At 41.5% G+C, this 71,437-nt stretch overlaps 2 protein-coding genes across 5 annotated transcripts; one reads left to right on the top strand and one right to left on the bottom strand.

Annotated features, from left to right (window-relative positions):
- Nucleotides 1-13,384: 13,384 nt before the first annotated feature.
- SLC4A1AP (solute carrier family 4 member 1 adaptor protein) lies at nt 13,385-30,620 on the bottom strand. Of its 2 annotated transcripts, none has more exons than XM_015622052.2 (14): nt 30,071-30,620; nt 29,192-29,375; nt 28,390-28,512; nt 27,548-27,608; nt 26,549-26,688; nt 26,263-26,423; nt 24,797-24,866; nt 21,004-21,193; nt 19,995-20,106; nt 19,179-19,416; nt 18,354-18,428; nt 17,260-17,330; nt 15,013-15,085; nt 13,385-13,828 (listed from the first exon to the last, which is right to left on the bottom strand). In XM_015622052.2, exons 1-14 carry the CDS (start codon nt 30,605-30,607, stop codon nt 13,779-13,781), a joined length of 2,085 nt encoding a protein of 694 aa, XP_015477538.1. In that variant the 5' UTR covers nt 30,608-30,620; the 3' UTR covers nt 13,385-13,778. The 2 variants fall into 2 exon arrangements, with proteins under 2 accessions (XP_015477538.1, XP_015477539.1); XM_015622053.3 differs by having other exon boundaries at nt 19,236-19,416.
- Nucleotides 30,565-50,945, top strand: SUPT7L (SPT7 like, STAGA complex subunit gamma). Of its 3 annotated transcripts, none has more exons than XM_015622055.2 (5): nt 30,565-30,672; nt 31,109-31,764; nt 40,475-40,799; nt 42,245-42,482; nt 45,752-50,945. In XM_015622055.2, the coding sequence occupies exons 2-5, from the start codon at nt 31,352-31,354 to the stop codon at nt 46,012-46,014; spliced, it is 1,239 nt and encodes a 412-aa protein (XP_015477541.1). In that variant the 5' UTR covers nt 30,565-30,672; nt 31,109-31,351; the 3' UTR covers nt 46,015-50,945. The 3 variants fall into 3 exon arrangements, with proteins under 3 accessions (XP_015477541.1, XP_015477542.1, XP_015477540.1); XM_015622056.1 differs by having other exon boundaries at nt 30,649-30,738; XM_015622054.3 differs by lacking the exon at nt 30,565-30,672 and adding an exon at nt 30,804-30,887.
- The last annotated feature ends 20,492 nt before the right edge of the window (nt 50,946-71,437 follow it).

Below are 71,437 nucleotides of genomic sequence, written 5' to 3'. Positions count from 1 at the left end.
CCTCCCCCAGCAATGGGTTGCCACCCTGTTGTTTTTGGCAGTTCCTAGTGGGAATAATTACATTGTGCATGCCTTAAATTCCCTGTTTTGCAATGACAACTGGATGCAATTTCCTTTGGAGTCTCACAAATGAAGCTCTCACATTGTTGGAAGTCATTCAGTGAGTGCTGCAATATGTACAGAGTTCGCTGCTTCTCAGCAGGACCCCGAGTGGTTCCTAGAAACCTTTCATTAGCCTGTCATGCACCTTGGGACCCACTCAGGGGGTGATACAGGGGAGCAGGTTCTTTCAGCTAAATGCAAGCTTGTTACTGCCATGCTGCAGAATACCAAGATAGCCTGTTTGGAGGCACACACTCACAGGAGAGATAGTGTGAAATGCAGATCTCAAGGTTTAAAGATTTCATATGTTGTTGGGATTTCACCAAACCAGAACTGAAACCCATGCTTGATGTTTGATTCTCATTCATGCTTAGCATAAATATTACTCTTGCTAACCAAACATTCCCCAGAACAGCTCCATGGAGCTGAGTCTCTGCAGAGAACTTTATGGACAAGTTTTGGCCTTTGCCTGTGACAGCAAAGGACTAGATACAGCCCAGGTCTCTTACGTTCTCATTGCCCTGTGATGAAGGAGGGAGTCTCACTAGAGCAGGCTGCTCAGGGAAGTGACTTTTGAGACCACATCAGTGTGCATTAAGATGGTGTTTTTGGCAGGAGGGGATATAGTCCTTTTGATCTGGAGGTGTTGAGGAAACAAAAAATACTTCCTCCAGCAAAAGGCTGGAGAACATGTAGGAAAATGCTCTTCTGAGTGGAAAGTACCACATCACTCCTTCCTACACGCTGTGCTATGCTGAAGATGGCCAGCATCAGGCTGTCAGGCTCAGCACCAAGTCAGGCTCTGAGTAGCCTGAGCTAGTTGGAGATGTCCCTGCTCACTGCAGGGGGGTGGACTAGGTGATCTTTAGGAGGTCCCCGTCTACCCAAACCTATGATTTGGGGCTACTTTAATACTTCTGAGATAACTTGCAAAGGCTTTCATACCAACGCCCCACCAAAGTGTTTGACCACTGAAGGACAGCCTAAAATGCCCTTCCAGAATGCTCTCCAGGCAGCTCATGAAAGAGCATGATAACTCTAGAGTCCTGATGAGACCCAGCTCCTGCCTGTGTCGGCAAGTGAACTGTGCAATGTATGAGGGGAGGGGGATAATGCCACTAGGACTTGAAAAACCAAGGTCCAAGGGAGGTAAATGACAGACAAAGGAGGAGCAATATGTATTATGGTTGGAGGGAAGGGGTAAAAGAAAGACTATGCTTCTGTCATTTGTAATTGGGAGGGAAGTCTTGCACAGAGAGTTTATTCCAAGTGCCTAATCTTTGCCCTATCTGGGGAACATAGGAATTAAGTCAGATATTAAGCAAATGCTTTGGTCTCACTGGAAAGCAGCTTGCATCTGGAGCAAGTGAGCAAAAGCCCATGTCAAACAGCACACTGGGGAAACTGTGCATGTGGTTCTGGAAAAAGAAATGCCATCTCAGTCCTTGAGCATGGTGGGAAAGAAGCTGCCTTAATAGCTGACTATGGAGGAAACCAGCATGGCCCAGTAGAGTTTTGGGAGCTCTGGAGGGCTGTGATCACCTGAGAGGGTCAGCTATTCCACTGTGCTTGATAAGCAGAGCTGCCCTTCCAACAGAAGTGCTATGCAGGTACTGCTGTGTTTGTGTTGCTGTTTTTTCCCATTTCCTGAGAGCAGTAGCACCTCAGGTGTCCTTAAGGCAGGGCAGCCATCTCTCTGTGCTCTGACACAGCACAGTCCTTGCCAGCCTGCAGTCCATGCAGTTCCCAGTCATCCAACAGTACTCAGCAAATGTATAAAGTGCAATACAAACCATAACCTTCCTGCATTGGCAGTCCAGTGTGTGTGCAATCAAACCTGGGGAATATCAAAGAATAAACAGGCACTCACAACTTAGGTTCACTTTTACCTGGGCCCAAGTACAAATTACTGCCGTGAATGTGCCATGGGATGCCTTCAGTTTATTCAGGAAAGGTTTAGCAGGCCGTTGAACAAGGCATGTACAAGATGCTGGTGGAACATTTTTAAGGCAGAAACCTGGAGAGCAAGATGGGAGCATGGTAAGCACATGGTCCTTAGGTGTTCCAGGTGCTCAGAGTCAAATTCTGCTCTGCCATTCAAGACTCTATGGTACCTAAGAACTTCTGTTGTCTTTTGAAGAGTTAATTAAGGCTGTATTCCTTTCTGTGGACACTGCAGGATTGTATTCTGCATAGCATTGCAGGCTGATGCTCAGGGACACTGCTGAGTAAGAGCATACAGAGCACTGGGGACAAGAGAAAAATGCCCCAACTTCAATAGATTCAGTAGAAAAAAAATACCTTTCTGCATACAGGGTAGAATACGACGGTGCTGGCCACACTCAAACCCAAGAGCAACTACAGGTTACAATGGCTTTCTAAAACCAGCCCTAATTTCTTTCTGGTTTTACAACTTACTTGCTGTGAGAAGAGGGAATTTACCCCAAAAGGAGGGAACCAGGGAATTCACTTTATTTATATTTAATTTTCCTCAGTGATTGTTTATTTTTGAGGAACATCTCTACCCATCCAGTCATCAAAGCAGGTTCTCATAGTCAACATCCTGGCCTTGGACCATAACCACAAAAAATGGAAGAGTTCACTTTGCTGTAGACCTTTTGGGTGTTGGCAATATCTGGAGATACAGTCCCATGCTGGTGGTGCCTGTGTGGTCTAATTAGCCTTTATTGCTACTCTTGCCTGCCTGCTTACTTCCATGTTAATTTATGTGTCCCAAGATGCGCTGGTGCATCTGTTCCTTATTTCCTGGGTATGCATTTACTTTCTGGCTGAGTACTGAAAGGGAAGGAGATGAAATGCATTGAAGATCTTGATTTAAAGCTTCAGCATTTCCCTAAGTCTGTTAAGAACTGTGTTTTCATGTCCCACTCCTCTCTACCCTCTCTGATGGCAGGGAGACACCCAGCATGGCAAGCTGGAACATGGGCACCAAAGCAGAGACAAACCCCTGTCACTTCACTGACTACAGCCAATAATGGGCACTGTCTTCCCTGCACCCAGTCCTGAGTGTACTTTTTGTGATATCTTGACCCTCTAGTGCAGCATTGTACACTCAGCATTTGGTTCTTCCACCAAGTGTCCTGTATCATTTTGAAGTTGATGATGTAACTGGTGGTGGTGATGCACAGGGACTAATTTGGGATGCAGCTTGTCTAAGGCAAGGAGGAAAAGATGGGAGCAGGTCAGACTAACTTCAGGTCAAACAGTCACCACCCTGCCTCACCCCATACCTGCCCAGCTGCCTCTTCCTCGTGATGTTTTGCTACAAAGAAGAAACTTCTGTCAGTGGAACAGACCTAACCTGACTCCACAATGAATTTCATCATATTTCCTCTCCTTCACTTGCCATGCTTTGGCCAGTGATGCCTCATGTGCATATGTCAGAGCAAGCCTGTGCTGCCAGAAGAGAGGGGACAACTCACAGGCAAAGCTCACGACAGGATGATCTGATGAACAGAGCAACAGCCAGACTTCTCCATGATGTCATAGCCTGGACTGGACTGTCCTATCCACTAAGCCTTCATGTTTGGTTTACTGTACCTAGTCAGGGTCACAGGGAAAAGCAGCTACTGGTTGATCCAAAATGTTGATGTCAGTGATTGATTAGGAAAAATCTGTCAGTGTGCAACTGCCTCTCAGTCCACTCAAAAAGGGACTTCTTTTGGTGGTGGGTTCTTCCTGGTTCCCCAATAGCACATACTTGCCAATCCATGCTGCTGTGATGAGAGGGGTTTGAGTCAGCTGGGATAGCACATCCAAGAGAGGTCATTGGGATAGGTCATCCCTTCCCACTGCTTCTGAGGTCTTTTGTGACGGCTAGAAAGCTTTCCCAAGCATGAATTATGCCACTCTGGATTTTACTGAACCATTTCTCCTGCGCTTCCCCAGGCCTTTCCTCTCAATTACATTAAAATCACCAAAGTCATGGGAAGAGCATTTCTCAGCTTCTGGAAAAGCCTTTATTTAGGTTTATGAAGCAGCTTGTTTGAACAGGTTCTGTCCAACCACTCTCCTCACTTCACACTTGCCTGGGCATGTATGAGGAAAGGAAAAACAGAGACCAGCTTGTGCTCTTGGCTGTTTTGGGGAATCCTGCCACTGCATGGGTCAAACCCATGTGCTTGGACCTCTGGGGATCAGCAAAGGTAGGTCTGGAGGTCCTCTGGAAGATTTCTGGAGGAGGCAGCAGGACTTGCACTCCTGATCAGGATATTTACTGTTGAGAGACTGAAGAGCAAACATCCATTAGCTTTAATTTTGCTGTCAAAGGAAGGTGACAAGCACCTGGGAGAAGCTTCCCCCTCACCTGTGGCACATGAAAATTCTCTACCAGTCTGGCAGCCACACCTGGGTTGGAGGAGGGACCCCATGCATCCCTGGTGGACTCCCTGGCAAAGCTGGCATGAACCATTCATGAGCTGAGGACCCCTGCAAGGCACCCCAGTGTCATCCCCCTGCTGTGGCTGCCCTGAGCAGTCTGTGCCAGTTGAACCCAGCCAGCTACTTGGAAAACCCCTGTCTGTGCCATGGGACTAAGTGAAATATCATTTCCCAGCCTAATAGACAGATTGTTAAATATACAATGATTTACCAGCTCTTTCACTGCAATAACTGTTCACACATTGTCTCTTTGCCTCTTTCACTGTTCTTATGATTCATGCTATTTGGTTGCCCAATTCCAAAATGAGGTTTCTAAGTCCCAGTCTTTCCTTCCTCTTCTCTTTCCTTTTTCTTTGACAATTTATAGGCCTGAGAGAAGTCTTTCCAATCACGATAATATCTTCATGTTTTGTTGACAAAAGGTCAACAAGGAATAGCACAACTAGGAATAAGCCAAACTGGTTTTAGGAAAAATATTTGCTTATTTAGTAAGGGGATGTCAAATTTATGAGGGTGAAATTGAATCTGGTTATTTGAACGATTCTGAAATAAAATCTTCCCACCCACTCACAAGGGGAAGAACAAGATTTATAAATTGCTTTAGGCTGAAGTAGAATGTAGAAATAAACTGTTTCTGTGCAAAAGGTAATAGGATCCAAAGGAAGAACTAAAACCAGAGCTTAAGAGACAACAGCCCATTCAGTCCCTCATGCACAGTGTTCATTTCCTACTACCATTCCTTACAATAAAGGTCATCATCAGGTTCCCCAGTATCTGACCTACCAGTTCCACAGCATCAATCCTTATCCATTGGTGAAACATTTGCTCACTGTCAGAAAAGAAAGTTCCAGTAGCTTAACTGGTCATCTAAACAGGGAATCTCTTCTGTAGCATGATTTCTCTGGTTTGACTTTAAATTATTGTTGCAGTGAGGGTGGCTGCGACAATCTTTTAAAACTTTAGGGTTTTCTGACTTCAGGGAACCAAGGTACAAGTAAAAGGAGCAAGTACGATGGAGTGCCCGAAAAAGAAACACTTTAATGAGAAATGAAATAGGGATGATGCCCAAAAACCATACACAGTTTAGGGACAAATGCCAAAGACCAGGACTAGAGGTGGAGACAACAATATATAGGGTAGGTCTGAGGGCGGCGTCTGAGGGCATGGGTCCAATCCCAAACTGGGGTTACAAATATGCAAAATACTGTGACAAAAACAACCAATCAGAGGAGAGAACTGGGAACATTTAAGAAACATAACCTTATACAGGGTGGCTTGATTAACATATTAACTGTCATAAACTCTTTGCCATAATTTAAACAAATGTTTTCCAAGGCTTGAATTTAATGCCTGTTTTTCTCTGGGTGAAGTTCAGCTGGCTTGGATCCCCAGCCAGACCCATTCCCACAAATTATAGTTCTGAAATAGGTCTCTCACACCTTTTCATGAGAATGCCAGGAACCCCACTCAGTTCAGAGGTAATTTGCATGAATAGCACTGCTGAACATGTGTGTTTGGAGGGTCCTGTCCCAAAGATCTTCTCTCTTTTCTCTGAAAAGACTAGCCAACAGTGCAACAAGTTAAGTTACACTTTTCCATAGAGAATATGAAGAGGGAATGTGTCATACACATGCATAGATGTATCTTCATATATTTTAAAACTTTAAATGTGAATGTGCACGTGTTTGTATATACGTGTATATGAAATAGAATAATTCAGGCAGGAAAACCCCCTGGAGGGGTTCATGTTTAATCCCTGGAAAGACAGTCCAACCTGATTGTTCAGGCCCTTGTCTAGTTGCTGAGCCCTTCCAGATGTGAAGAAATTCTCCTGATAATCTAATTAGAATTTTCTTTTCTGTACTTTATGACTACTGGCTCTGTCCCACCACAATGCACCTCTGAGGACACTCTGACATACACACATATGAGTATATCTGGGCATACACACATATGCGTACCAACACACACACAAGGGTTTTTTTGTCCTTCCTCTGTGCATCTGAGAGATAACAAGCAAGCGGAGTCTTGCTCTGGCCCAATGCAACCATTCCTATTTCTAGTAAACTCCAAGCAACTGTGGGGAGGATCAAGAATTTTCTTCCTTCTCCTGCCGGTGCAAAGCTTGAGTTCCTTTGTATTATCTAGACACATGCCCCACTCATGGCTTGGGACACGACATATCTTTCCTCTTTGAGCATGATTATTACAAAACATGAATTGGAGCAAGAACTACAGTAAAAAAACCCTCTTTAATGAAGTCCCATTGACACTGGATGCTTGTTAAAAAGCAGCAGAGCATCAAGCAGTTCTTTGAAGCTATTACAAACAAAGATGAGCCATTATTGAGAGTTCAACTGATTTGGGTTAACCCTACTGTCATGCATGACATATTTTGGCAATTTCTAGATAAAGAGAAGGTGGGATACAAAAAATGAAATCAAATTTTTTTGAGATTTTATATAATTTTTAAACAAGACAACAATATTGTTTTTAGATACTTGTTATTGTTTGTAGATATTCTGCCTCTCTTTCTGTATGTAGCTACCACAGATCATCACTATAGAACTGGAGATGAGCTATCACCAAATCCTTCTGGACACGGGACTTGCTTGGGCATAGCTGCATATGTCTTGGGCTTAGAGCCATAAGAAGAATGAGGTCAAACTATCTCCCAGCATAGAGGCAAAAATGATGAAGCTGCTTGATTGTGAAACAATCTTGTTTGTTCACAAACATTTCTTGCTGGGAAAGCTGTTCAGGATTTCATAGTTCTTCGGTCCCCAAACATACCACAGCTGGTGTGACCTAACCTGTGAAAGAATGATTAGAGAGAAATACATGGCTAGTGTTCACAGGAACACTATTTCTGATATATCTATTTCTGATAGAGGTAAATGGAGACTAATCTATCTGTTCCTGTGGACATCCCAGCCAATTTTCTCCCTAACGGATGGCAGAGGTTTTAAATTCATGCTTTTCTCACTTCATAACATGAAAGCAATCATACAGCCAGAGCTGTAACTTTGCACCATTAGCCTAAGAAGAGCACATTTTCACATTTGTCTTTGAGGAACAACCAGGGCGTATTCCAAGAGGATTTTAGTTACTCCAGTGCCACAACAGCTAACTAGCCCATTTGCTCTCAGTGGCCCATCAAAGTATATAGAAAGCTTTTTTATAGTAATTTCAGAGCTCATATTCTGCCCTTTTCTACACAAGAGAGATCCTGTCATTCTCCCTTCTCTCCTTCCCACTCCAAACACCAACCCCACCTCCAGGGGAGGAGACACTTGGCTGCACCTGGCAAGCAAAGCTCTTCACAGAGGCCCTGCATGCACTGCTAGTGTCTTTCGGAGAGGTCACACTCACCAAGTACAGCTGCATTTCCCTAAAATTAGCCACATGTTACTGCTGGATGTGTTGGGCATCAAGAGATAAATGCCATAGGGAAGTCTGAAGTTGGGAGTGGGTTGCTTGAGAATGAAGATGTATAAAGAAAGAGGCTCAGCACAATGATATCCTGTCCCATGGGAAACAGTGAAACTTGAACTGACTTCAATATACATGAAAAACAACTGTGGAACAGAGAAGCAGCAGCAGCAAAACAGCCTAGGGTGAGAAAAGATACAAGATCAAATTAAATCAGGAAAGCTATTGTCAAGGGATTGCTTCAATAAGTGTCTGCTAGTCCCTGGCTTCTGTGTGAAAAGAAAATGATCACTTGCCAAACAGAAGAAACTTAAAGAAGCCACTGGATAAATCTGTCCCTTTAGGAACTGCCTTTTTGGAGCAAACTCTGCTCTGCTTGTATTATACATGCCAACTCTTAAAACCTTCTATATATATGAAGGTTTTTGATTCACACTAACATCAATTTTTGTCAGCCCATGTGCTGCATTTAAACCAAAGTACTGCAGACGCTGGCTATTTGCCATATGGTGAAGGCTTCAGCAAGAATATCTTTGTGTTCAGGGGTATAAACATGATCCATACAGCAAGAGAAGCTCTTTGCCTTGGGTCTGGGGTAGCTGGTGTGCCTTCTAATGTGCATCCAAGCACCCTCATTGCTTGGGCCAGCACAGATGAGTTTTGATCTGCTGTTCCATGAGCCTCATCACCATTAGACTTCCCTTGAGCAGCCACCTGCAGGTGGATTCATATCATACACTATTCTTAAGCTACATATCTCATTCTTGGGTATTACAAGAAACTGGATTAGAAACAGGTACTCAGCATAAACAAGCGAGCTGCTTGAAATGCTCTAAGAATGCAGTTTCAGCAGATTGCATCTAGCAAAAGAATAAACTTAAGCTTCAGGTGGTTTAACAGGTCAAAGCAGAGGAACAAAGTAATATATTCATGTTGAAAGTGTGCATACACCTGCATATACATTCACACAGCTGCACAATCAACACAACAGTTCCACAATTTAAAAGCATAATTAAGCAAATTAGGCTGATACATAGATCTTTTTTTGACTTGAAGAACATTTTTAACATCTTACCTCACATTTACTTCACTGAAAATGAAACTCAGAGCTCTTAAGACAGCATTTCATTTTCAGAATGTAAAAAAATAAACCTAAAAATGTCCCCCCTCATCAAGTCTACAGCTATGCTGAGTGTATTCTGTACCTCAGAACAGCAGAATGTGATGCTACACAGGTATTGAAAATATATATTCTTTGTACATAGAACTGCAGCCAGCTCCCCAAACATTAGGTGCTCAAGGGCCTTAGGGCATTGATGCCTCATAAATTTGAGAATATATATTAGGTGAGTACATAACTGGAAGTTTTGTAGCAGTGGAAAGTAAGTACGATAATGAGGTAAACACATGTTCCAAAGAAAATACGAGCTAATCATGCCCTCTGTGCAGGAGACAGCAGCTTTAAGCAATCACTTGGGGAATGCTGGAGCAAGGCCTGTGAGTTGCGACAGGATGGGCTGCTCATTAATGACGTCTCTGTGTCTTGTAGCTTTTTTAATGCTGTAAACACAGTTCAACATAAAGGTAACCAATTAGGTGTTCTGCTCCTTTGAGTGTTTTGAAGAACCTTTTGAATGCTCTTTCCATTTGAAAAGGTGGAGTGGTACATGCTGCCTCAGTTTTCCTTAGATAAGTAAGAGGAAGCATCCTTCAGGGACCATAACCACAGGTACAGCTGGGATTCCTCCTTGGGTCTCAGGACACCTCAGATGTGGTGAGAACTGTGCATTGTGGGCTCCATCTGGAGGTTGGTTGCTCTAATCTGTGCTTTTGGAAGAAATGGAGAGAAAATGCAGCAGTGCTGGGTCAAACTCACCAAGTCATTTGGAAAAAAATAACCTTGCAAACTGATGTGGAGGTATCACACAGAGATTGGCAAGTGGTGGGATGAGCTCTACTTGCCCTTGGTAAGGGGAACCTTACAGCTATGCCTAAGATGAAGCTTTTGCTGTAAGTTTCCTTATCCATTGGTCAATGCAGCAAACATGAGACAGAAAACCCACCATGCAGCCAAGACTGTCCTGTCAGACTGCTTATGGTGGAAGCAGCTGCCTTCACAAGTCACCAGGGTGTGTATTTGAAAGTCTGTCTCTACCCCCACCTTCAAATGTAAAGAGGATGGTAGGGGAGACATCAGCCCAATCTGTGGCTTCCACAGAGCAAACACAGCACTGAGAATGGTCATTCCAGAGGTTCAGGATGAGGTACAATGTGGAAAAGGAGAGGTTTGGTAATTTGAATGAGGTACTGATGCATTAAGCTCACAAAGCCCTTGTTTGAGCAAGTTTTGGATGACTTATTCCAAATGTCTGATCCTGGTGGTGTTGCTCAGATCTTTCCCACAGCTTCCACTGCAGTCTTCCGCTATTATCTTAGACAATAGGAATTAGTAAAAAAGTTTCAGACTGAGTCATTATGCATGTGCAAAGTCAGAGAGAACTGAGGTGTGACCAGGCCTTCCTCCCACTACTCTGACAGTGAAAGCTGTTGGGAGTGGGGTACACAGGACCCCACAGCCTATCTCTGTTCTAATGTTAGACAAAAATTAGTGTTGCATGGTTAAAACCCACCAGTGATGGTTCTTTCTATCTTGCTGGAAGTCTCAGAGGGCTTGTAGCAGTGAGGAGTTGGAGTAGTGCAGAACTGTCGAGCAGAGATCCATGAAAAACCAGGGTGTTCTGTGCCTAGAAAAGTCAAGCTGAGTGGGATCTCTTTACTTGAGGACCTGCTGTGTGTTCATGTACTCATCATACTCCTATCTGAATGGAAAAAAAATGCTGGGGGGGTTCTTAAGCCAAGGAACAGTTCTAGATATCCCAGGGATCCTTTCCTCTTCTGATGCAGTGAACATCATTGTGGTGTTAGGGAGAAGTATTTGCGGTGAGAAATGTCTGTGAGATTTGCCATACACTCTATAATCACACCCATAGCTGTCAATATTATTGCCAGCTCTGCTTGCTGCATGACCATGCACTTAACACTGCCAGGAGAAGAAGATGCCCCAGCTGCAGACTGCTGCATGGGCCTAGGGAACCCTGATTTTTTGGCTCCGATTTTATGTGGAATAGCACCTCAAAGGTAGAGGCTGGAAGAGCAGTCTGTGCCATAAACAGGTCTGTAACAGAAGACAGCAGCAGAGATCTATGTCTGGGATCCAAATCCCACAAGCAGGGCAGGACTCTCCTCTCGAGATGGGATGTGCAGGAAACTGCACATGGCCCAAATTACACTTTGCCATGGAGTGAGTGCCAGATGTCCCATAGGGTGAAAGAGTATAAAGAAAAATTGAAGCAGAATGGGAGCTTGAGGGGACATGTGGACTTGAGTCAGCTGCTTAATGACACAAGTTTCATGGCTACGCTTCTCTTACACCAGAGGCTATAATGACTGCTCCATTTCCAGGCAGCTTTTGAAAGAAAAAACATGTCTGTAATTAATTACCCAGGGTGTTAAACTGATGTGCAAGTGGAGTTTTCATTTTCATAGACTATTTTACATTTTCTGTTCATAAAACTAAGCAGTCTTCCCTAAGTTGTGGGTATCAAGGGCTGGAGAAGTTATTTCCTCCATTTCTTCAACACTGCTTAAAATCAGCTTCATAGGCCCTCTTCCACAAGAGGATTATTATAGGCTGCACAGTGTGGTGCTGAAGGAAAAAAAAGCAATTTTTGGTATGTACATGGACCATCTTTGACTTGCAGGAAGAGCTGAGTTACTATTGCCAGCAAGATATAAAAATTTGGAGGGAGGCCTGCAGATCATATGGCAATAAAATTATGGTAATGGCCTGTCACACAGAGGATAAGAAAGAAATTGATAAAAAGATGCTGCTTTATTGCTGTGTAGATCCCTTCCTGTGTAATATGGTGACCTCTGCTTCTATGTCCATGTACTGGTTTATAGCTCTTACTGGAGGAAAAAGATATTTGACATACATACCTGGCCCAAAAGAAGAATGTTCAAACCTGTCATGCATTACACAGCTGTTGAGTATCAAGTGAGAAACTGTTTCTGGGGTGGCAAAGTGATCATTGATGGGAGGAAAATAACTTTCCAATATAATGGGTGCTTTTTCCATGGTTTCATCAAGTGCCACCATGAAAATGACTGGAACCATCCAGTGGGGATGACCTTGGGTATTCACGTTACACAGTGAAGCAAAAGATGGATGGCCTAATGAAAGCAGGGTTTACCATCAGATTCAGATGGGAGGACAAGTGAGCTGCTATGAAAAGAAACAGATGGGGAGCTTAAGCTCTTAGCCAGGACCAAACTGTCCAGGCTCTTATCCCCAGAGATGTGTTTTCTGGCAGCAGGTCAATGCCATTTGTCTCTACTACAAAGCAGCCCTTCATGAAAAGACACACCAAACACCTACTTTAGGATGGTAGCAATAAAGGTGTACTTACATGGGCTCTTTGCCCTAGTGCTTCTCAGGAGCATAAATGGCAAATTATTATTTTCTCTGTCTGAAACCTGCCAGGCCTCCTGCTGATGAATAGAACTTCCTTGCTGTTGCCTGGTACACTCTGGAACTGAACAATAGTCTGGCAAAGTGCTACAGCTGAAATCAATGAGGTCTGGCATTTTGAATAGCAAAGCAACAGCCTTTCCTTGGATTACACAAAGATATGCCTCTGCCACAAGCAGGAAGCTTTAAGCTGCCCAGCCTAGTGTGCAGATGTAGACAAAACCCTGGTACATATGCTGAAGATTACAGGCAGAAAGATGCTGTTTTGTAGCTTGAGCCTGTTAAGTAAGGAGTTATATGGTTATCCCTTCACCCTGGCTTCTGATGTGCCCTCCTGTGATTTGTCCATGAGGATGCAGCCACTGACTGGTGGAAGCACCCCCAAGGATGTGTGTCCCTGATTCGCAGGACTGTAGTTTCTAGTTTTCCTTGCCTCTGTATGATTGTGCCTAGTTTTTAAATCCTCACACATTCTGCATGACCTTGCCTTTACCCCAGCACAGGCTCTGGGACAATTCTGAGTCACTGAGGGTACTCCTTCAGACAAAGACTATTTACCAGGCATGCCTTGAACTGCATTATGATGGCACTTTGCTCATGTTGTGACACAAGAACAGGCTCCATTAGAGGCTTTTCCAGTATATCCTTCCATCTGTTTCTTCTGTTATCCCCTGACTCAAGCAGTGCCAGCCTCTTCAGTTCTTTAGCATTTCTGGACCTTTATAACACCGTACACTTACCATTTATTGTCCACTCCATATCAGGTATTCCAACAACTGCACAAGGGAGAAATGAAAGTAATTTTCTTTTCAAAATATAAGTTGTTCTTTTTTCCATAGGAAAGGGAAAAAACCCTCAAGTTTTAGGTTGTGTTTACCATGACAGTATTTTCAAACAGCAGCCACAGAAACAAATCAGTAGTGTTTCTTATTTTAATTGCATAAACCCAAGATGAATAAATTTTATCAAGCCTGTAAGTATACAGAGGTGTATTCTTTTAATATTTTTGTCTACTTCTATTTACAAAAGGAAAAATGAGCTTACAGTTTCAAGCCAAATTAAAAAAAACAAACAAGGCTGAAAGTGAAAGACGAGGCAGAAGAATGTGTGGGCTTTTACTTAAAAAAAAATTATCTGGAAGTCAAAGAGTGGACACACAGGGAGAGCTGAAAGCCAGAGCAGATGCTGATGCCCTTGAATTTAAACAGCATCTGAAAATCCCAAGTCTCTTATCCATCACTTAACATGTAGTGAAAGATTCCAAAACACAGCAGCCCTTCAAGCCCCAGATGTATTCTGGGGCACTAGAAGATTAGTAGCCGTATTTTTCATTGAGATAAGTCTTGCCATCACCATTTTGACCTAATGGACAAAGAGAAAGAGTTGCATTATTCCTTTATACAGAGAAATGTGTATCCCTGTATGAAACAGTCTCTAGGTAGTACCAGCCATACAAGCACAGAGGATAAAAAGTCAGACTTCATATTGCAACGATTTACACTTTTGATTTACATTTACAGTTCATTTCAATTTTACTAACGATGTTAAGACTACATCAGGTACTCCTGTTTTTGTGGCTGTTTTGTTTGGGTTTTTATTCTGAAGTCCTCATAATGCCAGCTTAGAAGGAACGTTTGACTATTTATTGTCAGGCAGAGGCAAAAAACCAGAGCTCCCTCTTATGGACACAGCTTGCTTAACTATCCCAGATCAGACTTGGGAGTTACTGAATTTGCTACTGTGGATTCATATGTCAGAGATGTGCTGTCTTTTCATAGAAGGATGATTCACCTGATTACAGTTTTCTTCAGTGAAATTTATTCTTATTTATATAACCTTGCAACAGCCTTACAAAAATCATAGTAATGAATCTATCAAGTGAAGACTAAGCTTTTAACTTACTCTGAAAACTTCAGTGCATGAAAATGAACTCTCTGTTTTAGAGGAACTGAACATTCATTACCCTGTTTAAAAATAGCCTCACCAACCTAAAAACACCCTTGAACTAAAGATAAAAAAATATTCAAGTTTAATGTATGTTGGATGAGTGCATCAATTATGCAGTGCTTTCATCGAACCATTATCAAGACTCTTATCCAAAACAGCTGACAGTGTTTGTATGCCAATGATTTTTGCAGAAAACTGCAAAGAAGCATTTTGGATTTCACAGACTTCTGTGAAAACTAAGAATACTAACACTGTTGGAGCATTTATCCCTAGGGAAAGTTTGAGCTTGCCTTTCAGCTAGGTTATCATACCACCATATGTGAATTCAGTTAGCTCTCTCAGGTGTTACAAAACTGAAAAAAATACTTCAGGTGTATCTTTCCATTGCCGTGAAGCTACTACAGATACAGTCTGTATTTCACTGCAAGACTTGCATGGCCATGCAACAAACATGGGGCATAACATGCCACAAAACATCAGGTTCTGGGTAAAGTATTCCTGAATTAGCTTTTTCTCAAGGAGTGACAAGGACTTCCTGACAACTCATTAGGAAGATTCCTGAGTTATGAGACTAAAACCAGTAAGGAAATGGTTGATACCTGCAGGAGGAATCCATATGCAGTAGTCTGGGTCATCATCTGGGTACTGTGAGGAAAAAAAAGGTTGTTGGACCTACAAAGAGAGGAAAAGACTTTTTAAGGTGCTGTACCCCACCACCAATGGGTCACAGCCACTAAATCCCTCACTAATTCAGAGACAAATAATGAGGTTTTTTTCTACAAGAGTCAGGGATGAAAACAGTAATACGGAAGAAAGATCAAACCCTCAAATAAATCCAGTTCATTTCCATTTGAGTCACAGACTAATAAAAATGCTGTCTAGAGGGGACTTCTGGAGGTCATCCAGTCCAATTTCCCGCTCAAAACAGAACCTGTCCACTTCTGGACAGTTTAATACTAATGTTTGGTGATATCATTTGACATAGGATTTCTTTATGTAGGGAAAAGCTTTAGAGTAGGATTTTCAATAGCTGTTTACGGATTTCAATGCACAATACCACTGGAAACTTTGGATTTAAGGTGACTTTCAAACTCGAGTTTATAAAGTTCAAGTGTTATATAAGGATAACTTAGTTTTCAAAAAGAAAAGAACATTCATTGTTCTTAGGTCTAGCTAGCATCTTGAAATGTTAAAGGAAACCACAACAGGTCAATTGCAATGCAGTTGTTGATGCAGCAGTATCTCTTCTGTCCCAAGATTTATAAGTTTTGCCACATCAGTATAATTTTCTTATCAGAAACTTCTGTTTTTAACAACTGCAGGTAAAAAAATTATACAACTATAGAGTGCAAGACTTAAGAGCTCAAAATAATGCTGTTACTTAGCACTGATTTGCATTACTCTGTAGCATCATTACGGTCTCAAGTTATGCAGTTAAAACAAATTTTCATTCCGGCAATAACTTTCCTTCCCCAAATTAACATAAGACAGCTTTTTTAGAAGACTGATATTTTACAAAACATTAAACTGCAGAGTTGTACAGCTTTTAAATATGGCTTATGAACAACTTAATTTTTTTTTCCAGTTTTACATGATTCAAAGTTATTGAAATATTATTAAAAAAAAAAGAAAAAAGAAAAAAAGCTGACTTCTGGTTGATAGTTTCCATGCAAGATCTGAGCCCAAAGGCAGAGACAGCATGTGGAAAAAGTGATTTGTGATGGGAGAAAGAATACATCTAAGACATCTGGCATTTGGAGAATGCTCAGGGTTAGAGCAAACTCTCTGCTGGGAGGTGCTGACTGCCTCAGCATGAAAATCTGTCTTGTTCTCCCATATTCAAAACAGTGGTAAAACTTGGGCTTTACCAGTATAAATAAACTTTTGATTTCTTTAGCATCTTTAGCAAGATCAGCAACAAAAGACAGTTCTGAGGACTCTGCCTAACCAATCCCTGGGTCATCTGACAGGACTAACAAAGCAGCAGTCAGCACACACAGAATTCAAAGATCTGAGGTTCAGTTAAGTGATGCAGGACTAAAATTAGATGGTCCCCACAAAGAAACTGTCTCAGTGGTCAGAACTCATGGTCCACCAAGTACAGTCATCTCCTCTGATGGCAGAAGCAGAAAGGTGGGATGCTTTCTGAAGGGAAGAGCTTCACAGTATTCATTAGGCTGTCAGAGAAGATCCTTCCCAGCTCCAGGAAAGCAACAATTGACTAAGTCCCAAAATGTGCAAAGCCCACCAACTTTACATTTTAATACAAGTGTTATGCACAGGAGAAACATTATCTGGTACAACCACTCAAATTCAGCGATAACTTGATTGCAAAAGACATTAATCTCTCAAACTCATCTTTTTCACATCTTACAGAGAAGGATGAGGTTCTTCTCTGGATGAGTCTGTCTTCAAAACACAGACTAACTGCAGCTTTAGTACAGCATGTTCTGTGTCAGTCAATATGTATTTCCCAGACTACTCTCCAAGAAAAGCATTGCACTGACATTCCAAAGCCTGGAGCGCACCTGTGTTCTATAACACTTGTGATATATGAGAAGCAGCAATTAGGAACTGCCAAGTGAAAAGGTGAAAAAAACCACTTTTGTGATTGAACAGAAAGCTGCTAGCATGCCTGAAATGCTGTGCTTTATCTTTTCATTGGAGACTCCAAAATCTGTGTTCAATGGCAGTGTATAGTTCTACATTTGGGTCTTAGTCAGCAGAGAAGCACTACTATCACCAAGCTAGACTTGTTACTATTTCTAAAAAAGATTACTATTACTAAAAAAGAGCCTAGAAATTAATTCCTCTTAAGTTGCATGAATCATGGTGTTGTAACTCACCTTGCTTGAGTTATTGATTTCCTTAACTTTCTCAGATGTCTCTTCAGGCTCCTTATTTACTATCTTGGATGCTGGAAAGAAAGCAGAATTGTTTTATGACACAGCACACATGACCAATTCTACAGATAAACTTATAGGAAGTTCATGTAAAAATTAATACATCCACCATAAGGAAGTCCAAGATATCTCACTGCACCACAATTCATACTTGAGAATAATACTGCTGAACATCTAATTAGTTTTCCTAGATTTAACTTATGTTAAGTACACTGTCAGTCATGTAACCGAATGCAGTTTAATGAGATCCTCTATTAATGATTCTGTAGTATTAACTTTAGTTAATAGCAGATATTTTCTAAAAGACATTATCTGTAAGCACTACAGTGATTGATTTAGAAAGGAAGGAGTAGGAAATGTGCAGGACCAATTTGCTTTATAAAAAAAACAAACAAACACCAAACGTCGTAGTTAATGGGTGGAAAGAATTCCTGTTTTCCTGCCACTTAGTGTTTGAAATACTGATACTCTCATGGCTCTCTATGGGTGAAATGATGAGGATATATTCTAAGGAGCCTGAGTTACGAAAAAATAGAAAGGTCATAAAAATCTCCTCCATGTACACCCAACATTCTTCATTTTGAAGATCTGATTTTTTGTGCACACATGCAGAGGCATCATCTAGGTTACCAGCAGATTATTAACTAATGTTACGTAGCATTTGTCACTTTATAAAAGAAAGTTTTGTCCTTCTGTAGTGTTAAGAGCTAGTGCAAGAGAATAATGGAGGAAAAAGCATCATCATATTTTCTCCTAAATTAATTCTTCTTCTCACACTGATTTAAAAAAAATAAAAAAAAAATCTCTAAACAGTTAATGACTATGAAAAACAAGGACAACTGTAATACAGTGGAAATGCCCAGTCTTTACCATACACTTACCATTTCCCAAGCAAAACACAATCCTTCATTTCAATTCTAGATTCTTTAGGCTCTAGATTAGGCTCTGTTTCCTCTGACTCACGTAAGACACTAAGTCCTTTAGTCAGCTTCTAAACCCACATGCTATTAGAAAATAGTCTGTATTGTATGGTTCACCTTGTGATTTCTCTTGTGAGGGTCCCATCTGAGATTCATTCCTTAGTACCTTTGGCTTAGGCAGAAAATCGACCCCTGTAACACAAAAAAAGGAAAACCTTAGTGGGCACTGCAGTAACTCTGATTAGGTCTGCATCCCTGAGACCAAGCACAAAAGGGAAGTCTTTGCTACATTTGTCTCAGAAAGAACTCTTCTCTCAAGTCTTCCAAATTATTTCATCCACCAAGTCCATTGCAATACAATGAAGAAAACGCTGTGATCTGTTAAAACGCTTTTCAACAGTAACATGTCCAGCATTAAGACAAAAAGCTAGAACTAGCTTTCTGTTATCAAACATATTGTGCACTGAGAAACATCATTACTAAGTTTTCCCATGCATCAGGCTGATACAGAAAAGGAGGATTTGAGATACCTCAAAGGTACCTTTCCATTACCACTTTTGAAATTGTTTTTCCTCCTTACAAATGGATCTGAAGCTTTGCTCAGACATTTGTTTTCTTATTACATCACCTTCATTGCCAACAAAATATTGCAGTTGTTTTTATTTGGACAATCAATTTAATGGAAACAGAGCTTATCAAGACAAGACTTTGTTACATCCAGGAGATTTATTCTATTTCACCAAAAAGCAGAGTTTCGACTGGAACCATGTGAAACTCAGCTGCTGCCACATGGACTCTGGACTCACAGCAAAAAAGCTATGGAAAATAAATAGGCTGGAGCTGGAGAACCTGTGACTCAAACATTTGATTCACATAGCTCTTAAAAGTTCAACAGTAACAGAATCATGTTCATTACTGGAAAAATCAGAAACAACGGTTTACCGTCCTGAAGGGATTCTAGATTTTTGTTATTGCAAGGAGAGCCATCAGGAGCATTACTTTCTTTCCCTGTTTCTTTTCCTATTGTAATTTTCATTTCCAGGTTTGACACTCTGCTGTTTACTGCATCTGCTTCTTGCTGCTCTTCCATTTCTTCCTCCTCCTCCTCCTCCTCCTCCGGTCCATCATCTTTTGTTTTTAACAAACTTTCAGGGATGTCTGGACGCTTAACAGGCAACTTCTGCAAGACAAAGAATTGAGTGTCAGCGCCAAGAAAGAGGCAGATGTCACAGACACTCATTACATGAGAAAGCACACGCACTACTGTCAGAGACAGCTGGTAAGGAAACACTCTCATGATGACAAATAGTTACGGTTTAAGGAAAAGTTACTAGTAGAGATGGAAGATGAAGAAATATGTCCAGTCCTCAAACAAGAAGTGCAGTCTTTTCATAAGAGGAATAACAGAAACTGAATCAATTATGGATATGATCTTGGCTATGAAGATGGAGAAAAACAAGAAAAGGACTCGCTGCTGAGGCAGGGCACTGTTTCAGCCTCATGTCACCAGACTGCCTCTCTTGATCCACAGCCTTTTGACCACAGCTGTGCCCCAGGAAACTGGCTGTACAAGGACATGGAATGGCAACTGCTGGCAGCAAACCACATCCAACAGTCCCTGCTTGTTGTTCATGCGCCTTCCACTGTCACAGGCTGCACCTCCATGCATGTCAGAAGACAGTTGCCACCTACAGCCTCCACAGCCTGAGAACGTGATCTCACAAACATCCACTGACTTGCAACACATGTCCAACTTACCCCTAGGCTTCCAGTTTTCAGTTTGAATTTGCTCCCCCCTTTCATTGCACCAAAGAGAGGCAGGTTCATCTTCTTAGGCTTGTTCTCTGCATTCAGACTGTAAGTCCCACCCCTAATAAAAATTAATTAGACACAAAGGAAAACAAGCATCAAACAAATCTTATATATACAAATGAAAAAAAAAAAGAAAAAAAAGAAAAAAAAAAGAAAAAAAGAAAAAAAGAGAAGGAAAAAAAAGAAGAAAAAAAAGAAGAAAAAAACCATCTCCCTATGAGAAGCAGATATATAAAAATCCTTTTATTTTTCTCCTGCTTGCAGCATCCAAGGAGGACGCTGGAAGAGATGACTCCTCCATCCTACTTGTATGTTGTAGGATTTAGACATATGCTGTAACAGGAAGCAAAAAATAAACAAGCAAGAAAAAACCCCTCTGTATCACATAGACTCCCTTAAATTCAACTACGTACATACACATATATTTATATAAAAAAACACACTTGGAGGCTAAACCTTAATTTAAATGATTAGGTAATTAGCTTCTAATCAGGCTGCCACTAATAAATGATGCATCAATTTATTATATTATATATTAATATATATTATACATAATATACAATTATATAATATTATTAATAATATTATATATTATTATATACCCAGCATGCACCCTCTCAAACTGTAGTGGTGCTGCTAGGCAGTAGCTTACCAGCCATTACATTTCACTTCCAAATACATTTCAAAGTGAAAGTGAATTTCATGTCTTACATAGTATCAAATTCTTCACATTACTATCCTGCCAGCTTGGGCTGGTCTCACTCCAAAGTTGTGCATTTCCCTCAGCCATAGGTGCTGCAATAGCCCAGAGGCACACCAGCTCCTTTAAGAGCCAGGTAGTTTGGAAGGCTGTCCTGCTTTTGTGACTGGAAAGCTGCCTATTTACTGGGCTTATAACTGCCCATGGTAAGAAAAAAGGGAGAAGTAATTGTTTTATGTTTTCACCAAGACTTACTGGGGCTTCAGCTCAGGCAGTTCTGCAGGCTTAACAAGCTTTATTAATCCTTTCAGTCTCTGCTGCTCTTTCTTCAGTTCAAATGACCGCAAGTGAAGCTTCTTTCGTGCCACACTGTCTAATGTGCATCCTGATTTTATTTCAGTCATGAATTCATCCAAAGAATCTTGAGCTGCTGGATGGGACTGGACTAGGCAAGATAAATGGAAGATATATAATGTTATGATGTGGAGATAACTGTAATCGTCAGGTCCTGCCTTTAGAGAATAAGATACACAGGAACAACTATCCTCTCTGTGAGTTTCTGTTGAATTGTGAAATAATGGAGGTTGTTAGGCATGGAAAGATGAAAGCATTTCTCCTAACAAAAGCCTGAAGGTAAACTTTATTTCACTTACCTGAAAAAGCCTCTCTTAAAACTGAATGTTTCTTTGTGAGTGCTACTCCTGTTTGTTCATCTCACTTCTAGATCTGCTCTCCCTAAAAAAGTGGCTTAGGGATTTTTCTGTAGTCACAAACTAAAATAATCCTACACACACAAAAACCTACACCCCTTCATAGGGAATCCAATTTTGACTTTCCTGGAATGTTTATGTCAAAACATTTGCAAAGTTCAAAATCAATCAACCCTGCCTTCTACCCCTAAAAGAGTGCATACAAACCAAATTTCATGCATTAGGCCAATCACAGAGAACTTACCTTTGTTCTGACTAGATTTTCTGCAAGAAAACTGCTTTGAACTTGAAAAAGAGTAATGACAGTCTTTACCTGATTTCAAAATATTAACAATATTATGCATATTTGACTAATTAAAATAAAACTCAGGAGGCAAAACTAAATCTCTTATGACTAAAAAAATATAAATACAGATTTCTAATACCTGGATTTAAAATAACCAAACAAAAAAAACCAGAAAAATGCTTTTCTTTGGCTTGCACAGTGTTTCAGAAGTTGTTATATGGTATTCAAAAATAGCCTGGAGGCAAATTAAGAAAAATGTTCTTGCCAGAATTTTAACAAGTCTTTTGACAGATAGTTTTCTGCCTTTTAATATTAAATGAAAAGTAGCAAATTCAGTATGTATTTTCTGCCTTATAAGTGTTTTTGTATATATGGACAAGCGTAATTATTTGATCATTGAGTTATTTTTAGTTCAGCTTGAGCTAATTAAGTAGCACTTGGAATTTTAAATGCATAAAAGTAAAACAAATTAAGTTATTCTAAAGAGTACATATTTGAGCAGTTTCACAAGACTTAAATAATTAGAGGAAAGCCTAGTAAGACTCATGCCTACAAATGGATTCAATTGAAAAGGGTATTTCTGATGTAAAACAAAACGGAGTTTACCATTTGAAAATACATGAAAGCCATAACAGTAACTGTTCAAAATCTAGAGAATTAAGTCTTCAAAAGATAAGAAACAGTAGTAGCATCCACCTCCATGGAAACATAAATGATGACAAAACATGTCATAAATTAAATTCTGATAGAAATACTCTTTTTTTCAACACAACTATTCATATGAATCAAGATAAAAACCAACAATGAACAGGTATTGTTAACAATGCCTGAACATCCTTGCAGGCCAGAGCTGAACAGAATGATGATTTGATTTAAACATCAAATTACAAAGATGTGGTTTAGTGAGTGGCCATATTCTTCAGAACAATTAAAGCTCCACAATTAAATCCAGAGGTCGCTGCTGTACTGTGGAGTGGTGTAAGTGCTTCAGTCAGTGAGTGATGCTGAGGGAGTTCCACCAACAGTGCCTAATACCAGCTAGTTCAGTTTTCAGGGTTACAATTAGCACTCCTTATCTGTTGCAGCAGTTTTCTACATTATTGAAGTAAAATCTGACATTACTAGGTGGTGAATCAATCATATCTATTGTACTTTATAACCCAGTGACAGAAAGCTACAGGGCTATTTACAGCACTATCAACTTATTGATGTTTTTTCTGAACAGGCAACCAAAGATGAGACTGAAGAGCTCCATATATTTGATCTGCATTCAACAGCACCAGTGAATAAGAGATACCATGTCAGTTCACCAGTAATTAGTTCTGAAGAACCCCAGGGAACAATTTGTGAACCTTTACTGAGACTTTTTTTAGACAACTACTTAATTTCTCTGAGTGTTTGGTAAGAGGTGTAGCAATTTAGCCTGTCATTCACTCACTGGTGTCTCTATGCTCTTGTCTTTAGGTTCCAAATAATCATTTAGAGCAAACAAAAGTGCATTAAGTAATGCACTTTTAATGTAATGCAGTAGTTTTGCTGAACAACTCTTGAGATTGGTTAAGAACGTTCCATGGTCAATAACCCTGCTCCTGGCTTTCTCAACATCTGTAATTAACCTAAAGCATTCAAGTAAGAGAAACCCAAGGATCTAGAAAACACCCAAACTCACTGATGCAATATTTGCTATGTTTGTTTTACCCTGGCCTAGTTCTAGAGAATTTCTATCCAATACTGAATGATTCTGTACTTCAGTAAATGCCAAGACTGCACTTTTTTCCAAGGCTCTAAACTAGCTGTGTAACCACCTGCAATTTACAAAAATGTGTTATTGGGATTGCATGACCAGATTTTGGTGGGGAAGGGGCCTACAGCATTATATAGTAATAGAAGTATAAAAATGAACTGACTCTCCCTTCACCCATTCTCTACTACAATATAATTAAACAGTCTTGTTGAGAAACAGTGTGAGTAGAAACAAAGGTATCAGAACGTAGAAAAGCATAGAATTACACCTCTCAGACAATCTAAGCATTTTTCTTTTGCTGGTCAATTGCTAATTATTTATCAGAAGTATAAGGCTGAAAACAATTCATTCAAACACACTGAACATCAGTTGGAATGCTTGGTGGAATGGTACTGCTTTTTGAACAGGGATCTGGTATAATCAATCACCAATAAAAATGTTGATATAAATGAGTTTTGGTGTGGAGCTGAAGAAACACACAAAAGATAGCCCAGCTGTCACACTGCTGCTAGGGTTTCTGCAAACTGATGGTGCAGCCTTTATTAATGCCAACTCTGTTAAAAAGGTTTTTGTGTGAACAACCAGCCTAAAAATATTTTCTTCCCATTTTCCTTTTACTCCATGAGATATCATCACTAACAGAAAGCAAAACGCAGCCACTGGTACAGTCTGCTTTTAAACATAACTCACTAACAGATACCATCACTGATCTTGAAAGGCTCTGCCTTCAGAAACAAATGCATAATCCTAGAACCTGAATGGCGCCCTCATGTACTGGCATGTTCACTGAACATATGGGTTAAGTGTCAACTGCTTTGTCTCCACATTTTCCTCTTCTCACCATTCCTTTATACAGTGTGTTTCCAATGAGAGAAATGAAATAAAATATATTACCTTTTATGTGAGCTTTTTCCTCCTCCCTTATAAAGGTTCTTTAAGGGAGTGGAAAAAACAGTGTTCATCAAATTGTGTCACTTCCAGCAACATGGGCTGATAAAAAGTAATACCTCCTCAGAACTCCAGGACTTTGTACACTTGCCATCTTACTTTAACTTAAATGTTGCTTGCTTTGGAAAAAGATGCATTCATTACCAAGTGACTATAAACAGAGTACATAAACCATTGGATGAAGAATGTAAGAATTCTCGAGCTAACTCAGTGACCTGCAAACCTTCCTATCCCTTTGTGAGATGTGGACACTGAAAAAAACCACCCCAAACCCTAGAAAAGAGAAATCCCTAACATAATTTTCAGTTTTGTATTTTTCTTTATGGAAAGCACTGTGATCAAATAAACTTCATGCCTTACCTTTCCCTGAAACCTTCAGCTTCTCTGTTATCTCAGAAAGCTCATTTTCAGCTTGTTTTAGCTTTGTGACCTATGAGAGAACAACATGCTTAGAAGACTTCATCTTGTTAAAATCTCATTTTAACAGTTACTCAAGTATCCTATCAAATTACTTCCACTTTTCTACTTCTGAGCTTTGATCAGGACTTCCTGGGCTGAAAAAAATTAGAAGTCTAGATTGTTCCTAAACAACTTATTCATTTCTTGACATAGAAAATTATTTAAACCATTTCTGAAACGTAACAGTATGCATAATTATTCTGCAGCACTGTTATACCACCACTGAACCCTCCAACCCCTCCTATCCTGACTCGAACCTCCTGAGAGTGGCCCACCTAGCTCAGTGATGAGGTTTCTCTTCACTCTGGGTTCGAGTCAGCATGTGTTTGTGGGGTTCACTGATTTTCTTCAGAAATTAGAGTCTATCAAGCGAGTAAAGAAATCGGGGGGGACTCTCTCCCCGGGGTTGCATTCCACAGTTTATTTCCGTGAAGGGGAATCCAAGGGGTGAAAGACAAAGGATTTGGTGCCTGCGGGTCTCTTTTAACAGGGTTTCTTGGAGGGAGGGAACATCAGAGAGAGAGAACCAATTATTCTTCTCAGCTAGTACATCTTACAAACTTTCTACAAATCAAGGTTACACACACCAAGATAAGAAATAACAGACACCAACTTCTTCAAATGCCCACAAAGGTGTAGGAGTATTCTCCACAGAGGGACAGAGGGGGAGAGAGAGGGGGAGGCTGGTTTCCTGGCAACCCAGGAGGGAAAGAAAGGGAAGGTAAGCATGCCCTCTCAGCTTCCATAGCTCAGAGGCATTCTGGGACAGGAAAAACAGAGTTACAAACTTCCGTGCTGGAAAGAAGAGTCTCCTTCTCCCAGCCCCGTGCTTTCCTGGGCTAAAGAAATTTCAAGCAGCTGGAAATGCCAGCAGGGTCTCCCCTCCACTCCATCCAGCTTCTCGCCGTGGAGCTGAGGAGATAAACTTCAGTAACCATGGTAACTTGACACCAGGTAAACAATTAGGAGAAAAAGAATCGGAGGGGGGGTGAGGGGGGGGGGGGAGAAATCACAACTAAAAGAGGGGAAAAGATATTTCAAGCTATCAACTACTAATATTAACTTAACAACATTCTAACAACTCTACCACAACACTATCCCTCACACCCTATTGTCTTTGTAGGACTTACTGTTGCCATATGCCTGTCAATCCAGGATTCTTATTCTTTGAAGCAGAATGAGATAGTTCTTTGGAATGTGGACTTAAAAGCTTGGAATTATTTTCCAATTATTTCAAACTGATTTACAAGTATACTGTACTTGCATTTCCTTCATCCAGTGCCATGATCTACTAAAATTTCATCTTAGTCATAATATAGTACAGGCATGAGAAAGTAACCCTGACATGTCATAATAATCATTCTTACCAGGGAGTCATAGGTCTCTGGTTTTTCTTCTATTTTACCAGCTTTCTTCATTCTGTTCAGTCGTTTCTTTTCCACAGCACCAGTTCGATCAAGGAAGGTGTCATCATCACTATCATAAAAATCTTCATCTTCCCAGTTCTTTGATTTCCTTTTTCGGGATACTGAGAAAGGCACAGGAGAAGGCAAGAAACAAAATTATTTGCATATCACTCAGCAATAAAGCAAATTCAAGATAGCAATCTCAAATACCTTACTTAAGGCATTTAGAATGATCAAAGTTATTCACCTGCTTCTTGCCTCAGTACTCCTCGAGCATCGAGCAGCCTGCAAGCTTCCAGTGCACACTGTATCATTGCTTCCTTTTTTTTTCCTGAATGGAGAACCTCTGCCACCAGCTGCTTCCCTGATGCATCATCCACAGGCAACCTGTTCAGTTTCAAGGATCAGAGAACAGCTCAGATACAAACAACTTTTCAGGGATGCTACTCAGATATTTTACAATGGCATTGCCATTTCATTTACATACTTTTCTTTCTGTTAAATATTTCCACTTTTCATTTCATACAGAACCAATTAAAAGACAAGCATGATTTTCTAACCATGCAAGTCTGAATTTGTATTTCAGTGGTCCAAACAATAATTTTTCCTCTATTTAGTTCATTGGAAATACAGGAAGTTGAAAGCTTAAATGTCAATCCCTGAATCATTTTAAGTACAGGTATCTTGTATCCATACAACATGAGTAACAAACAGTTTCCATAATGAAGGAAAGGATTTTTAAGCAGTACAATCATTACCATGTTGAGACTTGTCAACTTAATTTCCACCTCACCTTCTCCTGTCTTATACAAGAATTACATTAGTGGCCTCTAGCAGGAACCCCTCAAAAACTGTCTTACACCATACAGGAACTGAAATTGGGTACACAGAATTAAGTTTGGGGTTTTTTTGATCTTTCTCATTCGGAATTGAAAGAGATTGTTTCCTTGCTTCTTCTCTTGTATTTCAACTTCACATATTGCTCAAAACAACAGGAGCTGAAAACCTAGAACTCTTTGCTATCCCAATTTTCATCCCCTAGGAAATCCAAATCCCATCAGAGCAAAAATGGAACTCGGGCACTGAACTAGGCACTGATCCTTGAACTTCTGTCTCAGTATCAGGGCTTAAGTCTAAATCTAGCTGGCCTCCTTGCCAAGTGTGACACAGCAAGTAATTCCTTCAGGTTTTGTTTGCAAATTCAACCGTCAACTTCCATGTACCAAATAAGTGGAAATGTACATACTTCACCCTGCATAGCCAGCTGTTGTGCCCACGATCATCATATTCATATTCTAACTCTTCTCCTAGAGAAGAAAAGAAAGTTGATGCAGTAACCAAAATTGAAATAAGCAGAAATAATCTTTACAGCAGAGAATAATGTCATGGGACAGTCTTCTAAACAAAAGGGATAAATACCACAATTTCATCTTACTTTTTTTTTTAAAGACATGGGATCTTCTGTTGGTGTCATGCTGTTTGAGTTTTTTTCAAAATCAAGGCTTTTTCAGAGCAAAAAAATCTCTAAGTGGCTTCTTTAGGAACATGTAGTTCAAAGAAAAAAACAATCTTGTCTCTGCATATATTAAAGTAAATGACGCTGAAGCAACAACAGTTCACAATCTGAATTCACAGATGCTCTTTGTCTTGAAGATTATATTTTCACTTTAACAAGTAACTGAATATTCTTTAAGTTTCACTAGCAGCCACTGAAACTTTAGACCACTTATTTGTTGCCTTTTGTCTTTTTTTGACTTTGCCATTTTACAGTTATACACAATTACAGCCATCTCCAAAGATATTAGTCTGGAAATTGAGGGGTTTTGTTTTTGTTGAGGGAATTAGTAACTAAGTCTCAGATATACAATGGTGAGCCAAATTTTAATGAAAAAAACCCAAAACAAACCACCACAAATCCCCACCAAAACTTGATGAAAAAAAAGTTACCCACAATATAACAGAAAAGTTTTGCTCTCATATGACACCTTAAATCCCCCTGCAAAAATAAACAACAAAATAACACTTTGCAAAGTAAAAAAAAAAAAAAAATTAAAAAAATCACATTTAATAAAAAAAAGAAAAAATTACCTTCTCTATCAAAAAAGCCCTGTAAGGCCTTCCTAGGATCTTTCGTATAAAAGGCATCTTGAACATCCTGAAAATCAACAGCAATAGGGTTTTCTTCAATTTCATCCTCCTCAGCATCCTCACCTAGAAGACATACAAAGTCCAAAAAATCCCATGAAACTTCAGAAAGAGAACACCAGTATATTTCAGCTTTCATTAGCTCGAAAGAAGTAGCAGCTATGCCATAAAATTACTTCCCTTAACTTTATTATCCCTGTACCAAATTAAAAAAAAATATTTTTTTGCTATTAGCTATTCTAACATATGATTCAGTTTTGCAGATCAATGTCAGTTCCAGAACTTTCAAAAGTTTATGAGCTTATACATTTTCACTCAAAAAAACCCAACTCACTTTGTTGCAAAAAGCTCATTAATTATAATTCATCTAGCTCTAATATGTGGACTCCCTGTTTATATGTAAAGACAGCTATACTGCATAGAAGTCTCAAAAAGTTAAATTTCACCTCTTGTGCAAAAGTGTGGACATCATCACAGGAGCAAACCAAAAATCATAAATTAAGCTCTAAGTTTCATGGCTTCTCATAGGCATAGGCAAGTTACCTCCTCCTGTTTAAAAGGAGCTCACTGAATGTTAGCTTGTCACATACCCTTCTTTTTAACAGCAAAAAGATTAATTTGCTCTCAAAAACTTTGACTGGAATGTGACTCTTGGCATCCAGCTGGAATATTAGCCCTAATATTCAGTGAAAACAGCTTACAGACCTTCTAAAACGTATCAGACAATTGATACATCATCACCTACCCATTCCCCACGAGCAGCTCATATCACTATTCTGACTCCTTTCATTTCTCTCCTCTTTCTCATCTTCCTCATCAGAGTCCTCTCCCAACATTGTCTTTTCTAATTTTGCTTGCTGCTGCTTGCGCAGTGCCTTCAGTTCAGTCACAGTTAGTTCTGACTCAGACTCCTGGTCCTCTTTGGGTCCCTAAGTCAAAACAGAAAATTAGCAAAAGTGTTTTTAAAAACACGGTTTTAAAAGCCCCCAAACACATGCAGATAACAGATAATAACATAAACACATACTGCTCTTTAAAAAGTGGAATTATTTGACCATTAGTTTTGGTTTGCATTCCAAAATATATTAGTTTAAATAGCATTTTCAAAAGCAGGCCAGAGAGAAATAAGCATTATTGTATGCTTGCAGTCAGATACATCTTACATATAACTAATTAACAGGCTAAAGTCAAAAATTCCCATCAGAACTACATGGGTGGATCTGAGGAATGTGCAGCTTCTGAAGTGCGTGTACAACACGTGCTGCACAAGTCCCTAGTAATAAACACTCCCCTTGTTCACAAAGAAATATTAGTTCTTTATTTACTAGGTCAGCATACTGTCAGAAACACATTCCTAATACATCACACTGTTGAAGAGAAATGCCTTTTGCACTCACTGCACATCAGCAGAAATCCGCAGTCCCACACCTCACTGCAGAGCCGGCAGCAGACACTCACAGCTTTTCTCCCAGTAAAACAACCCCGGCAGCGCTAGGCTGCTTCCAAGCCGCCTCACACCTCAGGCAGTCACCTGATGGAGCCGAGAAAATTCCTGAGCCTGATCTGGGCCAGCCTTTACCACCCCACACGCTCCGGAGCCGCCTGAACGCGAACCCCGACCCACCTGCAGGAGGAAGAGGCGGGAGCTGCCACCGAAGCGCAAGCCGTGGCCCACCCGCACTCGGCAGTAGGTGCGGGGCGGCACCCGCGCCTTGTTGAGGAAGGTGCCGTGGGTGCTGCCCAGGTCGTACACGTAGAACCCGGCGGCATCGGCGCCGCTGGGGTCGTCGGGGGAGCAGCCGGCGCCGCGGTACTGCAGCACGGCGTGGTGCCGCGACACTGACGGGTGCTCTAGGGATAAGGCACAGCCGGGAAGCCGCCCCACCAAGAACCAGTTGCTGTCCTCCAGCCGCACCGAGCTCAACACCACGCCGCCCTTCAGCACCTCCAGCTCGTACCCGGAGCCGGCGGGCGGGCGGCTGCCCCACGGCGGCTCCTCGTAGCGCGGCGCGGGCGGCGCGGCGGCGGCTGCTCGGGGGGCTCCCGGCGAGCTGGGGCACGGCGACGCGGGCCCGGGGGTGGCGGGCAGTGGGCGGCTGGGGCGCTTAAAGGAGGTGGCCTCTGCGGGCTCGACGGCCTCGGCCTCCGCTGCCTCCGCCATCTTCCCGCGTCCGTACCCAAACGGAGTCCTCCGGGGACGAGCGCCGCGGCGCTGCAGTGCCGGGGGTAGGTTGCAGCTCCCAGAGTCACTCCGCCGCTACCCAGCACGGACTGGAGCAGCGTGAGGGGCGAGTGAGTGAGGGAGGGTGGCGGCGGGTCACGCTGCTGTGGGCCCTTCCCTCCTCCGGGCTGGAGGAGCGCGGCTGGCGGGGGAGCCGCTGTCGGCGGCGGACCGGGACGCAGTTCCGGCTGGGCGGCCGAGAGGGGAGCGGAGCGGAGGGGTAGGCGGGGGACTGGCTAGCCGCGGGCTTGGGTTGCGGGACAGCCAGGGGCCCGGGGAGAGAAAGACGGCGAGTGGCGGGCAAATCGAGTGCGGCTCCCGGAATTTCTCCACGCCGCGGGTCCCGCTCAGCGAGGCCTAGGTGGGCCCACACCAGCCCTTGTTACACACAAACAATTTCCGTCTCACAAGTGCGTTTGTTTCTGCCCCCTCTCCCCTCAGGAAAAGCCGCGATGCGATCTGTTAGCTGCCAGAGTGGCAACCTGATGAAGACACTGCGTTGCCCAACGAGGCACTGAGCGACAGCCAGCTTGGCAGCCGTAATTTGAGTTGGTTGGAACGTCATCCCAGCTCCAGTGTTTCTTGCTGCCCAAAGTGCCTTTCCCTGCAGCAAGAGTCCTTTGTACCCGCAGCACTTGGTAGCCTTCTTCTGGGCTCTGAGCACGACAGGTGACCTACGTAAAAATGCTGCGATACTGGGGCGAGATCCCGGTTTCCTCCAACCAGGCCAACCGCAGCTCCTTTGACCTGCTGCAGCGTGAGTTTCGTACTGTGGAAGTCCAGGATCCTCCACTGCACCAGCCATCTGCGAACAAACCCCGTCCGACCACCATGCTGGACATCCCCTCCGAGCCCTGCAGCCTCACCATTCACACCATCCAGCTCATCCAGCACAACCGGCGGCTGCGCAGCCTTATCGCCGCGGCTCAGGCTCAAAGCCAGCAGCAAGCAGAGGGCATAAAAACCGAAGAGAGTGAACCTCTGCCATCTTGTCCGGCCTCCCCACCTCTCCCTGATGACCTGCTTCCTCTGGATAGCAAAACCCCCAAAATGCCATTTCAGCTGAGGCACAGTGACCCAGAGAGTGATTTCTACAGGTGTGTTGGTATTTCTTTAGGTCAGTTCTCAGCTGAAGGAAAGCTGAATGTTTTAAAATATATGTTGATTCCCTTAGGCTGAAGGGTCAAGTAGTTGTATGTAAAGTATAAAACAGGCTTTAGAAAATAAATACTTGGATTTTTCCTGTGTGAATAAATGCATGTTGCTTGCTTTGGCTTCCTGTCTGTAAGATGTGGATGTGCAGTGCTTGTCTTGTTAGTGCTATGCTAAATGCGTGTGCATGGTTTTGTCAGTGGTTTTGGTAGTTTTAGTTACAGGATGTGAAGTCTATTTAGATTACTTAAAACTAAAGTTCTGTTACTGTAACTAGAAATTCAGAAAACACATGACTAGGTTTTGGCTATTCAGCTGTAGGTTCTGAAAAGATGATTTGATAATGTATTTGTAAGATTTGAGTGACCAAGGACCTATGACATAGTGAGTATCACATTGCACCCAGTTTGGTGGTCTTCCAGTCAGACGTGGAAATGAGCAGAAGTGAAGGGAATTCTTGTTTCTGCTACCGGCTGCACCAGCTGGAGAGAGTGTAAAGAAAATTTGTTCTGCTTCTACCTCTGCTGCCAGCCTTTGATTAAATAATATTGCTATCACTGCCTGTCTGTCTCTCTGAGAGGCATGAATTTCACAAGGAGGTGTTGCATTTCTTGCAAGATCTTACACTACTTTGTAGGTTATGTGCGTTTAAATTAAGGGGTTAATCCTTGCTACCATGTGCACTAATGAACGTTTTGAGGGAGAGGATAACACATGCTAGTTTTAAAAATAGGGTAAATGTGTACCAACGAAATATAATTTATCAGTGAAATGCCACTGAGATGTTTAATGGCCTGAGGCTGTATAAAATGCATTTTATTGGAAGACGTTGCATTTGGTAACAGAGTCTCTCTGAACCATAGGGTGATTCTTTAGTGCTGTTTCTGGAGGAACACCATCATCCTTCTCAGAAGATACAAAGTAGTTAGGAGAGAGGGCTTGAAGGGAAATACAGTTGTGTGAGAGTAACCAGGGCTTGTGACTCCTGCACCGTGGCCCTGCGGATTGTAGAACTGAGAGGTGTTGTTCTGTCCTCCTCAGTGGCTTCAGCTTGAAGTTAAGTTTTCTATGGCTCTGGCCATGTTTTGAGGGCTGCTTTTTCTTTTTGTTGTTCTTTCCGAGTTTCTGGGGTCCGGGTAAAGAAATGTTATTTAGTGGTCAGCCACGTGGGGGAGCGTGAGGACTACGTTAGAAGGACCGTTAGAGAGACAGTTTTGAAATGAAATGTTTTGTGGCTGACAGAGTGGATTTATAATGAGCTGCACTGTATTCTAGAATTTAATTTTGTGCTTGCTAACCCAAACACATTTATGCTTTTCCAGAGGGATGCCTTTGAGTCTGTTGCTGCATTTTGTTCTTAACTGTTTTAAGACACACGAATTAAGAAAAACAGCTGTTCTATAGGTGCTGTTCTAGTAGCAGAAATGAAGTTCTATGAGTTGCTGATGCTTCTGAGTGTGTAAAATCGAATTAAAGGAAGAACATTCTTCCCCCTGGTAAAACATGATAGTACTTAATTCTATGCTGCCTTCTGAAGTACAGTTGTCAGAATTACAGTATTTGAATAAATCCATATTTAATTCAGTTTTTTTGGTCAGTAGCTTGGACCCAAGAAAAGTAGCAGAGAAGTAGTGTATAGGTACATTTAGATACAGGAAGAAAGGACAGTAAGTGGCCATCCTGAATCAGATCACGGTTTTAGTTAATGTAGGCCTGTTTTCTGTTTCCCTGTTACTCATTTTCATTCTTTGACACACTGTCCTCTTGGCTTTTATTTTGTTATCTCCAGAATCCATTTTGGTTTTCCTCTGCCCTGCCCCACATGTGTAACCCCTATTTCATTGTATGATGAGGAAGAGGCAGAGCTTAATTTACAGCTATTTGTGAGTTGGTTTGGTCTTATCAATCCCCCAAGTCTGTAGTAACAATGGTTTTATAATCACTACACTATTCCTCTCCTACAGTTTTTCAGACAGTTTATAAATATGTTAAAAAAAACATATGATAAATATGTTGATTCTGGCACAGATCTCCCAGGGAAGATCCGGACTCCAGAGTGGAGATCTCTGACCTATTTGCTTATCAATAGATTTGGAGGACTCTGGTAGGTTTGTGAAGCAAGGTTTTACAGTTTAAAAAAGCTCTCTGGGTTCTTTCTGAATGTAACATATTCAGTTGTGTGTCCTCTAGTTCTTTGAATTTCCCTGATGCACCAAAACATATCCATGCTTCCCAGCCTGCAGTTTTCCACATCTCTTCTGAAGGTATTAAAGGAAAATGTTTTCACATTTTTTGTCTTCTGGTCCTCATGGGCCAAGGCAGTTTAAAGCAAGAGGTGACTCACCCCAGCTATTCAGCTATTTCATCCTTGCATTCCTTTAGTATTCTTGGATGAAGTACCATCTGGTCCTAGTGATGTTACAGTTCTTGGAATGCACAATAAGGAATTAATGTTTGGTTTTTCTTGGTGTAGAAATAGAAAAGAAGCTTAAAGTGTAATTGATGAAAAATTAGTAAGGAACTATAGACTTGAAACTACCATTTTGACAGGAGACTCTTACCATATAACAGCTACTAGCTTTTCCATCTTTCTTTGCTTAGCTTCCTCAGATTAGCATGCATCCATCTTCAAAAGAAGCCTGACCTACTCAGCTGCCTCTTCTTGTGTGTGCATATAGCGTGCCAGTTTTGGGTGGGGACACAAAAACTCCACAACTCGTGATCCAAGTGCTCATGAGACAAAACAGCCTCGTTTATTATTCAGAACTCGCTTAAATACCCGATTCAAATTTCCCGGGCTATTCAGCCATTGGCTGATATCTCTCTCCCTGTCCAGCTTCCTGGCCAGTGGTGTGCTTACTTCTCAGCTTGGATGGGGCTGGCCGAGGGTCCCCTATAACTCATCCAGGGACATGTTTGTTCAGGCATGAACCAGGCCAGCGATATTGGATTTGTGTTATGGTCAGATGGGTATGGTCCTGTCCAGGCCAGCTGTACTATGATAATACTGTTACAATTCACCCTTTTTGTTTAAATTAAAAAATGTAAAATGCTCTCTGTTATGCTGTCAGCAAGGACCCTTTGCAGGTAGAGTGACAGGAGACAGCATGGGTCTAATTTGAATGAGGTTTTCCACTTAATTTGACAAACCTAGTTCTCCTCAGCTAGCAATGTGTTTCATGTACTAAACTGAGTTTGCAACACTCACTCCCAGGGCTGGTTAAGTGAGATCACAATCCTTCACCTAACATGCCAGAGATTAACTAATTATAGCTACAGTTTAACAGTAAAAAACCAAGAGACTATTTAGAACTGAGATTATACCTTAACTCTATAAATAAGAAGCAAAAACCAAAAAACATTCAACTTTTAGAACTGTGAGAAAAAAACAACAGAAAAGCAACTTGTAAACAAACAGAGTTTTTAAAATTAACTGTCTTTTCAAAAGTCTCAGATTTTCATGAGATAGGTGAATAGCTTGTTTTGGTTACTCTTCTTCATTCTTCTCCACCATATCTGTTGGGGTACTGTCAGGAGGATGCTGCTTGTGGTCCCAGGCAGGATGAAGGGCAGGTCCTTGAGATGTTCCTTGTGGAATGGACTTGTATGGACAGTTTATTTTCACATGGCCTTGTTGTCCACACTTGCAGCAATGAGGTGTTAGTTTAATAGCAGCTGTAATAGAATTAGCTAACATATCTGTGTTATGAGATCCATTCCCAACCTTAGCACATGGTATAATAATTTCCTCTAGAGTTGTATTCTCTTTAGGTAATGCATTTATAATCTTTCTACAGTCTTGCTTTGCATTATCTCGTGCCAATTGTAGCATTAATTGACCCCTTGCCTCACTGTTTGTGATCTGCTTTTCCATAGCATCTTGCAAATGTTCTATGAATTGCATATGTAATTTGTTGGGGTTTTGTCTTATGCTTGAATAGGTTTGGGTTGGCACAGACAAGTTCATAATTTTTGTTAGAGTCTGCATTGCTAAGTTCTTCACTTGTGCTAGGATTGCAGAGTTCAAAAGAGCCTGGGTTTGGGGATCCTTCATGGGGGGCAGTCCCATGAGTTGAGGGATCCCTGCCCCACAACATGGGTCCTGCTATGAAGCTTTTGAATTTTTTCAACTCTGCATAGGATCTCCAGGCCATTTCAAACATCATATACTGCACTGGAGCACAGATTAATTTTGCAATGTGCCTCATATAATAGGGAGTTAATTCACTAGCAGTTACAAATTGAAGCATATTTGCTGCAGCAGGAGACCCTAGCCCATGTTTAGCAGCCAGCTGACGTAGCTCTGAAAGGACTTGCCAGTTAAAGGTTACATATTTTTCAGGTGTTGTGCCATTACTTCACACAACTGGGAATGCTCCAATTGTTCCCCCTCCCTGCTGCTAGCCCTCTTCTGTTGATAAATACATGGGTGCAGAGATCAGTTCAGCCCCCTCTATATCCTTGTTTTCAATTGCCTTTTGTTTTATCTCCATCTAAAAGATCAGCGGATCTCAAGTGGGGATGGTTTCTGCTCCGATCATCAATCAGTGGATTTGAAGCTGCTGACAGCAGGATTGTATGGTCAGATGTGTTATGGTCCAGTCCAGGCCAGCTGTACTGTGACAATACTGTGTCAAGTGCATGGCTGGGTTCTTAACTGATTTCTCAGTCATTTGATCATTTGCATTCCTGGCCACGCTGGATTGCATTGAAAGGTAATCTGTATACAAATTTGTGAGCTTGCAATGGGAAGACAGCTCTTGCCAGAAGGACTTCTAGTGAAAAAATGTCTGTACAAAAGTAGAGAAGTACATGTCAGTGGGATAGCAGTTTTAATGTAGGGAGGGATTTGGAGCAGCAGTAATTAAAGTGGGCAGAAGACACTTTCCTTGATGATCTAAGTGCTTTGGTTTAGCCCATTTCTAAGCTGATTGGTCTGGGTTATGCCACTGGGACCCAATTCATTTTTGCCATTATCTATTGAGTAATTTCTTTTCATACCTGTGTAGCCTTCTGTAGACATAGCAGAGGTGTTTAAAAATAGGCTTACCCAGGATGTGGTGTAAAAACGCTCTTTCCTGAAAGAAAACAACTTTCTTGTTTGAGTTATTGTGTTGTGTTCTTTGGTGCTCTCTGACCAGTGTATCTTATTTCTGGAATGTTCTCCTTTATTTTACTGCTTTGGGGAAATGGCTCTAAAGCAGCCTTGTTGCAGCTCATTTGGTCGAAATTCAACTTCACAGCGTAATGTTTCATCAAACTGTCCTGTTCAAAGGAAAAACAGTCCCTCCCTCCATCTGCTGCTAGCTTATACTCACCTAGGAAGGAGCAGGGCACTTCAATGCATTCCTGCAGTTGATTGAACCTCAGCTACCAATCCTTGAGTTGACTTAGCGTGTCCCCTGAAGACAATTATGTGAGAAAGGAACCATGACCTCTCCTTCCCTCTAAGAAAAACAGCCTTACAGGAGAGGAGCTTGGAGGAACAGGTTGTGCTGCCTTTGTGGGGTGGCTCGTTGTCATTTAACTGACTGACACAGAAAGTGGGCCTTTTGTGAGTTCTGAGAACTGACTAAATCAGAAAATAAGTCTGGTTGGTATAAATGGACACTATTTTCATGTCTTCTCTTGTGAAGTGCTGAATGGTTTTGGTAGTGGTGGGAGACACTGGTCTTTGGGTCTAATGAATTTGTAGCTTGACAGGTAGATTCTTGTCGGGAATATAATCTATTGTTGGTGACCCATTTATATAATAAATAGTGCTCTGTTAGAAATATGAAATTGAAGAGTAGCAAGTTGTCCAGTATTTGTGATAAATTTCATACTATTTATCCTGTAGAGGAGATTGCCTCCATGTCACAGGCCTAATTCCCTGTCCTGTTAATCTCTGGTGACAAAACTGCAGGGATTAAAGCACTCATGTTTACTTATAGATATATGACTGAGCCTTTCAGGAAAAGAACTAAATGCTGCAGGGGGTGGTATTCTGTGTAATGATAATATGTAGATGGGTGCTTTTTCGGTGCTGACTATCTGGATGAAATCTAAGACAAAGGCTCTTTAGCTATGATCAGGGAAAAGAAGTTTGCTTGTCCTTTTTGGAAAGGATTGACATTAGATAACTGCTTTCAACATAAATGTGTCTATATGACTGTTTTTATTCATGTGCATTCTTACCAGAGGGTACCTGGAGGTGATGAAGAAAAATTATTTTCTTTGTTGGCTTCTATTAACATCTACAGCAACATTTCAATTTTTGCTCTCTGTTCTGGCTTTTAATCATACTTCTCTGTTGTTTATTATGAGAAACTGGAAAACAAGAGAAGACAACTTAAGAAAAACAAGCCCAAATTGATTTGCCTTACCAAGAGCAAGAGATGGAGATTTGGATTTGAGTACAGTACCTAAAATGTCTTTCCTTTCTGTCTTTAATTGATTAGACCTCAAGTTGATTATATGCCTTCCAGCATAGTGACCTAGCTGCATTTTAATGCTCACAATTCATTTATTTTCCTCTAGGAGTTTAAAAGAGACACAATATTCTCTCCTCCTTCTGAGAAGTGATATGCATTACTGAATGGTTGTTTTACTCTACTATGCAAGTGGCTATGTATCATGCTTGAGATTACCAGAATCTGTGTAATTTAAGTTTGTCCACAGTGTTTTTAGTGAATGTCTCTGTATTATTAGTAGTCCAGCATTTAGTTTGGAAAGCATAAGATGCTGTCCACTGCTGGCTCCTGGATAGTGAGGTATGTCCTTTATATAAAAAAAGAGATTCTTTTTTATAGACATGAATTTTAAAGACTTTTTCTGGTTGATTTTTTTTTTTTTTATGGTTGTTTATTTCTGTTGTAAACTCTTGGTCCTGGTGCTGTGTGAGGCATATGGCTGTTTGTGAACTTCAGAATTCTGCTGCTGAGGTGGAGGGGGGAGTGAGTGAGATGTAAAAATAGTGTGGGTGACACTTGGTTTATAAAGAAGCTGATGATCTTTTAATTAATTTTGTCAGGGTGCCTGCTGTCTTCTTTGCAAAGTAGTTACATAACTGAGTAGAAATTGGAATGCTAGTCATTTTCCATCAGTTTATAACTGGGATGAATCCGTGAACTGAGATTCACATACTGTTCTTAATATCTACTTAGAAATGTGATCATATACCACTTTTAATATAGTGTGATTTCCTCTTTATTTGAATAATCAAAAAGTGTTGCACTGGCATTCTTAAAAATAAATAATTTTCATCCTGATAGCTCTAAGTTTCACATTCCTTTTCACTCCACTTTCTTACTGCTGTGTTTTAGTGGTTTTACTGCTGTGTTTTTCTGTGTGTTAGCTCTGAGGATCAGGGGAAGCTGAGGCTCTGTGGCCCAGCTTCTCAGTGAGACCGAAGGGTACCTCATGGAGAGACAGAGTAGTGAGAATTTTATCAAGCCATCAATACTGTCTGTGTGCTGTTAAATCAGGTCCTTCTGCTGGAAAGAATGTGGTGATACACAGGTAATCTAGGGTAACAGCAAGGAGAATCTCTGTGTGCAGTATAGAAGATGTTGGGAGAAATTGATCAGAAACAAATGAAGAATGAAATTGTTAGCTCAATTCTGCCCCTGGTGCTGAATGGAGTTTAAAAATTGTATGAGTGTCATACTTTGCAGTAATGGAATTTGATTTTTTGACATCAGCATTTGAAGTCCCTGTTACTGATACGGGCAAATAGATTACATGCACTTAATTGTAAGTTGAGAGATCTGGTAGATATATGTTTCCTTATCAGAGGCCTTGCCTTAACTCCTCTGGGGAATATCTATTTGTTAACTCACGTGGATGAAAAATTTGGTTGGCTGACTATAAGTGAATGATATTTGAAGTGCTCATGTCAGTTGTTCTCTATCTCCTCCATCCTGTGTAGTCACTCCTTCCTGCTTAGCAACAGAGAAGGGAGATCTTTAACCCAAGACCAGGGAATGGTGCTTTATGGCCAAACTTCTCCAGGTCTCCTCCCAGAGTCTTGTGTTCACATCTTAGGTTGCATTTGGGGATACTTTCTTCAGTGTCATGCTTAGTGACTACGGGAAATGAAGGGAGAGAAGCAGTCTTTTTGGCTACAGTGTACCTCTAGGAAATGTGTGTCCCATTTTGTGCTTTTTTATGTGTGTCTTTTGCTTTAGAAATTCCAATCTTGTCTATCCCAGAAGCCTTTGTATCTAACTATTAGGCCTGTGACATCAGAGATAATAAGGAAGAGCAATGTAATTAATTGAAAGGGGAAATTATTTGCATTCATGTTATTAAAAATGCCTTTTTTTATTTGTGTCAAGGACCCATTTAATTTACATCTCCAGGAGAAAAGGTCTTGGATGGGAAGGGAGATGCTTAAGGGTTCAGAAGATTTGCATCCCACATTCATGAATCACCCAAAGAATCTTGTAGCTTTAGAAGGAAAAATGAAACTTAGAAGTGCTTATTTGGAGGGAGGGGAAGAAAGAAAAGCAGATAAACTAGTGTTCATATGTAACAGAGAAGCTGTGGAGAGCCCCAGATCTCCTCCTTTCCCTTTGTACACTGCCTTGTACAAAGGTGATATATTGACAGTATCCCTTCAACTGATACAGTCCTTCAGATTTTTGTGCTATTTTTGTCTTTTCTGGTTTTTAGAGGAAAAGGGGAGCCAGTGACAGAGCTGAGTTGGTCCTCCTGCCGGCAGCTTCTGTACCAGTCAATGGCCACCATCCTAGCACACACGGGCTTTGAGTGCGCCAACGAGAGTGTCCTGGAGACCCTGACAGATATCGCCCATGAGTACTGCCTCAAGTTCACCAAGCTGCTGCGCTTTGCTGTGGATCGAGAAGCTCGGCTAGGACATACCCCTTTCCCTGACGTCATGGAGCAGGTCTTCCATGAAGTGGGCATTGGCAGTGTGCTCTCACTGCAGAAGTTCTGGCAGCACCGCATTAAAGATTATCACAGCTACATGCTTCAGGTGAGAAGAGCATTTGGGACCTGGTGGGACCAAGAAATGTACCCCCAGTACAGTTTCTTATTCCTGGGGCAAGTCCTGAGTCTTACTGAGGAGAAATCTGACTGGAAAACATCTTGGGTGTAGAGAGGAGTCATCAAGGGAAAGAACAGGATCTTTTTGACTGGAAGACAGAGCCTCTTATTTGTCTTCTTAGTGAGACTAAGGATGGTCTACTGATGACGTGCCTGAATTTAAGAAGTCCCCCAGCTCTTGAATTACCCAGTCAAAATTATCAAGTAGAGGTAAAATCAGAACAGACTGATTAACTGAATTTTCTCCTTTAGTGGGATATGTGACTGGTTAACATTTTGGAAAACATGTAAGCAGACATGAATTTCTAGGCTGTAGAGTGGTTTGTGTTCACTTAAACAATGAGTGACTTCCTTAAGCTTTCAGAGCGTAGGGTAGTATTTTGATCTGAGTTGTCACACAGATGCTACCTTCTTCTTATGTAAGAATAACATCCTGAAGAGTTTTCTTGGTTAGAAACATTCCTGCTCAAAATACCAGTTCTTCATTTTTGTTCATATGTTTCTGTTCAGATGTTGTGTCCTTTTGGAATCTGGGTTTTCTGCATCATTCTGCTGCTGCAGTTCACTCTCACCCTGCAGCTGATCATTGTCTTAACAATCATTGTTCTTTATGCAGGACTGAGGTCCACAGTAGCCCCTTTAATTGGAAGTATATCTAGAAGGGAGAAATAGGTTTGCAATTATTTTTCCTCCTTGCTTCTGCTGTTAAAAAGTCTTTCAATTTTCCTGAGCAACACTGACTGTTGGATTTTAGTTGTATAAACAAGTATTTGTTAGAAGCAGATGAAATCTGAAATATTTAATTGTTTACTGTTGTTAAGTTTTTGGAAGCACAGAGTAGTTCTAAATCTCATTCCTGTATTTGTGTCAGTTCTGTAACTTGAGAAAATATCTGTGTTTTTTGCTGTGAATTTGACAGAATGTACTCAGGCTTTGCCCAGTGGTGACTGCAGGGCTGCTGATGATCTGAGGTGCTTGGATTTTAATGCTGGGGTGAATTTGTTACTGGAGGATGGGGACAGTCTTATACACGTAAAACCAAAGAGTAAGACTGAGACACTTTGCTTTTGTTTCACTCTATTTACATTTCTGAGCCTCATCATCTCTGTTTATAAAATGAAGGTGATCATATTTATCGCTCAGATGTTTGTGGATTAAACCTCTTATTCAAGTTCCTTGTTACAGCACAGAAGGTGCACTTAAAGGGGAAAAAAATCTCTTATGTAGCTGCTAAGTTGTTTACTTGTTCATTTGGGTCAGATGTTAATAATGTTCAGGGAACAGAGTGCACTCTCTGTTTTTGTAATTGCCATCACAGCCTCTGAAGTCACTCTCACCTTTCTGGCCTCTTTCTCACCTGCTGATCTTTGACAGGTTAGCAAGCAGCTCTCTGAAGAATATGAGAAGATTGTCAATCCTGAAAAGGCAGCAGAAGACACAAAACCTGTGAAGATTAAGGAGGAACCTGTTAGTGATATCACTTTCCCTATAAGTGAAGAGCTGGAAGGAGATCTGGCTTCTGGTGACCAGTCTTTGCCTGTTGGAGTTCTTGGAGCTCAAAGTGAGCGCTTCTCTGCCAACTTGGAAGTAGAAGCTTCCCCACAGACTTCAGGTATGGGTTTCTTGCTTCTCCTGGAAGCAATCCTTCGGCAGTTCCATGTGATCTTGTTTCTCCTGGTTAGGTCTGGATTTGTGTCCAGAGATTCATATTCCTGCAAATTTGAAAGCCATGTTCCTTACACAGTTTCGAAATATGAATGGTACTTGGTGCTGGCCTCCATATTCAGAAGTTACCCTGTGTCGTTCTGATTGGGAACGGCTGAAAAGAACGACACAGACTCTCAGGGAGTCAGAACAAGAGGATCCTTTAGTTTATTGCTTGCAGGCCTGCTTTATAGACAGATATGTGGAAAGTACAGAAAGGAAACTCTTATTGGTTAGTAAACTGCTACATTACCATCATTGGTCAGTGGGGTACACCACCCCCCTGACTTTCTCCTGCAAGGAAAACAAGGAACACATAACAACACCTGCAAGGTTGTTTTGTATTCCTGAGGATTGTTTTAATTCTTTCTTATGTCTTTCCCAGACTACTTTCTCAGGACCAGCCTGAGAAGCTGTACGGCCTGTAATATGTACAGGCACTGTCAGAATTTAGCATCCATAACCCTGGTAATGACAGTCACTGTTTTATGAAAGCTTGTCAGTCACTTACGTGAAATGGGCTCCTGGGAATCCCTCCTAGCATCTCTACCCCAAAGCCTGCTATACTTGGCTGAGGCCATGGAAAGTGAAATGGTGAGTGAATTAGTGGGGTTATGGAGACTGCACTCTTTTCCTCAAAGTGCCATCCCTTGATGGCATTGAAGCACACTGATGGCAAGCATAGGAGAATCTGCTATGACTGTGCCTGCTCTATATCTACATAGAACTTTTATTCTCTTCACTGTTCAGTGAAGCTGAACGTCCTGGAATGAAAGAGAGGCAGTTTTGATTTTGCATAGAACTGTCTGAACTCTGGAAGTCCCTGTAATAATAACTGTTTCACTTAAAAGTCTGGTTAAAAAACAGTGGAGCTTGGCCTCCTATTAACCCTAAGTTAAGTAGCATATATAGTGAGGTTAGGGTATTACTGAGTCCATTAGTTTTTTTGCATTGTGATGAGTTTCAGAAAACATAAATCCATTTAATGTTTTTCTGAAAGCTCATACTGTTTTCCATATCACCTCTGAAATGTGACGTTTTTATTTTCCATATCACCTCTGAAATGTGACATTTGCAATTTTGTGGGACAAGGAACAGCAGATTCCTCTGGCTCATATAGAGTTGCTAGTGATTCATCTGGAAGGCTTTGTATTAGCATCTACCACTTGAGACCCAGAGGTTAGCACACTAGCTGTATATTAAATGCCTCTTGCTTCTCTTATACAGAATTGATGTTTTCTAATTAAGAATACAAGTGCTCTGTTCCTCTCTGAAAATCCCTCTTCACTTCACAAGAGCCTTTGGAATCTCATCTGTGAGAAGTTCCAGTCTAAACCTTGGCAGGCTGGAGAGTTGTAATATCCTGAGGAAGAAAAATCTGCTGCAATTAGAACACAGCCATCTCGCAGGGAGGGCAGCGAGGCTTCAGTGTCTGAGGGCAAAACTCTCGTTATAGTCTTACATGTTCTTCCTGTGTTTTTGTGGATGTCTGACACTGCAGTTGTGAGCTGGCTGCTTACTTTGATTGCAGTTGGAGAAATGGAGGCAAAATTGTTCCTTGTTCCTCTGCCTCTCAGGACAATGTGAAGATTAGCTTATTTGTGAAGTACTTTGAAGTTAAAGTGCTTTGAAGATGAAACATCCTGTGTTGATGCTTAAGTACTTTTAGTCATTAGTGACACTCTTAGTGACAGGTGACAGAGCTGAAAGGAGTAAGGCTGAGCGATGAAGAGCAATTGATGAAGGAAAGACACAGTTTATTGAACAACTTTGATTATTATGTAGACTGGAGCTGTAACTCAGGAACTGATATCATTTTAATGATGTGTCCATTGTTGTTGAGAGGGATGTGTTTACTTATGATTAACGTAGGAAAGACTCCCATTAAGGCAACTGAGCTAATGTAGGATGTGTTATCAAAAAGGTCTCATAAACCTTTATTTTGGTTAGGCTGATCTGGAAAAGATTCCTGACTTCTTCATGAAGGAGAACTCTTGGCACAGACACGTGTTGGAACATTTGTTCTTTTTGTATTTGTTACAAAACAAATTGTGTTCTCTTAGTGTTCTATTAATAATGGCCAGTTGTTACTAGTACATTGATAATAGGTTTTGGTTGTGTTTTCAGACTGTAGCCATGCTCTTTGAGACATGAAGTTTGAAAAAGTTACTAAAAATGGTTTCCTATTTTGTTTGTTGTTTTTTCAGTGGGTCTTTTTTTCTTGTTTTTGGTTGGTTGGTTTTTTGTTGTTTTGTTTTTTTTTAAATTTTCCACATGAACTTAACCCCACACAAGAGAGAGAAAATTTCACAGTTTATTCAGTTCTGGTCTGTTTATGCCCATCTCAGCAAGGAGACCAGTTAGTGTATTTTTAATAGGATTTTTGTCTCACTTTAAACTTAAACAGAAATAACGCAGTCTGTAATTACTTCTATTGGGGAGAAAATATTTGCTATTATCAAAGAATATGGTTTGGTAATCTTGTGCAGAAAATCCTCAGTCTGTGCTCAGATTGCACCCTAGTACACAAATGTTTTATAATAAAATAAGATGGGGAGAGCTGTTTCCCAGCAGGGCATCTGTGAGGTTGAACCAAAAGGATTTCTTTCCATTCTGCTGAAGGACGGAATGAGACCTGTGGGTATTGAGTAGAAGGTGGCAGGCAGGCAGGTGGATGACTGCAGCTTTGATGTCCCTGCATTTCAGTGTTGAAAGTGGTATTTGGGGCCATTTATCTACCTACTTCTCTGCCTGCTCACTGCACCTCCCCTGCAGAAGCCCAGGATGTCTGATAGTTGCAAGGACCTCCTAATGACTTCTGGACTGCCTCAAAGTCTTGCTTACGCAGAGTCTAGTCCATGTGCTCTTGGTGTACCCATTGCTGTTGGGACAGTCCCGGAGAGTGATGTGAAGTTGTTTGTCATGGAGAAAATCACATGGAGGCTAACAGTGGAAGGATACTGTCACATTTTTTGGAGTGGCAATTGCTGGGCTATTAAATAAGTCAACAGATATTTTTTATTGATCACAATGTTTCATTTGCTTTCCCCCAATGTAGTTAACCTGTGGCTTTGCTTTTGCTCCATCTCTACCTTTGCTGCTGTTCCATGTGTCTGTGTGCTGTTTGTGATTTATCTTTTTTACTCAGTTACTACTGTGTGCTTTTTCCTTTTCTAGGGACTGAGGTGAATGCTTCCCCACTGTGGAACTTGGCACAGGTTAAAATGGAGCCACAGGAAAATGAGGAGGCTAATGTACATGGCCACGGTGTCCTAGGCAGTGATGTCTTTGAGGAACCAATGTCAGGCATGAGTGAAGCTGGGATGCCACAAAGCCCCAATGGCTCTGAGAGCAGCTATGGTTCTCATTCTGCTGACAGCCTGATGGGATCCTCACCCGTCTTCAACCAGCGATGCAAGAAGAAGATGAAGAAGATGTGAAAAGGAACGGTCTTTTTATTTAGTCTTTATAGTGTGCAACAGACAACTTGAAAGGACCTAGAAGAGTACTGTGATGATTCCAACACAGGGCTGGCCCCAGTGTGTGAGGGACCTGCATAAAATTACTACGAGAGGTTTGATGTGTAGCTCCCATCTTTGCTGGCTTCTGTATTCCATCCTGATTTATGAGACTGAAGATCACCCTTTACATTTGATGTTGGCATGGCTTGCTTTGGCAGATTAATGAAGAATGTGCCCATGAAAAGTAGTTGTGAGGAGATTTTCTAAGTTACAGAACTGTTGAATAGTTTGGTTTAAAGGGACCTTGTGGCATTTCTACTCCAGCCCATGCCCAGATCTCAGCCAGTTAGAGCAGGTTGCTAAGGCTTTGTCCATTTGAGTTTTGAGTATCTACAAGGATGGTGATGCCAAATCTTTCTGGGCAACATTTTCCCATATTTGGCAACTCTGACAGTAAGAAAAATAATATATTTGCATCTAGTTGGAATTTCCCATGTTCTAGCTTGTGTACACTGCCTCTTGTTCTGTCATTGTTCATCTCAGAAGAGTCTTACTGCCTTCTCTAACCCAGTTATTAAGGGATTATATACAATGAGATCTCTTTTTAGCCTTTTCTTAAGTGTGATAAAACCATGTTGCCTGAGCTCTCTTACTAGTCCTGTGCTCCAGCCCCCAAACCAGCTCTGTGACCTTACACTGAAATTGCTGCAGTGCCCTTGTAAGGGGGGAGCAGAAAAATGGATGCCATCTTCCAAACACTATCTCACAGTTGCTGAATAAAGAGGAACAATAATTTCCCTCAGTGTGCTAGCTAGCTGCTTGCTGACTGTTGTGGTCAGCAAGAGTCCTAAGTCACTGTATTTTAGTTGGGGGAGCCATCACTGATGATGTAGCAAAGGTGCTGTAGTGTGGCCAGCTGTAGTGTCATTAGCCAGCTCCCTCAAGTGCCTTCATGTTCAGCCTATAGGTTTCAATGGGCCTAAGTTCTCACTAACTCAGTCTTCCTCTGCTGTAGGCAATGCTTTATTCCTGCGTGCTGCTAGGAAACTTGAGGATCTGGCAGGCCTTAAAGCAGTACTTGCAGTGAAAACAGGTGAAAAACATGCTGTGTACATGAGCCTGAAAGTACAAAAAGCATCCTTTGTTACCATATTACTTTCATTGTTGAACAGTAAACTGTATTTTCTTTAACCTTCCTTTTGCTTCCAGTGTATTTAAAGAAGCCCTTCTTCTTGTTTCTTACCAGTTTCAACTCCAGCTGAACTTTGGTTTTGCTAATTGTCTCTGCCTAGTTGGGCTGTGTCTGTATCTCTGCTGGCCAGCCCATCCTCACTTCAACTTCTGTGTACCCTTCTGTTTGTGTTTGAGATCAGTCAAGACTTCTTTAGTCATCTGTGCTGGCCTTCTGTGATGCCTGTTCTACTTTCTGCTTGTCAGAAAGGACTGATTTTTTACTTTGAGAGGACTATCTTTGAAGATAAAGCAACACACTTGGGTTCCTTTGGGTAGCCAGGACAGAATTTCCCTTGTGAAATTCTGTTGTGACATTCCTTGAATAAACCAAAATATGTTAATCTAAAGGTGCAGGACTTTGTCTTGTACATGGTTCTCAGGAGTTTAATTGCCATAATTCTATGTCTTCTGCAGCCAAGACATTCACATTCTCAAATGCTTCCTTGTTGGAAACAAGACCAGCAGAGTTTACTCCCTAGTTAATTATTTGATCATCTATTCAGGGAAGTTGATGGTGGTTTTCTGGAGAGAATGAAATAGCTTTTACTAATGGTGTGAGCCTGTACTGGCAGTGCAGACTTTTACTTTGCTGTCATTGGATTGAGTGCAGCAACTTCAGGCTGGCTGAGCTTTCATATTCAAGGTTGTTATCTTGACAACTTAGTCTGAAACAAAATCTATTTTGCTGCTTGCTTTTATGGCTCAGCCAACTGATGGCATTTTTTTTTTTTTTTGTTCTGCACAATCCTCAGTTGATCAACTCAGTCTTTAACTTGATTCAGTGTGTCTCTGTCTCAAAAAAGCTAGAATGAACATGAATCAAGAATGAACAGCCACTTAAACTGGCTTTATACCTGTAACCCCTTGAGATGGTTGAGGGAAATTCACCAAACCTACCATTTATCTTTACAATTGCAGGTTTATCTTTTGAAAGAATGAGCTCCAGGCATAGTAATTTTGTTCCTGTATAATATGCCTTGCCTTAGTTTTTTTCTTTTTCCTAATTGTATTTCTCTTCCACTTTATAGAAGTAGAGTCCAAATGTAAAATTCCTCAATGTCTAATAAGAATGCATGACCATAGCCTTTTATAGACAATGGAGTTAAAATTGTCTATCACAGTTTTAGAGGTCTCTCCTGTGTGGTAAATTCTCACCATTTTAAGCTTAATCAGTAGTAGAAGAGCATACCAGGAAATCTTTATTTTGATTCCCCCTGAGTCACCATTAGCCAAGCTGCAATGTCCCTGTTTTCTTAGCTGTAAAAAAGAATAGTAATATTTGCCTTTTAGAAGTGTGTTTGAGATTTAGTTACTCTGCAAGAAAAAGGCACAGTAATCATTCAGAGACCTGTAAGCTTTTATTCCCCTTCAGTTGGACTGTTGCTGGTTGGAGGATGCTTAGATGGTCACTGAAATGTCCTGTATAACACAGATGTTAAGCAAACCTGCTGATCACAAAGAAGTACAGTACAACTCTGCTGTTCAACTGCCCAGGTACAAGGAAGGCATTTGCGGTGGTACCTTCTCAGTCAGCTCTACATATCTGCATCTGAGCTTGTTCCTTTGGGCCACACTTGCAGCTGAAGAGAAATAATCATTCTTAGGTCACTGTCGTTTTGGTCTTGAGACAGAAGTATAAAGCAGGTTGAATGAATGGCATTTTTAGAAATGTCTGTTTTTCCTTTGTGTACTCAAAAAGTGAGTTCAACTTGACTACCTCAGCTGAAGACATCCACACTGTCAGTGTATGAGTTAAGTGATGTGACTTAAACCTTTCCTGGATGGGAATCAGAGACTTTCTTCTGCTAGGCCAGTGCTTTTTCTTTGCTGCACATTTACTAGAGCTTGGTGTTCACATGGTAGGACAGGTCTAAGAGCGGGCTGCCCATCTCAGCTAAACCAGCAGATCTAGCATTCCCTACAACACACAGAATGTGCCGGGATGGGGCCTTGAGGCTCATCCTGATTTGCCCCTTTTGTCTTTGATGCTGTGTGAGAACACCTGTCATTGAGCCTTTCTCTGTAGGTGCTTTGCCAACTGGTTGTTGTAGTAGTGTTCTTGCAGCCAGGGCACTTATGTAAAGTCCATTACGCTGTTTTCAGGAGCCAAATGACAGTGATTGCTGCCAGCATTGCTTGCTCATTTGCAAGATTTCAAGTGGGCTAAAAATGAAAATCTAGTATTCTCCAAGGCTTTGGTTAAACCTCCAAAGCGTTAATCTTAAGTGCTTTCTCTGTATTGTTCATGTGCAGATGTTCTATCTTTTGTGATTATTTTGTTTCACATCCCTTTCCCACATCGATTTCACCCTGTAACACACACTCTGCAACAAGCCAAGCCTGAGTGCTTCAAGTATATTTAAATACAGTGCATATTCACTGTCTTTTGAGTCAGTTGTGTTGTTGCAGTGTAAGGGAGAAGTGCTATTGATTCTGTGTGATGCATATTTATGCAGAAGTGAGAAACCCATCAGCATCACTTATGCACTTAAAAATGAAGGTAGAAAAATAGCTGTACCTCCTGTTCCCCCACTAAGGGGTGCTAAGGGTTGCAGCTGACTTCTGTGTGCTTGACATTTCTTTTTATGCATGTGGAAGCTTTACCTTCTGTGTGAGCCCTTTGCCTCTGAACAGTTTTAGTTCTTAGATTTACAGTGGTGTTCATCATGCATGAAATAGTGAAATTTAAAAACTAGCTCACAAAGTCAGACACAGACCATATGCTCTTCTGATGAATCAAATAAGATACTGCTAAGTGTTAATGTAGCCTTGGGCAAGTAGTTGTGTTCATTGACCATGTAATCCCCAAATTTTAAACCAGAGTGAAACTATGCAGTGGGTTAGAATGAAGCTCTGCTCTCACAGTTGCTTGTTTCCTGATGAAGGCAGGTGAAGCACTCTGCTGACCCACCTGCTTCAACAGTCTGCAGCTTTTACAGTTCTTTCATCTTTCTCTTTCCAAAAGTGGGTGGATGAAAAATGGGAATATTGAGTATTGACCATGTCCATATCCAGTACCACTGATGTCTTACAATGATTTATTTTGCCATGATTGAAATTGGTAGGAACTTTGATATCAATTTGGAGAGCAAGATCTAAAAATTATTTGGCTTTTGAAGTGTTTTGCATAGGAATCATAGAGAATTGTAGTTGAGAGTGCTGTGTATCATATTCCTTTTCCCCTCTAGCAATACCTTTTTATTCATTTTGAAGAGTTTTGCCTGGTATCCAGTAAAGTTCACTGTATAAATGGCAGTGTAACAATTTATGTGTACAGCTTTATGTCAGGCTACACTACCTAGTGATTTAATTCCAAGGCCATCCATGCCAATTTGAATATGCATAATGCTGTGCAGAAAAAGAGATGTTTCCTGCATAGAAATGTACAATTTAAAAAGAAAACAGGAAAATAAGATTAGATAGGGTAGGTGAGGCCAATCTGATTATGTGCTCAGTTCTGAGACTAATGCACATGTTATGTGTGAAGGATATTTTACTTCAAATGTTTTTGTACATGCATGTGAAAGAAATATGTAACTTTGCTTTGTGTTTGTATGGAACAAAATTACTTGGAAATATTTCAGGGTTGTGGTTTTTTTTCCTTTGCTCTCCTGGAGAGAGTTGTTTTGTAGTTTTTAAGAAAATAAATAAAACTATTCAGAAATAAAAATTCTAAAGGTGTTGTGTTTTGGAGAATGATGCTGTGAACACAAAAGCCAGTGTCAGGGTTCTGTTTACCCTTATGTGGGATCTGGAGAACACTTTTGCAGGCCTGAATAAGATACTGGAATGATGGATCAGTGTTAATGTCACAGCCAGGAAGACAAGAAATGTTATTCAAGGATGTGGCCAGGGAAAATGGAAGTTTTATTTTGCACTGGTGCCAGTGCTAGTGAGCCCCTGAAGTGATATTGGAATCACAGTGCTACTATTGGTATTCATCCAGCATAAGCAAGTGCTGTTTCTGGGGCAACTACTTATATATACTTCTACTTACATTAACAGGCTACCTAGGAGCCCTGCTCCAAGCCGTGTGCTTTGCTCTTTTATGTGCTGGTCTACTTGTTACATTATGTTGTTTTGTTTTTCACTGAGGAACTGCTTTAGACTGCAGTGAATGAAGAACAGTATGCTTTCCCCTCTGCTCTGTCTCTCATGGTAGGGCTGAGGAAGGAGGTTCAATGCTAGCACTGCCAAGCAATTGCAAACAGCACAGCCTGAATTAGGATATTGGCTTGTGCCGCTTGCCAGGAGAGAGGGAATAGTGATTGATTCCTGTCACGCTTGTGCTTGAGCGCAGTCAGTCCGCACAGCTGGTTCTTCCAAGCCTATACAGCTGAACTGATCTCCCGGTCCCCAGTCCGGGGCTGTTCTTTCCCCTTCCCTGCCAGGACCTGGAGAGAGAGGACATCAATCCTCCCTTTCTATTCCCCCCACCAGGTTAAAGCCTGAGCCCTCGGATCGCTCTGCTCCAGCAGCCTGTACGGCAGCCTCGGAAGCTGCGGCAGGCGGGAGCCTGGATGGCAGAGGGCCTGGGGGGGCCCGACACCGCGGCCGTGGCCTGGCTGTTTCCCGAGTGTCGCCCGGAGCGCTGCGGGCGCGGTGGTGGCCACGGGGTGGTGCTGGCCACTCGCCGCTGCGGGGGCTGCTGGCCCGGGGTGCTGCAGCGCAGGGACGGCCGTTTGCTTTGCAGCCGCAGCCTCTGCGTTCCCCTAAAAGCCTCAAACTACAAATTGTCATTTTCGTTGCGTCTTTTATATTGGCGATTAGAATCTTTTCTTTGTTGCTATGGAAACGCGGCGTGAGAGAAGTCGACCTCATTATGAGTTTGGTTGAAAAGTCCTTACGGGTGGGCTCAGCACCCTTGCAGTGGGGAGGATGGGGTTGCAGGATCTGTGTCAGGGGCGTCGCTGCTTTTGTAGGGATCCTCAGTGGTTTGCAGAGTTTGTCGATCGTTCAGGCTCATCAGGCCAGAAACAGCCCCTGCTCCCGGACCAGCCCTTTCCCTTGGGAATCGGCTCAAGAATCGTGGCAGCATCGCTTGTGCACCTGGACTGCAGGTGCCTTTACTTCAGTGTGTGTGGAGGCTGCCATTGTAATAAGCAGGGGGGCCACAGCAGTGAGCTGGATGAAAGGCTTGGATGCTGTGAGGGTCCTTAGCTTCTGGTGCCTGTCAGGGCCCTGGCATACATGGTCTGTGTGCTTTTCCCTCAAATCTGGGCTGCCATATCTGAGACCACACTGAACCTGCATGTGTGCCTCACTGTCAGCGTTGTACCCATCCAAACATCCTGCTACCTCTGCTCATCCTTGCCACCCAGGTGCCATCCCTCCCCTGACCTTCACTGCTCATTCTCCTCTTGAACTCCGGAAAGCATTTCTGTGCCCTCACTGCCCAGCTTCTTGTGGCAATTATTCACACCCATCTTGAGTTGCAAACACACTTAGGAAGCAACTTCTTTTTTTTTTTTTCCTGAGTGAAAAAACCCAACAAACTGTTAAGATTATTTATCTGAGATTTAGGCAAATTTTTCTTTTTCTTGGTGGAGGAAAGGAAGTTGGAATTTGCTGTAAATATAAGTTGTAAAAGCTAATGGCTCTTCTCAGTTATTACACGTTGTTGCTGTTGGACAAACTGCCCAGCATGGAGGGTATGCTGGATTCCAGCTCTGGCATAAAATCCTCCATCCCTGATGCCTTCAGGCTGAAGTGAGGAACAGGCAGAACCTGTACAGCCGGAGAAGATGAGGGAGGGGGCTCTGTGGCAGCCAGGGCTGAGTGTGGCATGTGATCTATGTTACATGTTATGTGGCATGGGGTCTATGTTACCCTGCTGTACCAAAGCTGGCATTTGTTAAAAGGTAACACCATTAAAGATTTTGTGAACTACAGTTTCTTAGCCTTTCTGGGTATCAATTTCAGAGTATTTGGAGAAAGGTTGGAAAAATGATAGCATATGCCAATACTAATACAAAACCCAAGAAAAACAGGCCCCTTTTTTTCATTGTTGGTGGGTTTGGGTCTTTTCCTCTTCCTCTTCCTTTTCTTTTTTCTTTCCCCCCCTCTCATACATTTTTCAGTCATGGAGCAGCTACATTGTTGGTTTTGTCCTTAGGTTCCTGATTTTGCTGGAGAAATTTAGTGTGCTTGGTGAATGTGACATTGGTGCTGCTGAAGCAGTGCCTCTGAAGACAGTGGTGCTGAATGTTTAGCAAAACCATTCTTTTTCATATTCAATGCCCAGTAGTTAATAGACTTACATGAATGTAACCAGACCAGTTTGACACTCTCCATCTTTCCCTTTTGACAGTCTCTTGACTCTTGTAATACCATAATTTTGCTATTATTTGAGTCAATACAAACTCTTCTATTGTACAGCAGTCCTGGATTTCTCTAGTAAAGAAAGGAAACAAGGAAGCCAATTGCTGGTAACTCTGAATGCTTAAAGAAAATTACTTCAACCAATTCTAATCTAAAAAGCTGTAGTATATAAAAATGGTCTGAGTCTTCCTCTTACAGTCTAAGGAAACGAAACCACACTTCTACTTCCTGGCTTCTTTGATGGTCACATTGAAAGCAAATTAGTTGCATTTATATTATAATATCTGAATTAAATTTGTCTGATATGGCTATGTCACAGCCCCATTAACTACAGATGCTCTATAAAACAGTGTCTTTTTAAACAGGCAGGTAGGATAAAATAAAATATGATTCTTTGTCTACTGAATGGATTTTTCTGTGGGAAACAGTGAGCTACATCTCAGTATAACCAAATCTTTCACAATTACTTCAAAGGAAGCAGAGAAATAACTGAAGAGACACTGTCCTTCATGTATTCATCTCCTGTAGCCCAAAGCTCAGAGACCTTCCTACACTCATTTCTAGTCTTTAAAAAAATTAGCATTTTATAAAAAATCAGCAGAGCTCTACAGCTCTCAGCAGTATTTCTGTTGTTCTTTGTATTTTGTCATTCTGTTTGCATGCTCAGTTTTGATAAATTATGTTCTTCTTGGGTTGGGTTTAAAATGTGTCTCCATCATAAATGAATGTACTTCCTGCTATAGAGCATCTAATACAATACCCTCTAAGAACCCTGTCTTATAAAGGTGTTTAATTATACAGAATCATCCTAGAAAATGTACTAACTGATGTCTGAGTCCTGAAGCAAGTCTGAATGAAAGATACCTGGTTTTGAAATTTTGGGCTAGAAAGGAGACTGTGGGCCAGCTTGTGGGCTGGCCACAGACCCTTACGCAGAGACACTGCTTTTTTGTTTTCATGCATGAAATGCTTCATGGGTGCGACATCTTCCACAGTTGTAAGCAGTTTCCAAAACTGCAGATGCAGACTTCAGTGCTTTTTGTGGGAGTTTCTAGGTTATTTTAATGAGGCACAGAGGTAATTTTTCAGAGTCATGCTGCAAGTAGATGTACCTGTGAGTGCCAGTGTGGGACTGTGAAAGAATTGGTTTCTTTTTGGAGTGGCAGATAGAAGAGAAAGTGACAGTCTGCGCAGAAAATCTGTGTGCAGTCTCCTCATGGGGAGAAAACATGAGCTCTTGGAGCATCTACTGAAAATTCATAGAGGGGTGAAGGATTTAAAAGCGAACAGAAAGTCAGAAAAGAGAGAAAAATGAAACAAATTGTTCTAGGAACTGCAAAAGTTAAAAATTGCAAGCCTTGATTCCTCCCTCTCTCTCTGCCTGGAATCCCTCTGCATCCATGAGATGTCAGTGATTCAAATTGACAGAGGGAAAGCTGAAGGGATAGAGAGGGCAATATATGTAGGCATGCATTTAGGATTTACTGAATTTTTTGGTATTTGTATATGCATTTATCAAGGCAGAGATATACAGATATATGTGGCTGTGCTGTTGCCATCACATAATTTACAGTTTCCAAGGATTAGGAGTAGCTCCTGTGCCACTTCTTTCATCATCCTGTGGGACGTGTGACCAGAGGAGTTTTGAGTGCTTGAAATAACCATGTAGTGTTCCTAGTCTTTCACCTAGTGATTCAGATAAGCATGTCTCTGATTTCAAGTGTATGAAAAACAGGGTGTGGATATGCTTTGAATTATGCCTATGCCTCAATGCTTTGCTGAAAAAGGGCAGTACACCAGAGAAATGAGGAAAATTTAGGAAAAAAAAAAAAAAAAAGAAAGCAAAAATAAAAAGCAGACCAAAACTGCTCATCAGGCTATATTTAGGTCAGGATCTGCAGTTCATTTTTCTGGACACCTGATACTTCTAGCTAACTGGCATGACTGGGCTGCTCCAGGAATGATATTTTATTCCACAGATCTGACAACACCCATTGTTTGCTTATACACAAATGTCCATATCACTAAATCACCTCTGCCATTGTTAGTGCTAATTGGCTCCCTGGCCATACCCTCAGAGGAGCTTGATAAGCCTGGATGGAAGCTAAAGGCCTGTTTCCCCACAGAATGGCACTGGGACAACCTGTGAATCTAAAACAACCTCTGATTCCACATCATGCTCCCTGGTCTCGCTACAGAGAGGCTTTCAAAAGACAGGGCTATCACTCTCATAATTTTCTGTCAGGATTGAGTTTGCCCACACAGAAGTTAAAGCATACTAGCCACTGGTAAATGTTTGCTTTCCATCATGTTTTTGTGCTACTGGATGCCTGTGTGTGCGGTCGAGTGTGCTGGAAAGGCTTCAGTTCCTGGTAAACAAGAGAGACAAAATGGGAACATGAGTAGAGTGGAAATGCAGATGGGTGTTGGCATGAGGTCAGATGCTTTTACCACCCTTCATTTAAGCTGTGTCATGCTTTCTGATGTGTCATATCTTAAGATGGATTAGACAAAGCTAGCAATTTCTTGGCAGGCTGAACAAAGCTTATGAAAGAGTAGATCTTTTTGCTAAAATTTCCCTTTCAGAACCCTTCTGACAAATCCTAAATTGTCCTGGAAATTCTGCTCTACATGTAGATGTTCAGTGCATAATCCTGAACAGATCGCAAGTTTTGAACAGTAATTCCTTGACGACTAGTAAAAATGTATTCTTTGTCTTGCAAAGAAATTTTTTATCCTTTTCCAAAAGGAGTGATGAGCTTCTCCTATTAATGAGAACAAGATAAAAGGAGATAGGGAGAGGCAGACATCCGTAGCTCCTGCATCTGTATTGGGTTCCATTATTTATTTCATATAACCAGAAAATCTTCTTTTGAGAAAGGAGAAATGGAGCGGGCTGTGGAGAACAGAAGAATCATGGTTTTGTTCCAGGGAAAATGATGGAGGAAAACCAAAATTATGCCAACAGAAAAACAGTGTTCTTTGTCCTCTGTCACTTTCATTGTCATCCCACCTACTACAGTGTAATCTCTCAGGGAAACGGAAGTAACCAGAAGTTACAGAAGTTTTTAATATATTTTCAAAGCATGTTTTCAGTCAAAGCTATTCTCTCTTTATTTTGTCAGTTGTAGGGCTTGAGGGTCTTCTTGTCCTTTTGCTTTCCATATATGTAGGTGAATTGTGGCATCTTCTCTGCTCTTCTCCTTTTTCTTTAAGACATCTGCTTGGTTTCCCAGTGAGATGCATATAGATTTTGTGTTTGGCAAAATGTGGCATCACTATTCTACACTCCCCCCTAAGTCTTATGTGTCAGTCTCCTTCCAGCTTTGCAGGTTTTGTTTGCATAAATGAGCAGATTGCAACAAAAAGAATCTGGACTGGCAGCTCTGAATACTTTAATCCTCTTTTCATCCACAGAGCAAAAATAATGCCACAGCAATGTGACTGGGATGACTGCTATGCTGGATAACACCAGGGATCAAACTGGTGAACTTCCAGAACTCAAAAACACAACCCCTTTTATAACCTGAGCTGAGGCAAGAGGTCTGTGTGACCTGTGTGTATCTATGTACCTGTAAGCTGTAGGGACTGGGAAGGCAGAGGGAGAGCTAGGCCACAGCTGGTTGCTCAGTTACGTAAGTTTGCTCTGGAAACAAACTCTTTCCAAATGTCTTGGCTTTACAGCATTGCAAATCCCATGCAAGTCACTCCCTAAATGATAACAGTATGTTATTGGCCATACCAGAAAGTGTGATTCAGTCCTAAGCATGAGGAAGAATAATCCTTAAGTCACGTTAGTCTTCGATTCTCTGCAGATGTTACAGGCAAACTTACCGGGCTTGTTGTACATTAAGGATTGTGTCATGGTTACAAGGTTAATGGTGCTCCTGGCTGTTCCTGATATCAAGCTCTTGGATGAACTGGGTAGTTATTCTCCTGTGCCCCATCTGGAATCCCCTGTGCAGAAACAGAGCTGTCCTGCAACAGGTCTGCCTCAGAGTTCATTGGAAATACAGAGGTAGAAGAGGTGGCCCTGTAGTCCGCTCTCATTCAGGATCACTAGTACAGAAATGATTAATGAATGACATTTGTCCACATCTTTCCTTGAAGATCTTGAGCAATGGGAGACTCCACAGAGTCTTGGTACATGACCAAGCTGCTTCCATTACTTTTTAAATGCATTTTCTAACGAGCAGCCTGTATGTTCTTTGCTGCAGGTACCATAGGACGTGTTGTCGATTTCCTGTAAAACTCCTATCTAATCCATGCCTTTAAATCCTGCTTTTGTGCTGGTGGTTATTCAGTTGTGTGAAATCTCACATATACCCCTTCTCTAATGCTTCCCTTCCCCAGACCATTTGTACAGCCTGTTAAAGTCATGCTGGGTCCTGACCTTGTCCTCATCTGTACGTGCAGTCCCATGCAGCTTAGTGCTAGCAAATTTAGTAAGCATAATCTACATAACCAATCTGTAGTGAAAAAAGTGGATACAAGCAAGCCAAGGACAAGACATACAGAACAGTTTTGGAGATACAACAGTGGCAAATAACTGAAGGCAGGTCACATGATTCTCAAAGCTAATACTTTTTGGTTTTGCATTAAGTTCCAAGATCTGGGAAATTCTTACTTGAATTAAAGATATTTAAAAATAATTTTTAATAATGTTTTTAGTAGCTGTTGTATCAGTTGCATCTCAATCTCAGGGTTACATTTCATCATTCTGAAATTATTTCACAGAACAGAGTGGCTCTACTCATAGCTTTGATTAGCCCATGGGTCGCTTCCACACAGGTGGCTTATCTCTCACTGAGAGGGCTGTGCTGCATTGACTCCAGGGATGGCTGAGCCAGCCAGGCATCACGCTGCCTTCACCAGCTAGAATGCAGGTAGCTGCTCTCAGAGTCAGAGTCAGTGGCAGAAAACACAGTATCTTCCCAGTAAGGTGGGAAACATGCTGCTGTGTAAACTTTGGCCCCAAGATATCAAGTCTGGTCTGGGTAGGAGATTCCACTGTGAGGAGTTCTGGCATATAAGTCTCACAGACCCAGCTGATACCTGCTCATTTAGAGAATAAATGAAACAGGATCTTAGAATTAGTACATTAACAAGGTGCTTTTTTATTTTGTTTTGTTTTGATTGTTTTGCTTAGTTTTTTTGTTTTGTTTAGTTCTGTTTTGTTTTCCTGGATGGTTATGTCAGGCCTTAAGTAATAATTACTTGTATAAAAGTACAGGCAGGTAAGTAGCTTCCTGCTTTGTCCATCTCTTCCTACTCCTAACCTGATGTTGAAAAAATACACAGCTGGGGACTCTTGTGGGAGGTGCCACAAAGCAGGGATCTGACCTTCAGTTTATATATTCTTCCTGGGTAATTTATTCACTCTGTAAGCAAATGTCTTGAGGGTCCTGAACCAAAGAAGTAAAACAGGGGTAAAGTTCTATCCACTCCTCAATAAATTTCTCAAGAGACTGGGAGACCTTCAGTAGCCTGATCTCACAGTCTCCTGAGGAGGTCAGGGCCATCACATAAGATCAACAGCTCAAGGAATCACAGAGCTTGTCCTAAGCCAGTGGTCAAAGGTTCTGGCAGTCCAAAAAGTAACACTGGTCACTGGGTCCTTCTTTAGGTGGTGAGAAAAAAAAGATGCCGATGATGCACATCTCAGTCCAGATACATGTGAGTTGTTGTGCTTATCATTACCATTGTTCATTTGCTGCAAAGCAGGTGTTAGCCCAGAAAAAAATCATAAAAGCTGCATTCTTGATTGTTTGTTCCTCATTAAAATGATCTGGGCCCCCGTGGGTGTGTGTTGTCTTAATATTCTGGTGCTGAGAAGTGCCGCATTTTCATAATGAAAGCTGTTGCAGGAAAGCAATTCCAACCTCAGATAAAGGGAGAAGATTACATTTGCTACTCGAGTTATGGTATTAGAACAACTGATTTTGTTTTCATTTTCCCTGTCAGCTGGTGCTGAACCTCTGTGCAATGTTCCTCAGAGATGTTAATTGTATTTTGTGTGTCTGGATCCCCCTAAGAAGTAACAAATATTTTCAGCCACAAATTGGATGTCTCTTTTCATTTAAACATCAACAAGGAAAACTAATTTAAGAATGGTGGAGCCATTGTTCCAGCAAGGGCCCTAATGTGTGATAGAAGCTGACGGATAGATTTAGGGACATAAAGCAACAAATTCTGTGCTAAGAATGTAAATCTTATAAGATACTCATTTAATTTTTCCCTCATCTGGTTCATGACTGAAGAAAAAGAGCCACATGTATGCAGTAGGACAAGATAATAAAGTAACTTCATTCAGTTTTCAGGGGTACAAGTCACATAAATTTAGGTCCAGCATTGAAGTGGACAGAACAATCTTGGGACAAAATTCATGGGGACACCTATGATCTTTGCCTGAAGAAAGACTGGATTGCTTTTTTTTAAGTCTTGAGTGAAAAGGAGAAAATAACAGATAAATAACATGCAAAGAGATGAGGAGAACATTGAGTACATGGATCTGTGCGAAGTGGGATGAGGGAATAAATTTCAGGTCCTCCAAACAGCTGAGTTGCTGAAAGGAAAGGGAAGATGACCAGATCCTACACTTCTGGCAGAGACGCCTATGCAAATTCCCCTAATATGACCAAAGTGTTGTGAGGGTTGCAGCTGAGTACAGTACAGTCATCAAGACCTGGGAACTCAAGGCCAAGCTTGAGTCTGTCAGCAACACAAACAAGTATTTTAAGAAGAGCTGTCCTCCCCATACTGGATAAGACTTCACAGTGCTGAGCAAAGATGAAATGAAGGGCTTAATGATTCTCTCAGACGCCCTGGACAAAAAAGACCCTGGCAGAGCACACATCCCTTTCTCAGGCACCTCTGTCTTCCTACCCTCTGATTCTGAATGGCCAGATTACATGTGGTAATAGAGCATGTGAACATCAGGAAGGCAGTGGAATATCTTCCTTTCCTTTGCAAGTCAGTGACCAACTCATGTTTCAGAGCTGTAGTCATCTTCCCATGAGTTCAGGGTCTGCTGCTCATGATTCTCAGTTTCAAGCTAGTCTGGGTGTGCTCCAAGCAAAGGGAGCTTTGCAGCATTTAGGCAGCAGACACTTTCTGACGGGTTTTGTGCTCTCCTGTGAAATGTGCAGCAATCCTTGACAAGAGTCAGTCACTGTGTTCTTCAGTAAATACTTGAAGGTGACTCCAAATGCATATCTAAGTCACATTTCTCTTGTCTTGGTGCTTAAGAGAAAAGAAGCCATCCTGTAGTTACTGGAGCAAGACTCTCAGCTGCTGTGCATCTATTGGACTATGGCCTCAGCTTATACATTGTGGGTTGGACTTTCCTATCTCTAGGTTGGGAAAAGCAAATTTCCAGTCTCATAGTCCTTTGTCTTTCCCTGTGGCTCCAATACCTTGTCAAAGCAGAAGTTCAAAGAAACCTAAAGAAACCTTGGTCCTCCTTTTTGATTGGTGCCAAGTACAGCACAAACCCTTGTGGAGACCAGTCATGTGTTAACATGGAAATTTTTGTCCTAGCAATCAGCAAGGAGGCTGAGAGGACAGGGATGGCCACACAATAAAATTTTTCTGGAGCAGCTGCATGTTCAGCCCATGACATGAAAGAGTCACTAAGAGCTTCCTTATTTATTTTCTAATATTCTATTACTGGCAATAGGCAGAACTGCAAGAAAGCTAATTCTGAGGGGAGATGGCTCTGCCTGCCTGCATCCCTCAGGGTGTAATTCATCAGGTACAAAAAGCACACAGCATCTCCCAGCACATCTCACAGGATGACTGTAAGTCAGGTTCTGGAAATTTTACCTGTGCTAAGAAGCCTCTTCCTCCACAAGTGGTCCTCCTGTAATCAGTGCAGTAGCTTCCTATCTGAGTGAGGAAGTCAGACAACAGCTGGTCCTCAAGAGATGTGAGTTAAAAGTGTAGCGAGCAATCTGATTTCCATAAAAATGGAAATGAGTCAGAGAGGGGAGAACCATATTTGAGTACAAATGCATGCAATTAGCTCAAAGCCATTACTGTAATGACTAGAAAGACTTTTTAAAAATTGTCATTACTGAAATGCATTAGCAGTATCTTTAAAAAAAAAGTAAATATACACAGTACAATCCCATCTATCTGCCAGAGCATGAAGTAACCCCATTCAGTGGTACATGCAGAGGAGTCTATGGAAACTCTTAACTAGAAACAGAACTTCACACAGGAATATGAATAAAAGCTTTACCAGGAACTTCAGAAAGGCAGCTGTGATTAGCACCAACACAAACATTTGCTCAAATGGGAATCTGGACCTTCAGAGCAATTTCTAGGAATACATACCTGGAACTAGCTACTTTCCTGGCCTTGACCTGTGCTGATGACCTTCTTTTCCAAAGCACTGCTTTTTCCTCCTCCCCCAGCAGACCCTTTGGAGGATGCCTGGCTCAGGTGACAGGACTTACAGGTCCCATCATAGAACATGGCAGCATGGGGGTCCTTCAGGGTCCTGGTGGTGTGGGGAATGTGTGTTGAATGCAATGGAATCTATCATTATCAAGGTACTCTTGAACAGCCTTGGATTTCTACTTAACGAGTCATACGTCCTGTCTTGCCACTTCATCTATTCTCCGTAGTTATGTTTGCAACTACATGGTTAAAATAGATGGTCAATGACTTAAAAATATTTTCTGTGAAAATGTGATGAAACCGATAAGCTTTGATTTCATTCAAGCTGGGAGTATGTGGAGGACTTCTCCCTGACTGTGAGTGGAAGTAGGTTGATTATTAGGTTGCTTTTCTCTCCATCTTCTTTTTGCCTTTGAAACAAGGAAACAGAAAGAAGAAACTCCCAATTCTAAATTATAACAGTTGTTTTGGCCAAATGCAGAGTTCAGCTGAAGGTTTTGGATTCCTGTTGCCCACCTGCAAGGTGGGCTGTGCAGCCCAGTCACCTGCAAACCACTTTCACATCTCCATTGTATTTTTTGAGAGGACCTGTACCATCAGACTGAGGTAACAGAACGAAGCATTACTTGTATGAGAAAAATTTTAGACACACAGAGGAAATTCTCAAGCACAATCCAGAGATGATCTGAGGGAGACATACCACACTTAGGTAAAGTTCAACTATCCACCCAACTCAGTCCAGGAAGCATGGCTACAGTCATTCCCAGTGCTGACAGAGTCTAGGACAGCAGGAGAAAGGTTCTTCTGGTGAGCTGGGGAAAGTATCTATGTTTTCTAGGTCTTCAGCATAATTTATGAATTTAGGACCGAAACTGTGCTTCCTTGGAAAATATTTGCATTTGTAGGGTTTTTCTTGGGCAGCCACAGTTGTGGATGGTGCAGGGGTATTGAGTTGGGTTCTTGTGGCTCTATAGTCCTGCTGAAATTCTGGAAGAACTGCCCCACTTCTCACATAATTTGGTAGAAAAATACCTGGAAAAGCACAGCTTTACCAATAGTTGCAAGTTCCCTGGCAGTATCCTGTCCATGCACAGTCACTGTGTACAAGTGTAGTTTTTTTCACACTAGTACTCTGCAAGTGTCTGACATGTCACTGTGTTGAGAAGGCAATGTAGCATGACAGTCAGCTTGTCTGAAAATACAGGGGTTTTGTTTTATTAGACACTTGCAGGTGAAGAATTATAAGCCAGCCTCTGCCTTTGAGTACACTTTTGTGTTTCTCACTGGAGGCAGTAAAAAGAAATAGGCAGAAGTGATGGCTATTTAATCTTCTGTGCAGGAGTTTGCCCTACAGGAAGGTGGTCAATTCACCATGTTAGGTGCTTGAAGAAGTTCCCTTGTGCACACATGTACATGTAATCTGTACCTTCCTTCATGAGCCTCAGGGGGACTGAACCTGGCCTGCAGATGATACAGAAGACATTATCTGCTGGAGAAAGATGTATCATATTTTATACCTGGACTCAATGAGGTGACAAATGTAAGCCTGTTTTTTATTTCCATGTGGCTGCTGTATTTCTCACAAATGTCTGTCTGTTGTCTGACGACAGAGACAGAACATCCTGGGTTGTGTGTTTCAGTTATTTATATGCAATGTCACTCTCTGCCATCCTTTCAGAGGGATGACTGATGCCCTCAGCCCTCTGCACAAGGTTCTTTCATTCCCCTGAAACAGCTCAGGGTGGGTGCTTTCAGCTGCGACCCTCCCCATGTCTAACAGACCCTTGATTCAGTGGTGCTTTGAATCCTGTGCCAAATCTGGGGAATACAAGCAGCCCCACCAGCTTGTGACCCAATTCACAGATGTGGCTAATTCTACCAAACCTGCATTATGAACCAACAGAAGATCTTCAGGCAGCTGTAGTGCATGACCCTGTGAAAAGCCAGTCCAAAGACAAATGCTGTAAGTGCAGAGGGCATCCTGTTGCCTGGCATGAGCCTGTCAGCTCCTACCCCCAAGGTGGGCTCAAAGTTATGGCACTGTGATGCTGTGGTGGCAGAAACCTGGGGACATGGTCCTGGAAGGATCTGACAGCACTCCTTGAGTGGCACTCTCTTTGAGTGGCACTCCTTGCATGCAGGAGCCTTGCTGGGACATTCTCAGTTTATATAGGCTCATTTCTGAACTCAGGGAATTTTTTCTAGGATGGGTCCCAAAGAGCCAGTGGCTGAGGCACTGTCTGTGTGACTAGATGTCCTCAGTTATCCTCTTTCCAATTTACCTTTGTGAGCAGCATCTTCTACTCCTGTCATATTTTCTGTGTGGGAGTTGGAGAGGTGGCAGTCTTCCTGTGCTTCCCTAGCAGACAGATTCTGAAATGGCATGAAGCCATGAAGCCCTCTCTTCAGCCCCTGGCTGAAGGTGGCTGCCCCTGTGTTGTTTAAATGGGATAAGGAGTCCGGGCCAGATGAAGGAACTACATCTGCTCATTTCACACACCATGGCTCCCTAGAAACTTCGAGAGGACAACCGTGCATGGTGGGTGTTGAAGGATTTCAGTATGACTACTGCTGGGGCAAAGACCACTGAGGTGAAACAAGTAGAGAAGGATTTAGTTAACTTCAGCCAAAGATGACCATCAGTTACTGACACAGTCCATTAGTGGAGCTGTTTGTTATACCAACTTAATTGTGTTTTCAGAAAGAAAAGGGGAAAAATAATCAATATGCCTTGTTCATTTTAAAACAATAAATAACCACAAGTCTCATATATAGTTTTGCCATCAGCTGGGAGAGCGAAAGGTGGCTTTTTGGCCAGCAGAATCAGGCTCTGTGGATCTCTCTGAACTATTTTCCTGCCTCCAGCTGCTGAAAATAGATCTTGCTTCTTAAAGGTGATGCATGGAGCAGCTGCAATACCACCACTGTCTAACATAAGCTTTCACAACTGTCATTTACTCCTTGCTGCTTTTCCTGCTTCAGCCATTTCAGCACAGCAGATCCCAGCACTTGCTGTCCCAGTCCATAGCCATGGACATTATTTCTTCTATTCCAGCATGACGAGCAGGTTACGAGAGATAGATATGAGGTAGAAATTCATTACTGTGAGGGTAGTGAGCTACTGGAATTGTCTACCCAGAGAAGTTCTGGGTGCCCCATCCCTGGCACTGTTCAAGACAAGAATGGATGGGGCTTTGGGAAGCCTGGCTGTTGTGATTTAGAAATGGCACTCCCTACCTGAATGCCCTCTCCCCTGCCCTGTGAGACTCTCCCAGATCACACACAACTCCCTTGCTCTCCTTCCCCTGAAGAAGTCGTGAAAGATTCTGGGTTGAGATAAGAACAATTTACTGGAAACACTAAAGAGATAAGGGAATGAACAGTAACAGCAACAATACTAATAGCAACAGTGTATGAAAGAGAGGGTGATTTACATGCAAAAATATTCACCAAGTCATTAACAGTGAAAACCGATGTTGGACAAACCCTCTGCATGCCCACACTTTGTCCCTACTGCAAGCCATGCCCACCTTGTTCCAGAAGTGGGAATCCCTTCCCTCTGCCCTCCAACAATGAGGTGAGGCAGTATTGAATGACAACCTGGACATGCCCTCACATCTTCAGGTTCCATCCCCTCATAACTAATGCAAGAAAACTAATTCTGTCCTGGCCAAAAACCAGGACATAGGTCTAGTGGAAGATGTCCCCGTCCATGGCAGCGGGGTAAGATTAGATCATCCTTAAGGTCCCTTTGAACCCAAATCATTCTATGATTTTATTCATTGTACCTGAAAAGAGTCTAAATCAGAAACTGCAGTGCTTCGTGCAAGGATTGTGAAGGCCATAAGTAAAACCATAAGTAAAAAAAACTTTGTCTCAAACCTTGGATCCTTTTTTTCCCTTGTAGTACACAGGGCAAACACATACCCTAAGAAATTGTGGTGAGGTGGAGAAGGGGGGCAGGAACCATGTCTAGCTTGACCCCTAGATCAGAGATCAACAGTACCCTGTGCATGAACCAACCATGTAATCTAGAAGAGATCAGAGCTTATTTCTCCTGTGTACCCTCATGTAGCACAACCTATGGTACAGGAAATACGATAATGAATATAAATCATGGGGTATTTATTTTTGTGGTGCTTGAAGAGGGCAATTTTACTACTATTTGCTTTCACACATTTCTTTCATGAGTCTTCTGTAGTTCTTGAAAATTCATGGGATTGGCTAGGAAATCAAATGTTTAATAAGAACAAGCTACAGGAATTTTTGAAAAAGAGCTGTTAGATTTCTAAGTCTCTTTCATCTCATTGCAAACAGAAGAGAAGAAATGCCTATAAAAATAAAATGAAAGCTGAAGATCTGAGTGGTAGACCTTTCAGACACACTGTAAATATTGCAAAAATTATGATGAGCTTATTGCAGTCTCTGAGAAAAATCTGTCTACTGAAAATACAGCTTCTCAAAGATCAGACCATAATTTAGTCATGTGTGCAGAGAAATATACTGTAAATGCTTAACAAATTATAAAAAAATAATGATAACAATTAATAATACATGAAACCTAAAAAAAAATAAATTAATCAGTGCATTAGAGAGCACAATAAAAATATTTTGGGTTTTTTTGTCAGGGATCCTGTGCTGACAACTTTATCTACTACAACAGCATATGCTGGAAAAATGCTCTGAGATAGGGCTTATTTACTCAGATTTGCAAACTGGTTGATTGGAATCTGGCCTGCAGTGTGACAGTCTCATTAATCAGTGATAAAACCTTTCTCTGCACAGCTTCCTGAGATGTGAAGCAAATGCCATCTTTGTAGGGGTAGAGAATGGCTTGACTGTAGTGTGCTGATGTGTCTAGTCCTGGGACGATGGAGCAATGTATATGGGAAGAATTTTGGAGAGACTGGTGCCACATAGGGTGGGAGGTGTCAGTCATGGAGAACTCCTGATCACCAGATCTGTACAGGTAATTGAACAGAGAAGTGTTTTTCCAGTGTTTTCTGTGTGAAAATTAACCAGCTCCCTGTGGACTTGCCAGCAGACACAAGTGCATATCTTTGTCCTCTGGCTGGCTCTGGGTGCTGCCCTGAGTCAACCACTTGTCTCCCAGGGTGTACAAGCAGGACCATCCTACCTGCTAAGGACAGGGTGCATTTGTCTTCACAGTGAGTTTATCATCCACATGGGAGTGCACAGAATGTTATGTGGATGATGGAGATCACTCCCCTGCCTGGGGCTTCAGTTCTCAGAGAGATGATCCCAGGGAGAGTGTTGCAGCTGATGAGCAGAGAGGGAATCACGCCTTTGCCAGCAAAGGAGAAATCTCAGCTAAACAGCTAGAAAGTCTGCCCAAGGCATGATTGAAGCTAGAAAAAGACAAAGGTGTTTGGAAACATTAGATGTATGCTAGCATTTCTCTTTTTACTTTTAGAATCCTTCTAAAAGAATTGCTTTTGGGTTGCTTACTCTGAACTGCACAGATCTGTACATCACGTATCAAATTTTAGTTATAGTAGGGTCCTTTTTCTTATCTTGAAAATATAAAGGAGCATAAAATAATAGTAAATCACCCTTTTTACTATGTGGAATCCTCTTAACATTGCTAAAGTGATAGAAATTTGCCTGAGTGTAAAATGAGCCTTAAAGCTAAATTGCATATTGTTCTCTTAACCATATTGTCATCTTCTCTCAGAGTTTGAGATCTTGAGGTGTGGCTCCATTCTTCTTCAGCTCTTGGAAACTACTCAGCATACATCCAGGCTACTGTGAACATGTAATAAGTAAGTACACATTACAGTTTAGAGCTTCATCTTCACACTATTTTAAAGAAACAGTGGACACAATGGCCAGCTTGGGGCTCCTTATATTTTAAACAGACAAAACTTTAAAAAATAATTATCCATATGAAAAGTACTGCAGAAGATTTCTAACCTGACTAGTGAAACAGGGAGACTTCTTCAAATCTCCTCTCATTTCTTGTTGAAACTCTTATTTCTCCTTTTAGAAAATACATTATAATTACAGAATGCTTTGATCTTTTCTTCAATGCAGTCCTGATGCAGCCTTTCAACTATATAGAGAAAGAGGTCTTTAAGTATTTTTGTTGCTCTTACACCACAGAGAGACCAAAAGCTCTTTTGCCTCAGTCTTGGATGGTGTTTGCACATAACAAGGTGTTAAAGCTCCAATTTAATGTGGGGATTTTTTTTGGGTTTTTTTTTGTTTTGTTTTTTTTTTTTTTTTTTTTTTTTTTTTTTTTTTTTTTCCTTTTAAATAAAAGGGGAAACCTTTCCTTACCATTCTTTCCACTTCATCTTTTCCTTCTTTTTACCCAGGAAAACTTCTTTACCATTCCTCTTCTTGGGCTGACCTTTCCATTAGGATATACTCCAGGCTCCACTCTTCTTGTGTTTTTCCGCTCACAGCCTCAGGACCTTTTAACACAAGATGTTGAATGTTGCAGTGCATCCATGTGCCTTGTGTTGTGAACGTTATATTTTGTTGGTATGTTCTGTCACCCCTCAGGTCAGTCAGTTTGCCCCAGGTTGTACCTCCTGCCTGTTACAACTCCGCCTCTTCACCTAGAAAGTCCCCCCCTGTAAATTTCCCCTTGTACCTGCTTCTTGGTCTAGAAAGTTACTTGACAATCTGTCTTTTTGTAGCCACCCCGCTCTGGGTGACCCTAATCCTCAAAGCCCCATTGGTTTGTTTATTCTGTTCCCTGCCCCTTGAGCTTCTCACTGGTTTGTGTATTGTAAACCCTGCCTTATCCTCCACCCCAGTCTTCGCTGACTGGTTAAAATTTTATACACACCCCCTGGACCTTCCCTGTATAAACTCCCATGCACAGAGGTGTGTTTTGTCCATGACCGCTTCAGTGAATGAACCCATGCCTGGAACCCATACAAGGAGCCTCCCCCTCTATCCTTGCCTCCACACTCATCGCTGACAGCTCAAATGTGTCATAGAGCATTGGCTCTAGGCCACATCTTGGGTCAACCTGCTCCCAAGGTATGACCCACTCTCAGCATGGTGCCATGGTGGTCAACTAGCCTGACTCTGTCACTGTGTCAGGTGAAACCAGTAACAGCAGGAGTATCAAATATTATCACTATTGTGAATGTTTACTGCAATTTCTCAATATGATGAAATATAGCTATTGATAGAGCATAGGAGACCCTGTCTCTGGCCAAGGGCATTTTGGCCAGTCCTTGCACAGACAGGACAAAATGGCAAGTATTACTTCTTGATGAAAACAAAAAAAAATCTCAGTTTATACAAGGTAGTACAACACAGAGAGGGTTGGCACGTTGAAGCTGATACAGTCGTTGTGGTTTCAGCATGGTGGGAAGGAGACACTCCCCTATGGAACAGCATTTCTCCGCATGAAATGAAACTTGGAACAGAATGGCTTTTCTGTAATGGACTGGAAGAGAAAATCAGCTGCATATAAAAGTAGTCAGGACTTAAAATTGCACTGCACCTGATGAGAACATGTGTCTCTACCTAGCATCGTTGTGCTAACCTTGGTCCCAATTACTCAGGGCTTTTTATGCAACCTCTTTATCAGCTCTTAACTGTACTTGAAGGATGAAAGAGAAAGTGAAAAATTTCTAGGTCGTTTCCATAGCTATACTTCCTTTCCCATATTCTGTATGACAATTTGACACCCAAGTTTCTATTGTCAGCTGTTCCTCTGAGGGGATGAGGGAAGAAAAATTTCATAAGGTTTCCAATTACAAGTGTAATGATCTTTGCACAACAGAAAGCAATATCTGTCTATAACGCAGACAGGTTGAAACAGAAGATGCAGAAGAAGAATAATAGAAATGGGAGTGAGACACATACATACGGAGATACTTCTGACATCTATCCCCCAACAATCCTCTGTCATTATTTGCTGAAAAACTCAATTTGCTTGTTTGGAGATGAAAAAAGAGAAAACCTTCAAAACCCAGAAACAAAGAACTGTGTGACTGAAGAAATGGAATGTTCTTCCCTCCTATCATTTAGATTATTTTTGGAAAGCTGATTCCCTTGACATGAAACATCAGCTGGACATCCTTGTGGGTATGTGACAACATCTAATTCCTAAGTCAGGTAGCAATTGGCATTTTTGCTGGTTTTGTCAGCTCTTGAACCTAACTCCTGTCTCAGTTCTGTTGTAGCTAATGAAGTTAGGCCCTTATTCTGCATCTTCTCTGGTGCTGCCATGGACAGACCAGATTCATTCTGGGCTGTCAGTTTATGTATCATCTTTACCAGTTTCTCTAAATGAAGGGAACATTTCCCCATGTCTGTAAGGAGTATGATCAGTGTGGTGAAATAGGTGCTGTGCAGATTGATGGAGTTCCTTGTTTTGTCACCTGTGGCATTTTTTGGCTTTGTTTCAAAAACAAAGCAAAAAAATAACAAACTTTCTTCTCTACTAATTAAGCCCTTATCCTGGTTGTTTTCCTGCTTCCTGGGGGGATTTTGTAACTAGGCTTTACAGACTGATTGACTTAACAGATGCAATTGTAGCTGATGAATGGATGACTTAAAAGATCAATTAGCACAAGCAGCAGAAATGCCAGGCATGGCATGGTTTTACCAGAATCAGTTATGGAGAATGGTTATCTCCTTAGAAATTGGGCTTTTCTGAGTTTAACATTTCTTTTGAATCTGGGTGGGTTTTTTTCATAAAATCCCAGATCCTGGTGTGGAGGGGCTGTCCTTACCTGTGATGAGTGTCTGTGCTGTAGAGCTGTAGGTGTGCTTGGGGACAAGAGCAAGAGGAACCTTTCACATTTCAGCTGCCTCCAAGGAGTAAACTGCATGTACACGGATAGGTCCTGCCCCAAGTTAGGGAGGCTAGAGTGACCATCAACTATCTTTTGGACATCTTGGAGTAGATAAAACTAGTAGATTTGCACAAAGCAAATCAATTCTCTTTCCTCTGCCTGACTTGGTCCTACTTGGTTTTTCTACCAAAATTACTTTAGTTTATCAAAAGTTACAATAAAAACTCTCGTGGCACTGTCAAGTGGCATCATCCCCATCCCAACATGTGTCTACCTTCATTAGCATTCTTGCAAAGTGGCCTGTCCTGCAGTGGCTGGCACTAAAAAGGAAGGATACTGGTTATCTTACTTCTCCTTGAAGTTTATTAATTATTTGAAGATATTTTGTAGCTTTTTTTCCTGAAGTGTGGAGAATTCCAGCTATTTTTATCCTTTTTCATCTCACAGTGACTTGCTCTTTGCCTATTGGTTCTGTCTTTGCAGACAGCCTGAGTGATCTTGACAAATCAAGCCAATGTTCTACCAGTTAAAAAAGTTGTTTTGTGGACCTTGATGCTTATTGCAGTTTGGGAAATGCTCTGAGCCAGATTGGCAGAGGCAAAGATTAGCTGTGTTTCTATCAGAAAGACTTGCTGGAATAATTACATCTCTCTGCATAT

This window comes from Parus major, chromosome 3 (assembly GCF_001522545.3).
Source record: "Parus major isolate Abel chromosome 3, Parus_major1.1, whole genome shotgun sequence".
Lineage (NCBI taxonomy): Eukaryota > Metazoa > Chordata > Aves > Passeriformes > Paridae > Parus > Parus major.
The sequence above is the reverse complement of the archived record's forward strand: the minus strand, read 5'-3'. Positions and strand labels throughout refer to the sequence as shown.

Bases quoted from the DNA above. Each gene is read 5' to 3' on its own strand.
- SUPT7L (XM_015622055.2), top strand. From the start codon at position 31,352: ATGCTGCGATACTGGGGCGAGATCCCGGTTTCCTCCAACCAGGCCAAC. The intron at 31,765-40,474 runs GTGTGTTGGTAT...TCTGGTTTTTAG, and splicing joins CCAGAGAGTGATTTCTACAG to AGGAAAAGGGGAGCCAGTGA. The intron at 40,800-42,244 runs GTGAGAAGAGCA...GATCTTTGACAG, and splicing joins ATCACAGCTACATGCTTCAG to GTTAGCAAGCAGCTCTCTGA.
- SLC4A1AP (XM_015622052.2), bottom strand. From the start codon at position 30,607: ATGGCGGAGGCAGCGGAGGCCGAGGCCGTCGAGCCCGCAGAGGCCACC. The intron at 24,867-26,262 runs GTAAGAATGATT...GTTCTCTCATAG, and splicing joins CAGAGACCTATGACTCCCTG to GTCACAAAGCTAAAACAAGC. The intron at 18,429-19,178 runs GTAAACCGTTGT...TTTGTGTTACAG, and splicing joins TCTAGAATCCCTTCAGGACG to GGGTCGATTTTCTGCCTAAG.